This window comes from Malania oleifera, chromosome 10 (genome assembly GCF_029873635.1).
Source record: "Malania oleifera isolate guangnan ecotype guangnan chromosome 10, ASM2987363v1, whole genome shotgun sequence".
Classification (NCBI taxonomy): domain Eukaryota; kingdom Viridiplantae; phylum Streptophyta; class Magnoliopsida; order Santalales; family Ximeniaceae; genus Malania; species Malania oleifera.
In genome coordinates, this window is record NC_080426.1 from 2,924,208 (window position 1) to 2,985,155 (window position 60,948).

General features: G+C 35.1%; 2 protein-coding genes across 4 annotated transcripts in view; both read left to right on the forward strand.

Annotated features, from left to right (window-relative positions):
• LOC131165801 (uncharacterized) overlaps positions 1 to 13,370 on the forward strand; it is a 24,317-nt gene extending 10,947 nt beyond the window's left edge. The window contains exons 2-5 of one of the 3 annotated variants that reach the window (XR_009139648.1): positions 3,453 to 3,938; positions 11,491 to 12,003; positions 12,817 to 12,961; positions 13,121 to 13,370. Coding sequence is in view for 2 of the 3 variants with exons in the window: in XM_058123892.1 (XP_057979875.1) it covers positions 3,453 to 3,938; positions 11,491 to 12,201 (1,197 nt within the window). In the remaining variant the exon portion in view is untranslated. Of the gene's footprint in view, positions 1 to 3,452; positions 3,939 to 11,490; positions 12,221 to 12,816 lie in introns of those variants that run through there. The other 2 variants (XM_058123893.1, XM_058123892.1) reach the window with 2 other exon arrangements.
• A 24,293-nt stretch (positions 13,371 to 37,663) lies between these two features.
• On the forward strand, positions 37,664 to 40,179 carry LOC131165802 (uncharacterized). The gene is made up of 5 exons (XM_058123894.1): positions 37,664 to 38,446; positions 38,640 to 38,716; positions 38,890 to 38,926; positions 39,091 to 39,199; positions 39,346 to 40,179. The coding sequence occupies exons 1-5, from the start codon at positions 38,011 to 38,013 to the stop codon at positions 40,049 to 40,051; spliced, it is 1,365 nt and encodes a 454-aa protein (XP_057979877.1). The 5' UTR covers positions 37,664 to 38,010; the 3' UTR covers positions 40,052 to 40,179.
• Positions 40,180 to 60,948: the final 20,769 nt, after the last annotated feature.

Consider the following 60,948-nt stretch of genomic DNA (forward strand, 5'->3'; position numbering starts at 1 on the left):
TTCAAAATGTCGAAGACGAACTCACGATCCTGGTTCGAAGCTTGAAGACGAAGTAGCGAAGGCTTCCGGCTGGTTCGAAGGCTCGCAGACGAGCTCAAGTTGCTGGTTCGAAGGATCGCGAAGGCTCACGAAGGGCTTCGAAGGGCCGAGAGGGGCTAGGGGCTATGTTCGTTCGAGTCGAATGAGGGCTATGGGTCTGGCTGTGGCTATTTCTCTACTTTAAATGACTAAAAATTCACAAGGCGCGACTCATTGTGCCTGTCGCCCCAGTGCGCCTCGTCTCGCCTAGCGTCGCCTCTTGCAGGTCGCCTCGCCTCACCTGGTTTGAGGTGCAAGTCTCTTCGCTTCACTGCGCCTTGCGCCTGAGGCGCGCTTTTAACTACTATGAGGCCAATACCACCTAAGGTTTCCACTATAGCACTCCTTTTCGGGCAGAGCAAGCCTATACAAATCCCTCCTTAAGGGTAGAGCCCCCTCTTCAAGCGATACCCCACGCTTGGTCTAACGATCCAAACAATCCTTGAATCGTCAACAACTACAAGAGAGATAATAGACAATCTGGTGTACAATGACACTCTCAAAAGAGCATATTAGTACAATTGAAAGTACTATATACTTCAATATAAAAATATCGAAGGAAATAGAATTGAAGCTCAAGAGTGATTTCACCAAATTTCTTCTCTAGATGAGAATCAACGATTCAAAAGTTTAGAACTCAGAGAAGGATGATTCAGTACTTCAGAATTTTTTAGCAATTCAGATTTGCAAGAGTGAGCAAGAGAGATCTTTGAGAGAGCAAGAGAGCTTTTAGCTTTTGAGCAGATTTTTAATTATTTGGTTTGGTTTGATTTGCTAAAACATGTATTTATAGGCTCATAAAAGTATTTTCATGTTCCCCAAGATTACTTGGAGTATTTCTCCAGTTTTTATTAAATTTGGGTCACAAGAAACTTAAATTTGAAATTTAAAACATTTAAAAATTATAGCCATTAACAGTGTTCAGTTGATTGAGCCATCGAGTTTAGTCTTCTGAAGTTCTTCAAAACACTAAAAAAACTAACTGGAAACAGGGTCATTCGATTGGGGTGACATAGTTCAGTCGTATGAGGCTATACTGCCTCTTTAGGAATTCATCAGGAAATTCTTCAGTAGACTGAACTTAATCTTCAGTCGTCTGAGGAAATTTTTCAGTCTTCTGAGATTAAACTTCAGTTGTCTGGGCAGTTAAAAATTTGGTTTTTCAGTTTAGTTTTCAAAAACTCTTTGCTTTCTTGCTTTGATTACTCATAAAACTTTTTTCCGAGGTTTTTTAAAATAAAGTCTCTTTTCCGAGGTTTTTTAAAATAAAGTCTCTTAGTTCACAATAACCCCTAAAGAGCTTCAAAATATTTCCATGTGATATTTCAATATGAAGTACTTACATCATTTGTCTTAAAGCCTTAAATACTCTAAGCTTGAAGTCTTCCATGATATTTTTGCTTTGAGTCCCCTTTGACTTAAGCTTAAGTCAGCTTTAGATTTCCACATACTTTAATCATTTTGGTGTTGCTTGAGCTTCCTATGGATCACTTTGAATATGAATGTGGCTTTTCAATCTTTAGTGATCTTTGAACTTTCATTGCTATTCTTTCTTTTGAACTTTGTCTTTAAGCTTTCCTGAAACATCATCTCTTTAACAACACATGTTAAATCAACCTTAATTTGTTATCATCAAAACGAGATTTGAAAGCCATGTTAGGCCAACACCATTGTATAATGTTGATTGGTTTGTCTTCCCCAAACTAGATCCCTAGTATCCTCTCCATTGGAAGACAAATTGCTTCTGTTACCTCCTCATTAAATCTTCCTGATTCCTTTGCCATATTCTCCATATTATGCGTATACCTCTGAGGCTTCAATTATACTTAGATTGATTTGCTTTGTACCATTCCTTCATTTTCTCCGAATCTGTAATCGTGTGAGTTCATCATGATTCCATGATGTTCATCGTGTCTGTATCCTCCTATGATGCCTTAGTTCATACAAGCATACGGACTAGTTCAGCTGCATTTGTGCTTACTGCTAGACCCCCTTTGTCTGTGATCATTAATGCCAGACAGGAGATAAAAAAATAAAAAATAAAAAAATATTAATGCCAGACGGGAGATAAAAAATGAGGTGTTATATGTTTGCCTATGACTACCTGGCTCAGACTTGTCTGGCCCAATCATATGGACACCACCAAAATGTTTTGAGGCCTCGGTGATATAATCCACCTAACTTGTTGCCAATAAATAAATAAAATAGAATAAAAAATAGTCCACTTAACTAGGTGGCAGAGTACATACCGGTCCATATTTATTAAGCATTGCACAAGTGTCTCAAAGATCTTAGATTCCAATTTGGAAATAATAGGTTGAGAGGCACTCTGCAAAATAATAAATCACACACATAAAGGCATGGTTGCATGAAGCCCCAGCTGGGGCATGGGTAAGGGACGAGATCATGATCGTAGTCAAAGGAACTTCACTCCTATTGTAGGTGAATGCGTAATTTAGGATGTTAGTGTTTATTTTGCAATTTTTAGATAGTTAAGGGCTATTTTATTTTCTATTTATTTGCTTCCTATTTATATTTTGGGGAAAAATTTATATATAGGTGTCATTATGTGCATTTGAGGGAAACTTGAATGAGAGAATTGAAACCCTAATTGAGATTTTTGTTTGCTTCATCTTATTTTTCTGATAACTTTCTCTTATTTTCATTTATTTCCTCTTCCTTTCTCACTTGCCAGCCAGTCATCCATTAATAAGCGATTCTCACAGGCACAGCTAGACCGACATATACCGGATTTTAAGATATATTCTCTTTTATTATTTTATTTGAGAGTGAGCCTTGGCCCATTGGTAAGGGTGTCGAACCAATACTTGAATGACATGTTCAAGCCATGGAAACGCCTGTTCAATTGTGGGGCAAGGCTGCATACTTCATGCCCCCCTAGACCCTTGATATGGGCTGGGAGGATTGCACATTGAATGTTTCATTAGTTGAAAAATATTGTATGCTTTTGGGATGAAATTTGCATTACGTGAGTAATATATGCTTATTGTGGGAGGTGCTCTAAAGCTTAAGTTATTTTTTGAAATAAACATCCTTGTTTACTTGTTTTCACGTCTGCTCTTGCTTCATGTCGGTAGCATGGCCTGAGACTCGATTTACAATTAGAGTTTACACTTTAGCATCTAAACAGTTACATATTCCAAATGTGTGTAGAGATGCACATGCTAACTATTTTTCATGTTAAGAGAGGCCCACAAATAAACTTGTTGTAGTTGGGTTTTATCATGTTGGCTCCCTGTGATGAAATGGAGCTGCTCAATATGTCAAAGCTCATTGATTATAGTCTTACATTTCTGTGTAATATGTATAGGAGTACCATTTTTTACATCATTTCTGAAATTGTGATGTAATAGGCTAGATCTTGGTCGCTTGAAGGATCATTGAAGTGGAAAAACTTGTTTGGATATGGGGATGTCTGGGATGGGTCTCTGGCTTATGGCTGGGATCAGACATCAGAGTTGAGTGCTGGAGTGTCTTTACCCAGATTCAAAGGACTGGCAACTCCCCTGCTGGCTCGAATATCTCTTCTTTCCCAAGATTGGCTAAAGTTCTCTTCATATAAGGAGCGGTCCTTGGGTCTATCTCTTGGCCTGATTTCTACCATGCATCATGATTTAGCATACAATCTGGCATGGCGTACATTAACAGATCCATCGCAAATGTCGTCCAGGTCAATAAGGAGGCAGCTTGGTCATGGTCTACTGTCTTCTCTGAAGTACACATTTAAGGTTGACAGGAGAAATTCACCTTTGAGGCCAACTCAGGGATATGCTTTTGTTTCTACTTCTCAAATTGGTGGTCTTCTGCCTGATCACCGGTCCTTGCGATTCTTGCGCCAGGTTTGACGCTGCCATCTTCTTATTCTTGTCAACCTTTTGTTTTTATTCAGGGTTTTATGCTTACCTAGTTGAAACAAATATCTAGCATGGTGCCAAGCTGTAATTAATTGATTGTGCCCGATGGCTTCCTTTCCATCTTCTGTTATTCTTTATATTCTGTCTTATATTTAGCACTAATGGCTGTTAGCTGTCATTAGTGTGTAAGCAGAGTGGTGCTACAAATGGTTTTCTCTCTTTCTTTTATTCTTTTCTTCTTTTTTTGTTTTTCAGCATTGTTTTGGAATTTTTTGTTTGGTAGGGTTGAGCAAACTTTGGTATGTGCAGCTTTTGCAGAGGAGATGGTTTTGGTTGGGAAAAAGATTGTAAGATTCAATTACATATTTCTATGTTTGATGCAATTTGATGTAATTTGTGCAAGGATTTTCATAAATGAGTATCTTCCTATTCAACTGGGTTGGGACAGAGTGGTGTTTTTCACTTCTCTTTGGTTCTTGCTACGAGGGCCTTTGCAGGATTGCATTTTAACTTATACATTCACTTGATCACTTGATTTGGTTTCTTGCCTCTTGCAATTTTTTTTTTTTTTTTTTTGTGTGGAAATTGTGCTTCTTTTATTGGAGGAGTTCTTGTCTTTTTGTTTGTTAATCTACCTTCTTTCCCTTGATACTTTTTAAAAAAATATATATATAAAAAGGCATAGGAACACATTCAATGGATCCATGCAATATGGTTACCACTTATGGAAATGTACTATTGTTAAATCTTATTGATAACCATTTATGCATATAACAATATCATCATTCTTGTTCTATTAAGCTTACTCTGTGTTTGGGAGCCTGGAGTTCAGACTTTGAATTTGTATTGAGTTCCATTCAAATCCACACAAATCCAAATTAAAGGCACAAAATATATGCTCCAAACAGAGCCTTAGAAACACTGTTGCTGTTGTAATTGATGAATTTTATTTATTCTATTCCTGAATACAGATAGTTTAATTTAAATTTTGAAGCAATCAATTTAGATCATACATCCTGATTGAATAATCTAACAAATGAACAATCCATTAGCCTGTCCATCCTTAAGTCCTACTTGGTGGGGTTGGCCATGTGAGCCGTTTTTTTTTCATGCTACGTGATCTAGGAATGTTGGAGTACTTTTGCAGGGGAGCCATAGCTAATAATTTGTATGGGTCCATGTGACAGGGGTCTGACAGGTTTTTGAGCTGACCATTAGCTACCTACTCGTCCATTATTTAGGCTTGGGATTGACAAAGTTCCTTTTCTACTTGTAGTTTGATTTTTGAATGGATTTAGTAGGTATAAAATTATAGTGACCAACGCAATCTCAAATATTCCAAAAATAGCAAAGACAATTTGAGCCTAAGCAAAGTCTTAAATTTTGATTTCGACTAAAATCTTATAACTCCAAAAGTACGGAAATTTCAATTTTTACGTCAATTTTGAATTCAATTTGAAAAATGATGGAAATTGGTAGTAAAACATGGAATTCTTCTATGAAATTTTAGAAATGGTTAATACACATAATAATGCAAGTTTTAGGTATATTGCATTATAAATTAAATACATTTATGTTGTGTATAAGGTGCAATAATTGTAATATAAATTTATTAAACATATTTGTAATTAATAATGTATTAAACATATTCGGTGAATATAAATGAAATTCATAAATCAATTAAATATTATTTATTATACAAATAAAGAAAATTTAGTCATGAATGGCCAAATAAAAAATGTTATTGTAAGTTTAATTTTTCATACACTTCCAAAAAAGCCTTGTAATAATATTTTGATTCATTAAAAAAAAAGAGGAAAATTAAGAAAAAAATTTCACTGTGTGTTTGAATCTCACATTTGAATTCCAAGGAAATTTCATTCTATTGATAAAATTTCAAAAATCTTGAGATTTCAATAAATTTTGGATGATTTGCTGAAATTTTGACGGAAATTATCTAAGAGAGAAATCGACTGCCATTTTGATTTCGAGGGTGATGAAAAGCAGAAATTTCAACAGAAATTTTGACAATTTGTGGAAATGTAAGACCCTGAGCCTAAGAATCAATTACAGTTGCAATTTTTTGAAGGGAAAGCATGGAAAAAAAGAGAAGAAAGTCAAAATATTTGAATGTGTATGTTTGTTTTGTGGCAGTACAAAAACTTAAAGTTGGCGGTTTGATGATCTGATGATCTTGACAGTGGTTGTTATGTTATGATCTATAATATTAAAGTGATGAGGTTAGTATTGAGATGAATGCAAATGCTGCTAGGCTAAGAATTTTCAGGCATCATAATCTAGGTTTTGGTAGCAGTGGATGAACTCTCAGCTATTGTCATCTGAGATTGCTGCATGATGAGGGACTGCCTTTTGATGATTCTAGGCAATCATATTCTGCTCAAAGATTTAGAAATTAGGTATTTGTTATTGTTTGGGTTATTTTGTAATTTAAAATTTTTTTTCTCATTAAGTTAGAATTGGTTTATTATAAGTATGACATATGTGTTATGGGAAAGGCTGTTATGCAGTTGAATCAAATTCAGTTTCTCTCATCTCTCTCTCTCTCTCTCTCTCTCTCTCATCTCCCTGTTATCCTGACATAAGTTTGGTATAGAGCATATTTCGTTCGACTTACAAATCCTCCATTGACACCACCTGTCACCATCCAGTCAGTCTCCCCTCTCAAACCTCTAAAAAAATCCACAAGCCTTACTCCTAATGGAAAAAGAAAGAAAGCTAATTGTTCTTGCAGCAAAGAAGACAATAGCCGAAGCACAGAGAAACCCAAAAAAAAAAAACAGAGAGAAAATTTGTTGCTGCTTGTTCTGACTGGGAAAAAAGGATGGAGGGTGCAACTGCTGCTGCGAAGATTTATTGCCGAAGGGGTTTTACCTTCTCCAGAGCCACACTATAAATCTGTTGTTGTTATTCCCAAAAATGACAGTCTACATCACATTTTCAGAATCACCCACCATCATTGCAACATTGTCACCATTGCAACCTTGCCAATATTGCGACCTGTCTATGTTGAAGCCTCGCCACCATTGCAACCATGTCATCACAGCCGCTTCTGCCATCATTGCAGCTGGCCTTCTGCTGCCGAAACCCTCTCAACTTTCAGGTTTGTTGCCCCGCTGCAGTTCGCTTCTTCATTGCTTCCCCCTGCCCCCAGCCCAAAAAAAAAAAAAAAAAATTCGTTGCCGCCATTCGACTGTTGCTGGAAGCCTTTCCAGTTGCATCCGTCATTGAACAACTCTCAGGTCTACACTGGAAATTTGAATAATCTTTTAATTTCCTTTATAATCTAAGCATGTTTACCCATACCCAGTTAAGCCCACACCTACATCTATCTGACCCATATGCTATACCCCATAGCGACCAAGGTAATTGACAGAGAAGAAATTTGACCACCCTAGGGAGATTGATATCAGCCACATGAAATTGAGCTTAATCCAACATTTTCCTTTTTGAGGGATGATGTTTTGTTTTGAGAATGATATTTTGATTCTCTGTGAGATTTTGAAGGATACTCAACAGAAATTGAATTTTCCTGTGATTATCCTTCCATCATCAGCTCAGGATTTTGGCATGATATTTTGGATTAATCCAGTGAGAAACTGAAGACTGCTTTGAGAAATTGAAGATTATATGCAAAAATTGGTGGATTCCTGAAATTGCTAGAAAACAAATCAATGACACTTTTGTGAGGCTACATGGACCTCAAAATGTCCTTGTACTCCCTTGAGATTTGCTCTAGGACCGTACTTGTGTGTTACTCATTCTTGCTCTTCAAAGTAAGTAAAAGAAAAAATGCTTTGCTTCTTGCATCAAATCTTAAGTTTGCTTCATTTTTCTCTTGACATATCCATCCTTGTATTGTTTATTTGTTCCAAGAAAAAGAATGGGTTGTTTGACATATCTGGCTATTAAGCAGTTGGTGATTCTCAAAAAGTGATTGAACCTTGGTGTCCTTTTGCTTTTGATGGTTGTTTAAGTCCTCACTATATCTTAAATTGGTCAGTCAACTTAGAGAACTATTTTGTTTGCATGGATTTTTTTTTAACCGCCACTGTATCTGCTTTGCCAAATGAAGACATATTGGATTGGCAAAAAGACACTGGCTACAAATTATATGTTTTGAAAGGGACATGATATATTTTGGAGAACACCTGTTACTATTTAGTTTGAAATGAAATACTTTTGAAAGATAAATATATCCTTCCTACTTGTTGGAGATGATAAGGCGATAAGCAGATCAACTATGTAACATTAAACAATTGTCTTCTGCTGTGTCTTGAATATATTGCTACATTTAATGATATCATGTTTAGTTTAGCCAGTTTAGGTATGATATGGATGAGATAACAAAGACTGTTGTCGCGGCTTAAAAAAGGTTTAAGATAATAAATTATGAGTTGAATTCCTTTGTAAAATCCAAAGATTCCTATCATTTTGTCTGTGGTTTATCACGTGGCTTTGGAAGCCAAGAGATTCTTTCAGCTTTCCAATGACAAAAATGTGCATGCAATGTTAAGGACCTTCATTAGCCTAGTGCAAGTTCTAAGTGGTTTGGGTTGGGCAGTGGGATTGGAATTCTAAATAATACGGATTTGCAGGTTGGGTGATGGGTTTAGCATGCTAATCACCTGACTTGGCCTGACCTGAATATAATGGCAAAATGGCGGGAAAAAAAAAGCAAAATGAAACAAAAATGGGTGGAGAGAAGGATGAAGGCTGCATATTGGGGCTACTGTTCTGAGGCTAAGGTTTTTTGGAGAACTATTTCTTGTTTAACCTACATGTTTTGAGATCATTAGATACTTAATCCTATGTAGTCATGCTTGTTTTCAAGTGGGAGGAGCTTGGGCTAGAAATAGTCAGGATGGACGTCATGCATCATTAGCTTTGTTGATTGATCCTATTGCTTCTCTGGTTGACAACAACATTTTTAGGTCAAATTTCACTTTCTATTTCCCATTGATCTTGCATATGTTCGATACGTTTTCAATTTCACTTATACTCTTCTATATTATTTGTTTCTTCAAAAAATATAACTAAATCGCTAACTGGATCCAGCCCACTCAAGTATCAAACCAATCTAAACCACATCCAGTTTGGGTTTTTTTGTCTGCAATTTGGTTGGAAAATTTAGCCCGACCTTGACCCATGAACAGCCTTAAAGAAAAGTAAAGTGCTTGAGGTACTCATGTGAATTATTGTGTAATTGAGTATCACAATTTCCTCCTGGAAACAGATCTAGGCTTTTCACTTGACTTAGAGGCCTAGACTTGCAATGAACTTCAAGGTGAGTTTCCAACTACATGCACAGAAATGCTATTCTATAACTCTAAACCATGATTTCTCTCCTTTGACCCAAAATGAAGCTTTGCCTTTGATTTTCTTAATGATTTCTCAGTTATTGAGCCTGTTATTGAGAATACCCTAGACATGATTTTACTCCATCCACTGAAACTGTGTCTTCTTCACTAGTTTCTTTCCTTTCTACATATTTCTTAACCAAATATAATGGTTTTTAATTTTTTTGTTGTAATTCTTGAATACAGACCAGATGCATAATTGCTTGATTTGCCATTAGACTCAGAGCACTTTTTTCTTTATTGAAGGATGTTGGAGCTATCTATGATTACAAGTGATTTCACTTGGATCAGCTAGTGCTTTTCCAATTCGAGCTATGTTGTTGCTATCGGTATTGTTTCATGTGAACTGTGGTATGAATAATGTGGATCTATTCGCTACTTTCCATGTTGACTAAGAATGAGTTACAATTCATTCCAATTCTACATTGTGCTGCATGGTTGAAGTTGTTGTAGATTGTGCTAGCTACTGTGCCATTACAGAACTTGAGGTTGAGTTTTCTCTAACAAGGGAGTTTGATGGGGGACCCTTTATGGATGATTCTGAGCAATCCTATTCCACTTGAAGATTTAGAAATCGAGGATTTTTATTTTTTATTTTTTGTTTCAGAAATTTAGATATCTAAGGAATTTTTGTTGATTTAGGTTTTACCAATTATTTTTTTTATTGGTAAGAAAATCTTATTAAAGAGGGATGCTGCCCAAGTACGAGAGTGTTTCAAAATTGGATAAGATTTTGGTTTTTCAAAATATTTTGGTTCTTGTTTTAATAATGAAGTTGAATTAAGAGCAGTGATGGAAGGAATAAAGCTTTGCAAACAATTGGGTCATACCAGTATTGACATTGAATGTGATTTGAATATTGTAGTAAATTGGATAAGATCCAGTAAATGCTCTTTATGATATTTGTGGGATTTTTGGGAGCAACTTATTGGTTTATTAGAGGGAGTAGTTTTTTCTATAAATCATTTGTATAGAGAAGGGAATAAAGTGATAGATGCTTTGACTTGACAAGGTGTCATGGGGAGGAATAGTTTGTTTACAAATATTAGTCAACTTCCTAGAGTTATCATAGGTTTGTATAGATTGGATAAGATGGGTACGACTTATATGAGGTATGTTTAGTTGGTTTCCTTTTGGGTTTGGTATAGGCTTGTTTTCTTCTTTTGTTTGGTTTGATGCATGGGGTGTTTTATTGGTTATTATATAAGCCACAAGTGTCTTTTTGTTTCCACGGTATTCCTCTATCATAAGTGAGGGTTATTAATAAACTTGGGACGGGACCGCTATGTGGGTGGCTTCTGGCTCTTTCAAAAAAAAAAAAAAAGTACGAGTGTTTCAGTTATTTTGTAATTTTCAGTTCTGTTCTTTAAGCTAGGGTTTGTTTATTATAAATTCTATTTTGTGTAATGAGATGGGCGGTTATGCCGTTGATTTGATTTCGGTTTCCCTCATCCTTCTCTTACACTCATCTCTCACTCTCACCTCTCTTCCACAGTTCCAACCTTATGTTCACTGCTTCTCTTCTTTTTCTTTCTTCTTCTTTGTCCTTTTCTTATTTGTTCCTCTTCTCCTTTTCTTCTTCCACTCTTCTTTCCTTTTTCTTCATTCTCCCTCTTCTCTCCTGTCTACTTACTGCGCTGACCTCACCCTCTTTGCTTCACGCTTTAATGTTAGCTAAAGGTGAATGCCCACTTAAGTGAGACAACTGCAAATGGTATTTTCTATCAAGCTAGAAGGAAGGATTTGAAAAGAGAGTATATTGTGGCTTGCGATGGGCTTAATGAAAAAAAGTGGTATTGGAATTGTATAGAATAGAATTATTTTGAAGTTATTTTAATTTGAAAAGGTTATTGTAATTTATATAAATTCTACATAATGGCTAAAACAGATGTGATTTGCGATGCAGCTCTAGCAACAGTAGTGGGTGTGGGCTCCAGTAGCTCGTTTATTGCATTTGCCAAGGTTTTGCTGGGTGTTTTTGATCAATTTTTTTTATGGATGTCAATCCATGTTCATCTATCCTCTGTGTCTTTTTTTTTTTTTCAAATATAAAAAATCTCACTGATGATACCAATGTATGATAATTATAATTATTCCAATATTTATGTACTTGCTTGCTTAAAGAAATATTCTTTTGCCCGTATCTATATTCCTTTCAGGACTTTGATCTTCGTTATGCTTGCCCTTTGGGGTTTTATCGTGCTGCACTCAACTTCGGGATATCCAGTGGTGTTATTTTTCCCTGGGGAAGTGGATTCTTGAACTTGCCATCACCATTGCCTGACAGATTTTTCCTGGGTGGCAACTCTTCTCCAGTATGCACAGTGGGAGGCCCAACAACATTATTAGGGTTTAAGTGTAGGGGATTGGGGCCAACTGAGCCAAGAAGGCAAATAAGAGATAACGCCAATGGTGAAAGTCCTGATTCATCTGAAAGGGATGCTCTTGGAGGGGATTTTGCTGTGACTGCTTTTGCAGACCTTTCTTTTGATTTACCGCTAAAGTTGTTTAGAGAAGCTGGAATCCACGGGCATATGTTTGCTTGCGCTGGGAACCTTGTCAAACTAACTGAGAATGAATTCCGGAATTTCTCTTTGCATAAATTCAGGGAGTCCTTCCGAAGCTCTGCAGGAGTTGGGATTATTGTCCCCACTAAACTATTCCGCATGGAGGTTAGTTACTGGTCTCCAGATTTTCAGGGTGGTTTGACCCCTTCCTCTCAAGATTTCTATTATCCAGCTATGAAGTTGTCCCAAGAACCAATATTTTGCCTTTGTTGGCATCAAATAAAAAATTTAAATTGTTCTCTTACTGTCATTTCTTCTTGGGTGAATTTGACGGTCAAATGTATGCTTGTGCTTCTGCTTTAACGAGAAACTTTCCTTTTGATCTCTGGAAGAACCATTTAATTCTGTAATGTAGGAAGGTTTGAGGATTCTCTCCAAGCCTAGGAGTATAGAGGACCATCCTATGCATGACAGTCACAAGCAATGATAAATACTGTCATGCATTGCTGCATTAATGCAATATTTATCATTGATTGTTGGATTGCTCATGATAGATGTGACATACAAATGTATATATGCAAAAGATGGTCCTCTGTACCCCTTGTCAATGAGAGAATCCTTAGCCTTGCATTAGTAGGATTGAAAGTTCTATATACACTTCTTGAGTCGATTGTGGTTTAAAAATAGAGCAGTTAGAATAAAAAATTGATAATGTTATTATTTTTTCAAGCGCAGCCATTGGATTCAGTTAGTAGTTGTGGCCTTAGGTTACCAACACATTCTTAACTATATAATATTACAATCTACCAAAATTCTCCTGCTTTTAGTAGAGAGAATGGTTGTTCATGAATATGTTGAGCACATTGCAGGTAATATTCTTTGTGGATATGTTCAACTTTTCTAGGAATACAGTTCCTTGAAAAGTCTTAAGCTAGAATTGAGTACCAACACCTGGTGATGATATGCTTGTGTTGACAGGTTAACTACTGTTACATATTGAAACAACATGAGTATGATCGTGGGAAGTCTGGTGTGCAGTTTTGCTTCTCTTCTCCAGCATAGAATCTGAGCTCTTTGGGGTTCGGAAACCTTGGGGTCACACTCAATGCCTATAGTATCCTTGGTAATTTAACTGGGCCTTTTCTTTGCTGGCGTTGCAGTTTAGCTGGAGATTTTTTTTTTTTTAATTTGGGAGGCTAGACATGCAGTCAAGAAAGAATGGTGTTTTATGAGACGCAATGTGGGGAATAAGCTGTAATGATGTGGTTGCCCTTTAATGCAGGATGAAGAAAGCTAGAAACCACGGGATGGTCCAATTTTCAGGCCCCAGTTCCTAGAGATTTTGATTGTATCCTTTTTGTTCTCTTATTGGTAACAGGCAAATAACCCCCAATATCCAAAATTACATTCTTTGTATTGTCATATTGTGGAGATTGTGTGGAAGATGCTATTGATATTGCATCTTTCCCATCCGAATCATGGAAAAAGAAATAACAGAGAGATACATGATGTTATTGAGTTGTTTTCTAAAATGCCCCTCGCAGAGATTTTGTTGAACAGTTTTGGAGTAGTATTTAAGACTATTTTATCAGTGGCCTTTAGCTCAGCAGATTACTTAGAAAGTTGGCAGCCTAACACACTCCCCCGCCCCCGGCCCCCTTTTCCTCCTTTTTCCTTAAATAGTTATAATTCTTATGTATATTTTTTAAAATGTAAAATTATTATGCTGGGAAAATCTTAAGGTAGTGTTTGGGAGCATAGATTTTGAGGATTTGAGTTTGATTTGTGTAGATTTGGAGCAAGCTTGATATAATTTTGTATTGTGTTATTTAAATTTACACAAATTTAAATCAAAGATTCAAATTTCATGCTTTCAAACTTAGGTTAAGTTTGTTGAGAATAAATGTGTTTTTGAAGTAGCATGTACCAGAGCGTGCTTAGAGATCGGTTTTCTGGTCTGTTACCAGAGACGACTGGCATGGTAAAAGTACTACATGATATCCTTTCCTGCTAAATGTTAAATGCGAGAAATAGACTCGGGAAAGACTATACTTCAACTGGCTTTGTGTTGGAAGAACCCATTCGCGTAAAAGCAAATGCGTTTAGGTTATGTCAATTAGATTTTCACGCCCCAAAGCTCATCTGATTAGAAGAGTGCAGAGATGGCACAAGTTTATTATATTTTGTGCTAATTTTTTTTGAATTTTGATTGGAAAAATGGGCGGGTAATTATTGAATTCTTAGGTCAAGTTCCGTGAACAGCTTTTAGTATCATGCTCTTAAATTGATTCGAGATGATTTTACAGCAATTATAAAAAAAATCCGTTTTTTAATGTCTAGCAGTGCCCTCTGCATGAAAAGGCCATTACAGGTTTAAGTGCAATTGATTATTATCTACAAATACCTCCAAAGGAGTAGTTAAACTATGAGTCACTTTTAAAGATCCTCTCAACCTTCTCCACAAATAATAAAAAAATATCCAAACTCGGCCATTGTAGGTTTATTTACAATTATGGTTATCCTCAAACACCCCCAAATGAGTAGTTAAGTTATTCGCCACTTCTAAAAATCCTCTCGACCCTTTCTACAGTATCCTAAAGAGGTTGATTGTTGAAGCCAAAATTCTAAAAATAGCATTTTAGAAACTCGAAGATAGATCACCAACATTTGGTTGTGGTAGGTGGAAGAAGAAAAATGGGCAGTGCGTAAGCAAGAAACAAGGAATAGTTAATTATCTCATCAGGGAGGATATATTATTATTAGTATTATACATGTCTTCTCTGTAAAATAAATAAACAGAGTACGTGGATTCGGAAAAAAAAAATATTGAGCAATACTGACATGATCGGGAAGAACACACGGAATCGGAGGATTACTTATAAACGAGAGGAGAAAATAATAATAAGCATGCAGGAAGAAGAAATTAATCAATGAATTTATTTTTTTAGATTAAAAAAATGAGGTCGATGAATGAGAACTGCTATTTGTTTACTGGCTGGATCAATCCGTCCATCCATCAGTATCTTCCGTAGAACACTGGTCCAAAATGTAGTCTCCCAATCCACTTTGTTTTTTCATTTTAATATGAACAGCCTGGCTTGAATTATTGCATTTTTTTTTTTCACTAGGCAGAATGATTGGATTTGTATAGCTATGTTTGTTTCTGTGGCCTGCCTACTCTGCGTGGACCTTGGTTTAATCAACTTAGTTATGGGAATTCAAAATAATCATTTAAAAAAAAAAAAGAGTTTAACCAGTGGATCTTGGTATGCATGGTGTGATGTGTCCCATTCAAATTACTCTTTTATTATTATTATTTTTTTATACCCAGTTGATCGATTTACTAAAACTATTACCTATGTTCAGACTGTATTTCTATGGTCTGATAGCAAATACCCAGAAACTACAGTTTAAAAAATATATATACGATCAGAAGCTAGAATTTAGCATTGACTGGTATGCTATGGCCTGCATTTTGTTTGTCCGTTTCCTGCTTCTTTTTAAATTTGAATTTTTTATTTTGATTCCACACTAGTACTTTGGTGAGTTTGATTGTAGAAATTTATGAAAATTTTCATCTTACTTTATATATATATATATATATATATATATATATATATATATGTTTGAGTTAATTAATTTGATTCTTGAGATCACTCGTACGAGCTAGCAAGATTACGAAGGGCTTGGTGCCGCACTAGGGGAAGGACGCTGATCCGTAGGGTTGGTGCCGCACCAGGGGATCCGAAGGGCTTATTGGTGGTTGAAGTTCCTATGTAATAAAAATAAAATTAAAAATTGGTTTTTCGAATTTTGTAAAATATCATTACTTTATTTTTTTTTTTAACCTAAAATTTAACTCTCACAATTTCTCATTCTTTAAAGCAAAACGTAAAATTTCAATATACGGTATGACTGGTATGTATATTTTGATTGGTATGTAAATTTTATCCACTCTTTTAGTTCAATGGATCCATAGGCTTTTGCAAGCATGCACATTAGATTGAATTTAAAATAATATGTCACATGCATCTTAATCCATAGTCCTTCATATTAATTGGAATAATGCTAATATTTAATTACATCATCATTAATTTGTGTTAGAATAATGACATCATCTATTCTCTATAAATGATTATATTTTTATATATGACTATTCAATTATTGTCATTTTTTAGTAGGCAAATCAAACATAACTCATAAATATCATATGCTAATTTCAATTACCAATCTCAAGATGAGACGGACTACTAACTTAACCAATCTTTTATTATTTAAAGAAATATTCTCCTAACTAATTAATATAGGATAAGTTGGAATAACCTAGCCCACCAATAAAGGAAATGTTAGTCGGATTCAATCAGTATGCTTTTATAGATTGTAAGTGAAAAAAACCTACATTTATATTGTTCCATCAATAATGTTAAATGTGTTATCTCACCTAATAAGAATTGTAGGCCTTTTTTAAAGACGCGAGAGCCAAAGCTTGAAAGTAAGATCAGTATTTCCTAGCACCTTGATAATTAATTAAGAAAAAAATTACCATATTTGATATGTGACTAACTTTCCTTGAAATTTTGTATATTCTAAGACTTTGTTTCTAGAGTTTAGGTCTAGGGTGAAACTTCTTATCATTAATTTGAAAGACTTGGGAATGAAAGGTTGGAAGCAACCTATATGCACTTTCAATTAATTAGGGGCTACGATGATGATGTATAGATTGAAGGTACAACATTACACATCACTTGAGGGTTAAAGTAACTTCACCAATTTATATAAGACGTCTTTTAGAAGTATAAAATTGCAAGGCCAGTGAAACTAAAATGGGCAATATCTGTCATACAAGTTTTACACTACAAAATATTTGAGATAGGGTCTAGTATAGTTATGTTGTCATATGAGGGCATTTTGGGGATTTTAACATAGGGATATGTATATATATAATTTGTACTTAATGGTTGAAATGCTAAAGTCGTTTTAGTTCGATCAGATTATGAAATTGTTTATTGGAACTTTGTGGGTATAGATAGATTGTCGAACCACACGTAAATTCTGTCTGTTTTTCTATTCTTTTGAATTTCTCTTTTTATTTGATCTGCGTGTGCATAATCTTAATATGCGATTTCACGACATATATATATATATATATATATATATATATATGATAACTTTTGATATCTAATCTTGGCTAACATTAAAGTTTATAAATTTTAGCTAACATTAGATTCACAAAATTTGTTTAGCGACTAAGCAAGTTGAAAAGGTAAGGATGAGGTTGACACATTTAAATTATTATCACATCTCATTACCCATAATATTCCCTTTAGTCTATGCATTACGCTTTGATGTGGATTAATTAATTAACTAATAAATTTTCCTACGCAAATTAAACCATTCAATTCATACCTTCAAAAAATAAATAAATAAATAAATTCAATATTCAAATACACATGCATGTACGTACCATAAAAAAAAATAATATCTCTTTATACACTTTCTAAACAAATTAAAGCACCACTCTTGTATATGTCCTTTACGAAGGAATATTAGCCCTCCGATCTTGACTATTTCAGACAATCATATGGTCACCATTGCCCATCACGTTGGTCTTTAACCTAACTCCATTTATTGACTGTGTGTGTGTGTGTGTGTGAGAGAGAGAGAGAGAGAGAGAGAGAGAGAGAGAGAGAGAGAGAGAGAGGAGAGAGAGAGAGAGAGAGAGAGAGAGAGAGAGAGACTTTTATCATAAGTAGCATGAAAATTTCAAAATGTCCAGAATTGTCAATATTATATGTATATATATATTCTGTGTAGAAGCAGTTGGGAATCTGTGAACGCAGTAAATTCGTTCAAATTTGAAAGCGTCAAGTTAAGGATGAATGCTAATAAAACACTAACATGCGATGCATGCATGCATGATTGATGATGGGCATGGTATAGCATGACATGATGATCACTGCCTGCATGGTTGATGATGGGCATGCCATAGCATGGCATGATGATCACATGCATGCATGACTGATGATGGGCATGGCATGCATGTATGAACCAATTATTTTGTTTGGGAAAAGGACAGACATGCTTATTCGGAAGGGGAGAGTGGGGGTAGATCCGCATTAATAGCTTCACGTATTCTCATGCAAGCTGAGAAGATATTTAAAAGTAAAGATGGATAGATAATAAAAACAAGAAAATAAAAATAAAATAAAATAAATAAAAGAACAAATTAAGGTACTGTTGGGGGTTGACTTATAAATTGATCACAAGTTGGGTGCCTGCATATGAATCTTTCTCACCAACCTGTAATTTTAATTAATTCCCCCCCCCCCCCCCCCGCCCCCATCGCCCCAACCCTTCAATTCACAGGCGACGCCATCCCCACCGTTGATTCAATTCCATATCTATATAAATATTTATTTATTTATTAATTTATGCATGTATGCATGTGTCATCTGACGCAACAATCTCTGTGTGTGTCCGTCCACAGGGGAACATTTTCTTTTTTCCTTCAAAGGTCATGCAAATAATAATAAATTATATATTATTAATTAATCCTGATCTATTGGGTAGTAATAAATAAAAAATTAAGTATTAATTTAAATTTAGATTTAAATTATTTGAAAAATTAATTAATTAATAATAAAACTAATGAATCATTGGACGTATGATATATAAAATGTATGTGCTGGCCTCTTCTCCCCACCTCCCAACAACCCAAAAAATGGAATTAAAGAAAACGATAAAAATAGTTTAAAAAATGAATAAACCATGCTTATGCTTGGCTTCATGCGTTACGTGGTACCTTCCTAATGCTAATCGCAAGTTACCTCATGATAAACCTGGGGTGAAAGCCGACCGTCCATTGATGCATCCTAGGTAATTTATCGGAGTAAACTCTCAAGGAGGAATCGAACCCTTAACCTTGGGATTATCAAAGTCACAAGTCGCCTTTACTACTTGAGCCAACCCGGATGGGTAACATTAATTACCTTTTTACTATAAGAGATTAAAATGGAGTTTTTATTTTTAATTCAAAGCCATGAAATATCCTAGGCCTGTCTTTTTTTTCCTTCCCTGTGTTGAAGCCCCTTAACTAATCTAAAAGTTTAAATTTAATTATCGAGAATTTTAATATAATTTTCTTAAAAATTGAAAATCGGGTTTGGTACCATCAAGATTTGGGTTAGGTCTTAACATGCTTTGTTCAAGTTTGCCTACTTATAAATAACTAAAAAATATTTTATAAATATAAGCCTTGAGTCCTCAATGCGCGGTACCTCCCTGTCTACTTAAACAAAGTTAATTCGGGGCGTGTTGAAAGCTTCCCTTGGTACTATATCTTGGAGTTTTCATATGGGGCTATATATAAACATTGTAACTTGTTTGTGCCGGAAAGTCTTCATGAAGGCTTTATACACATGAATGAACACGAACTTGATTTAAAAAATTAATTTTATTGTTTTTTGGGTCCAACCATGTATATGAGCACACATCTTTCATTTTATTTTTTCAATATAAAATAAAATAACAAGTGAAATTTTTAACAAGTACATATTTGTAAAGAGCCTATGAACTCTAATGTTATTATCTAAAATATCTCTTAGCCCTTAATCTGAATATTGGACTTTAACTAAAATTATGTTTTCCTTATGTTGTATTACATAATCAAATTTATTTATTTATTTATAACTTAAACCTTATGACCGAGTCAATCAGCTAATTCGGGTCTTGGACATCCAACTTTTATATTAATTAATTTCAGCACAAGTTAAATAATGCATGTGCCTATATGTCATTCATGTTTTGAAGGCCAATAGGCCAATGAGAGAGTATACGCATGTAAATACTCGAACTAATTTATTGTATGATTTTGTTGTTTGGACAAACTTGTACTTAAATGTCCTATGGAGAACAACCTGATGGCTTAAAAATTTTAAATTAAAATCTCACCCTATGTTTGAAAAGATCTTATATTTGAAGTTATATTGGATTTGAATTAAATGTACCATAAAATTATATTAAAATTTTTCCAGATCCACCCAAATCCGAATCCAAAATCTAAAATCGATACTCATTAATTGACCTTTATTTTTAGGAAGACTTGCATTAGATAAAGATTTTCTGCCTTCAAATCTCAAAGGCAAGCAAAGACATACCCTTTGAAAATTAAAGGAAAATTCAGCAAGGTTTTTCAATCAATAGCACATCAAATAGCTAGGCAGGAAAATGAAGTAATTAAACATATTTATAACATGCAATTAAAATCATAGCCTAAGCAAAAGAAACATGCAAAGTGTGTACCAAAATCCAAAGATTCGAAAAGAATCACTAAAGACAAAGTGATTCGGTTAGAATCTCATCAGGAGATAATTTAAGATAAAAAATATCCATATTTTTTTTAATTTTCCTCATAGGGGAGGTGCACATACGCATACAAGCATGTAGAAATGCGTGCATAAAAGAAAGGGAAAAACATGCATTAATGCAGTAAACATGGCACACATAATCAAACCACACAAGAAAAACCATTAAAAATTTATCAAAATTGAGTAAGAATAGTCCCAAAATTTTCCTCTATTTTTTTTAATAATTTTTCTATAATTTTTCAAGATTTTTAAAGAATTTTTTTCTATTTTGCTTTATTTTTTGGATTTTCAAAATTTTATTTTTTTGGTCCCTAAACCATGAATTTTTTTTTTTAATTTTCTCTAATTTTTTTTTTATTTTCCCTGATTTTTCCTGATTTCTTATCAATTTTCCTTCATTTTTTTTAATTAAAAAGGAATTAAAAATGAATTAATAAAAATAAATAATAAAAAAAATGACAGTTCGAAGGGGTCAACCCGATTCAATTGGTTTGAACCAGTTTCACCTAGTTCAGGGGAGGCAGAGGCGGGAAAAAGCTAGCCTGCCATGTGTCACCCATCCGTGCTAACACGTGGTAGCACAGAGCAACTCAAGCCTTTTTCTTTTCATTTTTTTTGAAAAAGTGGAGGACACGTGTTATTGTACGGACGGTGACACGTGCCCACTTCGATTGTTTTTAATATATGTATACACACACACACACACACACATGTGTGTGTGTGTGTGTGTTGTTTTTCTTTTTCTTTTTTTCCCCCGCCCTGAAGTGACGTGATGTGTTGGCGCCTCGGTATGGTGTCAAATATGTAAGGATTCCTGTATCATTATGGATGTGGGCAGGTAAAGAAGATAGTTTAAGAAGTTAAAATTAGATTAGCAATTTGGAATATAGGGACACTTAGGGGTAAAAACATGGAAATTGTGAACATAACAATTAGACGAAAAATTAATATAATTTACCTTCAAGAAACTAAGTGGGTGCAAGAGAAAGATAGAAAAATTGATAAATCATGATTTAAACTTTGGTACACTGGAAAATAAAAACATAAGAATGAAGTAGGAATTATTGTAGATAAAAACTTAAAAGATAGCGTTGTTGATATAAACATAGTAGGGGATCGAATTATAAAAATCAAGCTCGTAGTAGGTCAAGAGATAATAAATATCATTAATGATTATACTCCTCAAGTAAGCTTAGTAGAAAATCCTAAGAGACAAAAATGGAAAGATATGAATAGTATTATACAAGGCATACTAGGGATTAAGGAAATATTTATAGGATGAGATATGAATGGACACATTGGAAGGGATAATAAAGGTTATGAGAGGATACATAATGGATATGGAGACAAAAATAAGTGTGGGGAGATGATAGGTCACATAGTGCGTTACTGAGGAAGAGTGAGTTAGTTACTGTGGGGGATAAAAGAAGAGGTAGGGGTACACCAAAAATAACTTGAAATGAGATAGTGAGTAAAGATTTAATAGCCTTGAATTTGTTAAAAGAAATAGTCCATGATAGCATAAATTGGCAAAAAAGATTCATATAGCCGACCTCACCTAGTAGGACTTAAGTCTTGATTTTGTTGTTGTTATATGTTTTTTTTTATAAATTTTTTCTCTTTCCATTTATTTTTTGTTTCTTTTATTTCTCCTTTCCCTAAATGCCCTCTCGGGGTTCTCCTCTCTATGTTGTTGAAAATTAAACTTGACTGGAGATGGCTAGCAGCCCACCTCTGTTGAATTTGGGCTGGAGCCGACAGCAACCTCACCAACCATCCCACCATTGTTGACTATAATCTTCACTTATCGTAAGACGCTTTGCTATAAATAGATGTGTGTGTGTGTGTGTGTGTGTGTAATGTAATATGTGGTGTAGAGAGGGTGAATTACCAGTGAAAGATTTTGTATTGAAAATTTCCTCTGTAATTTATTTTTAATTTATTATTGAAATTAATTGTTTTACAATTGAGTGCAATCCTCACTGAGTTTCAATCACAACCAGTGATTGAGTGAATCTCCTCCACCCATCAGTGGTATCAGAACTTCAAGTTTGCCGGAATTTGCCAAAAAGAGGTGGACATAGGGGAAATTCGATTTTTTTCCCATATTTGAGGTACTTCAAATCTAAAATTGAGCATACTATTGTGAAATTCATGTCGATACGAGTTCAGCGATGAAAACCGTGCTTCAAACGAAGTATGGGAGCCCCTACATGCGCTCTCACGCGCAGCCAGCGAATTCAGCATCAGCGACATGCGCCTTATGTGCCGACAAGATTACTGACCGGCAAAGTCACGTGCTCCACACATCCTTATGCGTCTTCTTCGCCCGATTGATGTGATCCAACCTGAAAACCTGATCCACCCTGCAACCCGGATCCTGACCCCACGATCACAACCTGTGTCCAGTCATCGACACATGACATGTGCAGAATCCGCCATGTGTCCTAATAGTAATATCTGATGCTGTTAAACTCCATTAAGTCAAATCATTTAAAAAAAAAAAAACCAGTCCATAACTTCTTTTAGCCAGTTCAGTGTCCTTTTGACCAATTCTTCGCCACCAAAAACCGATTCCTAAGGTTTTTCAACCTTCTGAAGACATGGGTGGCATCAGATTTGTCAAAATCAATCTCTATAACTCTATTTTTTGATATATTAAACCCGATGGTGAATGGTGCTACCCAAGCGGTTATTCCAAAGTTGACACGGAAGAATTATGACAACTGGTCTATTCAAATAAGAGCCCTTCTAAGTGCTCAGGATGTCATGGAGATCATTGAAGATGGGTACAGAGAAAGCCCATAAAAAAAAAAAAGCCAAAGCATTTATGTCTGATGCTCAAAGAACGATCTTATGAGCCGATCGAAAAAAGGATTGTAAGGTGAAATCCATAATCTACTAAGGCCTTGATGAGGCCACGTTCGAGATCATCGCCTCCGTTAGGACGTCTAAAGAAGTTTGAGACTCTCTCCATTGAACACAGACAGGTGCAGACAAATTAAAGAAGATTCGTCTTCAAAATTGCGAGGTGATTTCAAATCTTTAAGAATGAAATCTACTGAATCTATTGCTGATTACTATATATGAGTTATGGTAGTATCAAATTAATTAAGAAGAAATGGAAAGACTCTCAATGACGAGAGAATTATTGAGAAAATTTTGCGATCTTTGGATCCGAAATTTGATTATATAGTGTTAGCCTTAGTGTATTCCCAAATGGGGGTGAATTGGAGATTAAAAAATTTTTTCCTAGGTTTAACTAATCTAGAAGGCAGTATTTCACAAACCTAGGGTATTTCTATGTATTCAAAATCTCAATCAAATATTTAAACGATAAACATAAATAGATAAGTGCAGAAAGTAAATTGCAGAAAATAAAATCAACACCAGATATGTTATCGAGGTTCGGCCAACTGTGCCTACGTCCCCGCCTCTAGCTCGCAAGCCCGAAGATTCCACTAATGTTCACTTAACAGGTGGAGCGGTACCAGTTACAATCAGGTCAATTCCACTCACCTAACTGTACCACCTAAAAAATATTAAATCATTAGGACGAAATAACGCTCTGTAAGAGGAAATTTGCTATTACTAGTGTGTGGCAACTGAGCTTTCAAACATATTATACTGACAAATAACTGAAACTAAATTTAGCTAGTAAAACATCTCATAGTACATCGTACATCCATATAGTTTAAAAATACAATTGACATCTCTGAGTACTATTTATTCTTAATTCTAATACTATAGAATATCTATTGTTGTTTTGTAAATCTATATACATAAAAATAACTGTGATAATACCCTGAAAAACTGTACATCATGATTTAACCCCTTATGACAAGGTTGTGCGGCCTGTAGGCGGGACTTATTACTGGTTGGCCTATCAAGATAAGTCAAACTACACTCCACCAATCCTCAGCTCGACCCTAACACAACTCCATAGCACGGTAGCTGGTAAACTACACTCCACCAATCCTCAGCCCGACCCTATCACAAATTTCGTGGCATGGTAACTGGTAAACTGATCGAAAATAGCAACGGTATTGCGCTCTGCTGATAACTGATCTAATTCATTAGGGTCTAATACTGTATATACCATATGTATTATCTTGTTGTTTCATCATGATTTCAAAATAACCATAACACTATAAATTGTTCTAGAAATACTGTAATATTTGTACTGTATAAACTAAATTACCATAGTGTTATGGAAAATAATCATAACACCGAAAACTGATTTGAAAATACTATATTATCTGAGTTGTACAAACTGTAATATCATAGTGTTATGACTTTAGTATTTTGGAAATCATGGTAATCTGCATATGCTGTAAAATATCTGTCTCATGCCACACAACTACATAAATAATATCTCATATACTGGTACTATATTTTCTGATATATAAATAATTTTTGAACTGAATAATAATATGAAAAAACATATAATTCATTAATAAATATTCTAAGATTCCTAGCATAACATATTCCCTTACCTATCTGACTGGGAGGCTCGCCTCAAACTCTACCCTCAGGCTCTCGGCGTACCAATCTCTAAATCCTGCAATAATACATTTATACAAATTTTTCAGTGAATCACTAAATTTCCCTAGAAAATTATCCACTCATATTTCCTGAACCTGTCTATTCATAATTTTTTAAACTTTAATATACCTGAGTTCCTGGGAAAATACTTGCTGAGGTCTTCAACCCATACCTCCAGGGTTTCAAAAACACCATAACCCTGAAAACATAACACCTTAATTTTACTCCACAAAGCTCCAGTATATTCTCATATATTACAAAATCTGGACTCAAATAAGTATGCTAATACTAAAAATACCTAAATAATCTACTTGCCCTGATTTTGGGATGATTCCCAAACTTCCCAAATCGAACTTTTACTTCGGCTATGTTGTAAAGAATTTCCCTAGAATCACCGTGATAACTTCTGATCATCGAACTAGGGAGAATCGGAGCCGAAAATCTAGAGAGAAGGAGAGAGGAGCCGAACTAGAGAGAGAGAGAGAGAGAGAGAGAGAGAGAGAGAAGGAAATAGGAAAAATTGAGTTTCTCCGCTGAAATGTCATTTTCGGCTATTTATAGTCCTCTTGCCATGTGGCCTCGTTGACGAGCCACGTCACCTCCTCAACGAGTCCAATAAAGGAGTTCATCGACGAACACCTAACCCTCGTCGATGAGTTTCAGGCCCCGAAAACAGCCCCTCGGTGAACTCTCGTCGATGAGACACGCGTCCATGTTGACGAACCTAAGAAGATTGTTCGTCGATGAGGCCCTGCTGCGTCCCCTTTAAAATTTCCTTCTTCCTCTCATTTCTTTATCGTTTAATTCCCCTAATTATTCAGGTTACTACAACATGTGTCCCCTTCTTCCAACCTCCTCTGTCCTCACTCCTTTTCTTTCACTTTCTCAACCTTATTTTCTTTCTCTAGCCTTCAAAGATCAATCTAATTACAACCCCTTCTCTATTCAATTTCTATCTTTCCAATTTCAATTTCAATCCTATTTGAATTTTTATTTTTTTGTCCTCTCCAATTTCAATTCTCTCTCTCACCCTCCATCTAAATCCAGTTTTGCCCTATTTATCGGCAATCTGACATGGGAAACTCTCCTAGGAAATATTGAAGGTGACTAGTTGATGGGAACTAACCCCCCTCACCCCCCACATTGAACACATGGTATCATGGGAAGATGAGCAGGCATGCTTGCCTTATCGATCTGGTTTGGGAAACAGTCGTGGCGAGAGGGCTATGGGATTTGGGCTCACATTAGGCTTAATTTGTCCGACCTGCTCTTTGCTATTAATGTGGGTTTATTTATTCTATTAGATCCTATTATAACCTTTATAAAGCTTTGATACCAACTAGCTTTAAAAACTCATCTCCACCTAAGCAACGAAAAGCAAAAAATCGCAATATAAATTAATAACCCTATGTAATATATAGCCAAATCCATAGTGCTTAAAGTGTTTTCCGTCAAAATATACATATATGCTGTTTTCTCGCCTACCCTCAACTGGTAGGGACTATACAAAATGATTCCACAAAAAATACTCACACTACTGTCAGGACAATACTAAGACCCTTCTATTGCGGCCTGATCTGCTCGTTAACCTAGATCACTGAAAGAATGTTTTCAAAGTATTGGAGGATTGAGCCTTAATGCTCAGTATAAGACGAAAATATGCTATTGCTAGGTGATGTGGACAAATGATGTTACAATGAATATAGAAAAATTTTGTTATTATGTAAAAAATCAGATCATTGAATCATGTAAATACAATACAAGTATAGAAAACCACATTCCTCTTTTCATGTTGCTTAACAATAGCCTATGATTTTAGGTTTTACTCAACCTACTTCTAATATAAGTAAGTATGACTTTCATGCTCTGGAACTTGTATATACATAATTAGTACCTACCACTTCCTTGTGGAGAAATTGTGTGTTCATGATTTAACCCCTCATGACAGGGTTGTGCGCGGGGGGGGGGTCCGTAAGGCTCGGGATCTACACTGGCTGGCCCCGACCAACCCGGGATAACCCTAACTCCTCGGTCTGATTGCCCTCCTCCACATATCTTGCTGGGGAGCCTGTCACGTCAGGGCACTATACGCACGCCCTGTACTAAATGTGTTATTACCTAGGTGTTGCACTATGTAACCTGTATGTAGCTACGGTATTTCGCTGCTGCTGGCTAGTCCATCGGGTCTGATACTCTATAATGATTTCGTCTTACCACTCCCTGTCCTTTCCCCATGATTTTGTGTAATTAATTGCGTATAACCATGACACCGCCATCACTGTCATTGTATCATCTGTATTTCTGAATTGACCTGTCAGTATGTAGGTCATGGTAATGAAAACTGTGTCTCATTCATGGTACGAATACTGTATAATATGGTACCTGTCCCTTGTATCAATCATGGTATTCTCTTCATTAGCTATAAAACCTCCCCCCTGGTACTGTCTCTTCTCTAAATTCCTATCCCGCACCTACTGTCAAATCTGTTTCTTTCCTATACCCCCTATTCTCAAGCCCCACACAGTTACTTTACACCTTTCTACCTACCTGATCCTGTATACATTTCTATCGTGCCTGCTTAATTTGCTACACCCGTCTACGTTTCTCCTGAACCATAGTAAAATTGGCTGCATAGCAATTTCCCTTGCTTCTCTAAAATCCCCATTGCAAGGGTCATAGCCCCCGTGAGGGTTCTCCACTTAAACCCTGAAACTCAGAAATTTCAGACCACAACCTTCCTAGTTTTTCCGTCAAGTACTTTTCTCCCACTGCTCGCAGTTCACTTCCGAATGAACCACCTTACCCTAGAATTGGGGATGAATGCCTCCCTTCGTCCCCTAAACAATCCGCTCCGGCAAACTTGCCGCCACCTCCACCAGGGGCGTTCGTGGGTTGTGCCGCAGATCGGTCCAGACTCCCTGCGATCTGCTGGGGTGCCGCACAATCGAAGGAAAAGGCGGGCGAGTCTGTAGGATGAGGAGATGGGAGAGGAGCGAGAGAGAGGAGAGGAGCGAAGAGTCGGCACTTGAAATTTGTGTAAAACTGAGTTAAGCACAATTTATACTGCGAGATGTCGAGAGTCCCTTCAATAATTTGGTCAAAGAACTTCCTCCTCGTCGACGAATTCAGTTTGACCAAAAAACCACTCTCGTATCTTTCGTCGACGAAGACGGACCTCTTTTGTAGACGAGGTCCTGTAGAACTCTCGTTGATTGCAATGAAAACCCCCTGGTGTTGTTGATGAGGCCTGGGGAAATTTCTTGGGGAATTATCACCTCCAAAAGGCAATGGTCGTCAACGAAGTCGGCTGACCTCGTTCTGTTACTATTTCTTTCCCTCTCCTTTATTATTAAATACCATTATTTTTCGGAGCGTTACATTAATGTTTTTCCACCTCAACAATAAGCGTACTTTTAAAACTTGGGTCACTTTGCGTCATTATGAAACTAAAGCTGATGAAAATCCTTTATTGTGTGTGCATGTGATGAAGAAAGCCTCAATATAGGGCATACCCCAAGACTTGAAGACCTATTACATTTTAAAGAAGATGTATTTGTGATACTTATACATGAATGATGTAAAATTTTGCATATAATGAAGCTCAATGTAATTGCCCCCCTAATAAAGGAGTTCAGCGATCGAAACCCTAACCCTGTCGATGAGGTTTGTTTCATAAGTTGGCCCCGGAAAACCGCCTAGGTGATGTGAACTCTCGTCGGATAGACACGACGTCCATGTTGACGAAACCTAGAAAGATTGGGTGCGGACGGGCGAGGAGGACCGGTGACGTTCCGCTCTTGCACCTTTAAAAGTTCTTCTATTCCTCTCAGTCTCTCTTTACTTTATCGTTAATTCCCTAATTATTCAGGTTGGTTTACAAAACATGTGTCCCCTTCTTCCAAACCTCCTATGTCATCAATCCTTTTTCTCACTCTTCTCAACCTTATTTCTTTATCTAGCCTTCAAGATCAATCTAATTAAACCCCTTCTCTATTCAATTTCTATCTTTCCAATTTCAATTTCAATCCTATTTGAATTTTTATTTTTTTGTCCTCTCCAATTTCAATTCTCTCCTCACCCCCTCATACTCTAAATCCAATTTGCCCTATTTATAGGCAAGCTGACATGGGAACTAGCTCCATAGGAAATATTGAAGGTGACTAGTTATGGGAACTAACCACATTGAAAAATGGTTCATGGGAAAGAGAGAGGCATGCATGCCTTATCGATCTGGTTGGGAAACAGTCGTGAGAGAGGCTATTGGGATTGGGCTTCAAATTAGGCTTAATTGTCACGACCTGCTATTTAACTTGGGTTATTTATTTATTTATATACTATAACATTTATAAAGCTCTGATACCACACTAGATTAAACTCAATCATCAACCTAAGCAATGAAAAGCAAAAATCGAATAAATTAATAACCATATGTAATTATATACAATACCATAGTGCTAAAGTGTTTCCTAAAATATACATATATGTCTGTTTTCTAGAATACCCTCAACTGGCTAGGGCTATACAAAAGTACTCCCAAAAATACTCACACTACTGTCAGGACAATACTAAGACCCTTCTATCTGCGAGCCTGATCTGCTCGTCTACCTAGATCACTTGAAAAATGTTAAAGTAATTGGGAGAGCCACCCTGCTCCAGTAAGCCGCACTATGCTATTGCTAGTGTGTGGCAAAAATGAGGTACAATACGATGGAAAAGTTTGGGTATGAGAAAAAAATATGATAAGTGAAGTCGGGAAAGACAATTCAAGTTAAAACGTAATAGAAACCAGTCCCATGTTCATGTGGCTTAACCATAAGCTAGATATTTTAGGGTTACTGCAGAAATACTTTCTAGATAAATAAGTATACTTTCTGTCTCTGTAAATCTGTATATACATAATAGTAACTGAAAACTTCCTTGTGGAAAATTGTGTGTCATGATTTAACCCCTCATGACAGGGTTGTGCAGCCCGTAGGCGGGATCTACACTGGCTGGCCGACCAAGGTAAACCACTAGACTCCCTCGGTCTGATCTGCCCTCCTCAACCTATATCTGATGGGGAGCCTGTACACGTCAGGGCACTATACGATCGACCTACTACCATGTGTTATCTAAATAGGTGGTTGCACTATGTAAACTGTATGTAGCTACGGTATTTCGCTCTGCTGTATAGTCCAATAGGGTCTGATACTATATACTGTATTTCTATATACAACTAACTGTTTTACCATGATTTTGTAATAATTGTATTAACCATGACACCGAAATAAACTGTAATTGTATCATCTGTATTTCTGAATTGAACTGTAATCTGTAAGTCATGGTACTGAAAACTGTATAATCATGGTACTGAATACTGTATAATCATGGTACTGTAAATTGTATAATCATGGTATTCTATAATTACTATAAAACATACCCACTGGCTGTATATTCTATAAATCATATCCTGAAAATACTGTAAAATATGTTTCTTTACTATACCCATATTCTCAAGCCACACAGTAATTTTAAACATATTATACATAAATGATAAACTGTATACATTTCTATCGTGAATAATCATTTGATAAAAACGTATAGTTTATACTGAAACATAGTAAAATTGTCTAGCATAGCATATTTCCCTTGATTTCTACTAAAATCCCCCTATTGCAACGGGTCCTACACCCGTAGGGTTCTCCACTTAACACCCTGAAAATCATAAATTTCAGAACAAAACATTACTATTTTTACGTCAATTACTTTTCTCACAACTGCTAGAAAGTCAATTTCCGAATGAAAAACCTTACCCTAGAATTGGGATGAATTCCAACTTCGTCCCACTAACAATCCGCTCCGGCAAACTTGCAGAAAACTCCACCAGGGGCGTCGTGGTGGCCTCAGATCGTCGATCCAGCGACTGATGGGGCCGAAATCGAAGGAAGAAGAGGGAGAAGTCGTAGGAGAGAGAGAGAGAGAGAGAGAGAGAGAAGAGCGGCACTGAAATTTTGTGTAAAACTGAGTTTAAGCACAATTTATACTGCGAGATTCGTCGACGAGTCCTTCAATAATTTGGTCAAAGAACTTCCTCCTTCGTCGACGAATTTCAGTTTGTCCCAAAAACCCTTCTCAGTATCTTCTCGTCGACGAAGACGGGACCTCGTCGACGAGGTCCTGAAGAACTCTCGTTGATGAAACCCCTGTGTTCGTTGATGAGGCCTGGGGAAATTTCTTGGAATTATCACCTCCAAAATGCAATGTCGTCAACGAAGTCGGCTACCTCGTTCTGTTACTGATTTCATTTCCCTCTCTCTTTATTATTTAAATACCATTATTTTTCGGATCGTTACATTAATGCTTTTTCCACCTCAACAATAAGCTTACTTTTAAAAATTGGGTCCACTTTGCTTCATTATGAACTAAAGCTGAAAATCCTTATTGTGTGTGCAGGTGATGAAGAAAGCCTCAATATAGCATCCCAAGACTTGAAGACCTATTACATTTTAAGAATGATGTATTTGTGCTACTTATAAATGAATGAATGTAAAATTTTGCATATAATGAAAGCTCAATGTAATGCCCCAACCTGAAACTATTAAGGAGCACTGCGTCTCTCCTCTTCCACTTGGATCAGACAATAGAAGGCGGGTCTTATCGAACTAATGACTGGCCCCACAGACCAACACGTGTCATTTTCAATGTGTTTTGTCCCCACTCACACAATTCCTGAGAAAACTTTCAAAAATGTCACCCATCCTAAGATTACTCTAAGTCAAACATGCTTAACCATGAAGTTCTTATCGGAAGGCTCTCGAAAAGAAAGGTGCGCTTTGTTGATATGAGTAGTAATATCAAATCTTTTTAAGTCTTTCTTCCACGGGGTATCACACTTAATTTCGCCTGGTGAGGCTGAGAGAATAAAGTGTGTACACATAATATATTTGGTTCATGTAATATATATTTTTAAAGGTTTGTTTGGAACTTGGAAAATATGAGGGAAAGTGAAGAAAAATATAAAGCAATCTAGTTTTTCATATTTAGTTATCAAGGAAATTGAAAAATAAAATAAAAATATATCAAATTAATGAACAAAAAAATGATTTTGTACACCATTTATATTTAATTTTTCTTAATTTTTAATCATATTAGAATAAATTTTTATTTTTAGTAGCATTTAATATAAAGAGAAAAATATGATGGAAACTGAGTTTCCTTTTCATTTTCCTTTCCTTTCATTTTCTCACGAAAATTCTTGATCCAAACAGAACCTAAAACTATGATGAAATGCAACGACCCTATACTTGCGAGAGTAGAATTCAGATTTAAATTTAGGTTTGACTGGAATTGGATAAAAAGTTAGTGCAAATTTACATTAATTTTTTTTAATCCACACAAAATTAAATCCGAACTCCATTCTATTAAACACCATCTAACAAAAATTTCGTAAAGTTATAATAGTATAAAAAGAACTAACTTACGCAAAAATTTACATTATTACATATTTCATTTAATATGAAAGTAATAGATATGTTCTTCAAATCTACACAAACCCACTTATGTTTTTAAGTTTATAATTCAAAATTCATATTTAAATTTATATAATCTATAATAATAAAAAAATGGTCATATTAAATTTGTGAAATTCTTGATGTGAAAGGCAACCAAAAGGTGATTGCCTTTTAATAATTTCTACGTGCACACAGAGCTTGCTTTTTCCTTGGACGGCTGCGATTTGTCTCAGGATGCTCGTGATGGAGAGCCATTTAAAGTTTAAAAAGATTACGCCTTTAGGATGCTTCACTGCAGGTGGCATTTCCCATGCACGGGCATATTCCAAATCTTTTCATACTATATATATAATGCATGTGTAATTGTTATCAAATTACGAGCCTATTTTTTTAAAACTAAAAATATTTGTCAGATTTTAATAATTATATAAACTGCAAAAAATTCATTATATATATGATTCATAACTTAATTAAAATAAATATATATTTAAATTACAAATGAAAAACCTATACGTGCAAATATAGAAAGTCATAATGTGTGTGTGTGTATATATATATATTCAGAGATATGTATTATATTAGGTTAGGTGTAGATGCCATTATAAATAAAGAATTCATGATTTTTATATATGTAATGATTTTGAAAAACTAAATCATGATGTCTATTATATATTGTAAAAGAACTGTATTGTCATGTTATTAGTTTATACAATTATACAACAACAAATCAAGCTTAAGTATTCTTGGATGGGATCAGTCACATGAATTTTTTTTTTCGTCAATTTATGCGATTATGTATAATTTCATTCGATAAATTTAGAACTATTAAATTCTTACTCATTATCTCATTCCAAATTATTTTAGGTATATTCCTCTCTCTACTATTGTCCCTCACAATAACCAATTCACTTTTCTTTATCGGTGCATGCATTATGTGGCCTACATTCAAAGAGCTCAAGTTATCTAAGTCGCTCCTCTCTTATCTTTTCTTTTACAGGAGCTACGCCTAATTTACTGCAAATATATTCATTTCTTTATTTGTATATCTTTTAACATTATATCACTTATCAATCTAAATATTCGCATTTAAGTAATTTTTACTTTTTGAATATTTTGTTTCTTAGTCGCTCAACATTCTTATCCATATAACATAACTGGTTTTACAACTATCCTATTCAACTTCTTTTTACTTTTATGGGCATTCTACGATCACAAAGCACACTCAAAATACTTATCCATTCTATTCAACCTGCTTTAACTATACGCATTATATCTTCTTCAATTTCTTCTTCAACTGGCATGGTAGATCCAAGGTATCAAATTGTACTCGAGATATTGATTTCTTTATCGTCAAATTTAATTTTGTCTCCAATATTCCTATTACTATTACTGAAAATACATTTCATATATTCTATCTTTTTTCCGTTTATCCTAAAACTTCTAGATGTTAAAGTTCCTCTACATAATTTTAACTTAAAAAAAAAATTCACCATAGAACTTTCTTAGATACCCCATAATACACTTTCTCTGAGTAAATAAATATCATATGCAAGTCTCTTTTCTTTTTCCTAAACTTTTCCATTGATCTTCTTAAAAGATGTAAGACTTCTGTTGTACATAAAACCAAATTGAATTTTCTAATATCTTTATTTCTAGTCTTAATTTTTGTTCAACTACTTTTTTCCCACAATCATGAAGGAAGAATTTTATAAATGCACAATTCTATATAATTTTTTTATCTAATGAGGAATCAAATAAGGAATAATACTTAATTTTACCTCATTAAATTATATGATTTTATGCATAACAAAGTTGGTGAATTGAGAAATTATATTGATAGGAAAAAAAGCTGTATTAGAGTAGTATGAAAAATTAAGACTAAATCATATAAGATGGTCAATGCATAGAGAATTTAAGAGTATAATTAAATAGGATTAATTAAAAAATTGATTAAGCTGCCGTTGAAGTTGGGTTGATCAACTCAAAGTTTGACCCTTTACCTCAAACCTTTGCCCTTTGCGTTTCAAACAAAAAGCCAAACCGCCTTTTGAAATTTGTTTTTCGAAAAATAATATTAATTAAGTAGGAAATAGGTGGCGGTAAGAAAAAAGAACCATTCAATGTCTATTGTCTTTTTCAGCAGTCCGCTGATCAGCTACAACAATTCAGGGTGGGCCCACTGCGTATATAATTAATAATAATATTTTTTTTGTTTTTTTTTGTTTTTGAGAAATTCCATAACCAGGGGGAGAGAGAGAGAGAGAGAGAGAGAGAGAGAGAGAGAGAGAGAGAGATTTTGAAAATAATGGGGGGGGGGGGGATTGTCTTTTTGTACCGAGTTCACAATAATAATAATAATAATAATAATAATAATAATGATTTAAATGAAGATGGAAGGAAAGACCTCTCGTAACCAAACAGCCCCTCTGACGCCCCGTCCTAACTTTTCCAAACAAACGCGGCCTGTGAGAGAGAGAGAGTCTACGCCCGCTGAGATGGGTGGACAATGGACATCACTGGCGAGATGCTCGCTTCGCCCACTCACATTTTACCGCACGCCCCGGCCGTATACCTTCCAACAATATATGGGTTGGCAAAAAAGACGCAAAAAAAAAGTTTTTATTTTTATTTTTTTAAAGAAGGCCGTACCTTCATTACATTTATTTATTAATATATCCTCACTTTTGATAGAGGAATATCGTGGTTATAAGACAAGTAAAGAAAGATAACATATAAAAAAAAAATTTAAAGGTCTCCCAAAAACAATACCAACATGTAACCAAAATAAGACTACAAATTCAAACAAATCAAAACAAGGACTTACTAACCAATAAAACATCTCATGCATCAAACCAAATAAAAATAAATAAATAAACTTATAAAAAATAAATAGCTAAACATATTTCATATAAGCCGTACCCATCTTATCCAGTTTATTCAAACCATTGATAACTCTCAAAAAAAAGTTCAAAATAAGTTGATTGTATTAATATTACCAAAATATGCAACTACGTGGTATAGACTATGTTAATATCGACGTTATGAGAAGTTCTCATATCGTTTGTTTCATTTTTAGTATGCTATACCAAGAACATGTGTTTTAGTAATGCAAAAATTGAATGAAGAATATATACCTACAAGATAATGTTATGAAATTGATTATATTTCATTCCTACATTTATACTGAAGTGCATGCAGTTACTTTAGTCCCATTTGCAAAATAGAGTAGGATGGGAATGAAATAGGATGAAAATTGAAAGAAGATTAACATACAAAAAATGGAGTAATAAATTCAAACTCATTCCATTTCATTTTGTTCCATTCCATTATTATGTACCAAACATATGGTCAAATAAAGCAGATGGTAAAGCTGCTGGGCAATCAAGTAGGAGTGTCGGGGGTTCAAATCCTAGTAGATGCACTCAGTTGATGCTCCCAGTGATGCAGCGAAGCTGTGTCCTGGGTGAAGGGTCCTAGGAGGTGGATTGGCCGAAAGTCCGACTCGACATTGTATAAGTCGTCACCGCATCCGAAATTGGAGGGAGGCGCGTTAGTGAGGAAAATCGTCGACCCATGGATTTGGTGCCAGCAGAGGGGTCCTAGAGGGGGGCATCGATGAACAAGAGTTCCCATGTAAATAAAAAATATAAAAAATGAAGCATATGAAAATGAAGTATGTGGAACCAAATGTTTTACAAAATTGATAAAATGTTCAAATGAAAGGTAAGAGAGCCGCCACTAGAACTCATACAAGTCATGCACCTCTTGAATCCTGTGATCGAGTCAACAATTTTGTACATAAAAAAAAAAAAAAATGCCCGGTGCACAAACGGACCACAATAGATCTATAGCCCGTAGACGCGGAGTCTTTATTAATTCCACCACCACTACTAATTAATATTAAAACTCAGAACATGAAAATTACATGCACTAATCAACTTCAAACCCACACTAGTCAAAGAAGGAATTTGAGAGAGAGAGAGAGAGAGAGAGAGAGAGAGAGAGAGAGAGAGAGAGAGAGAGAGACGCGTGGGGTTAAAATGCAATAAAAAAGTGAAGGGCAGATAAATCCAAATTTTCTTTTTTTTAAAGAATCATTATAGTGCAGAGATTAGCTAGGTACATAGGTTAGATGGATAGAGCAGAAGGAGCAAATTAAAAGGGCAGTCTCAGATGGATCCATATATGCATCCATCCATCCATCTGTATATACTATCTCTAATTCTGTCATGCATGTGGGGACATGCAGTTTTCAATTCCGTGATTCTCGACGGAAATCAAATCACATTGCCTCTGTCCCAGTTCATTTATTTATTCCTCATGTTTTTCTTTGTGCTTGGACTTGGGATCCACATTCCCCTCCTGCTGATTGATCATCCTAATTCCATGCATTAGCTAGCTTGTCCCATAGACCAGCCCAGCGCCCAGCTCTGCCTTAACCCCCACGCACAATCTTCTCCCCCCGCCCTCTCTCTCCTTCATATATCTTAGAAACTTCTTTCCAAAGATATCTTTTAAATTCCTTAAAACATTTTTGTTATCTGAAATTCAAAAAATTAAGAGAACAAAAAATGTTTCAGATCAATAAACCAAAAAATTTGAGTTTACGTATTATTAATATTTTATTTTTCTTAATTTTAATCATATTTAAATAATTTTTTATTTTTCATAGCTATTGACTTACCGTGAAAATATAGTGAAAAATAAGTTTCTTTTTTTTAAAAAAAATAAAATTCTTATTAAATCAAACCCTTAAAGTTACAACGTGAGACTTTTAATATGCAAGTTTGGCATATAGTTTAAAAGTTGGGATGTAATTAACTCTATTTATTGATCAAATTAAAAAAAAGTCACCTCAATTAAGAGTTAACTACCTCTATTTATTGATTAGTGATATGTTATTTCTTTGAAAGGGTATCAGCTAGCTAGTGATCACGGTTTATTAACAATGTGCATATATTCTTGTCATATTTAATATTATTTTTTTCAATCATGACATTAGTTTATAGATGAACCGTACTACTAACTTCAATATATTATATATATACACAACATGAAAATATACAGTAGGGTGTGTGAAAGCATTAGATAACATTTAACAACTAAATTTAATTACTTTCTCCGATTGAATGTATGTGTATTTTTATTTTTTACCCACTCCGGCGGCGCCAATATACTTGATTAATTTTGTAATATTTCTCTTCTTTTTTTTTAGTCTCATATTTATAGTTAAATGACTTATATATAATATAATATTCTTCATTATATATAATATTATATATATTTTATTCTGTCCACAAGTCACGGCGTTCATATGTGTTGTCCAACACATGCATGCATGCACTCATCGCCCTACCATGCATGTATTCACATGCAAAGAATCGTCATCATACAAGTATAAAAATTCAGACAAACCCAGAGAGAGAAAGAAAGAGAGACCCCGGCAGAGAGAGAGAGAGAGGGTAATTATTTGCATTTGTCAAGGTTAGGGTTTCCATTAGACCTAGCTAGATAGCTATAGCTGCAAAACTTTGGCGGCACTGAAGAATTGAAGAGCAAATCTCCATATTCTCTTGGAGGGGTCTGATGAAGATCATATCAACAGTGAGTTCTAGTTCTTGCTTCTTAGAATATTATGCTCACAAGTCCACCTTAGCCATACTATTCACCATTATTATTTCCACACATCTATGATTATAATATATATTTGGGGAAGAAATTGAAGAAATTGCATAAAGGGCCTAAATTAATTGAGAGAGAATCGAAAAATAATGGATACGAGGAAGGGAAGAGATAGCTCTAGCAGAGAAGAATCCAAGCTAAGCCCTTGTAAGGATCAGGACGAGGATGGAGAAGAAGAAGAAATACTTCACCAATATGATCTTCATCAGAACTCGTCATCGTCCTCCAAAGCGAAGAAGAAGAAGAAGAAGAAGAAGAAGAAGCAGAGGAGTGAAGCAACAGCAGCAGCCGCAGCAGCTGGGAGCTCATCAATTAGCAACAGCAGCTCATCAGTTGAAGAGATCAACACTAATGGCAGTGTTAGCGGAGGGAAGAAGGCAGCAGCAGATGCTGATGCAGCTTCCGCAGCCGGGACTTCCGGATCCGTAAGGCCTTATATCCGCTCGAAGATGCCGAGGCTGCGGTGGACGCCCGATCTCCATCTCTGTTTTGTTCATGCTGTTGAAAGACTGGGAGGCCAGGACAGTGAGTTCCCAAATTAAATCTACAGTAGCTAGTTATATATATGTGTGTGTGTGTGTAGATGGATGGATCTATAGTTTCAGTACTTAGTTTCTTAATTGTGAGGGCCAACCAGTACTATTTGAATTGAAGGAAGCATTTCCTGATTGATTTATTTAATTATGATGAGGGATTGTTGGCTTGATTGATGGTGCAGGAGCAACGCCCAAGTTGGTTCTTCAATTGATGAACATCAAGGGCCTTAGCATCGCTCATGTGAAGAGCCATCTTCAGGTAATTAATTAATTATTCAATTTAACAAAATTAAGGTAGTTCCTTGATCAGTATCTAAATAGATTGGTGCTTGATTAATTCCATGATAAATTATGGTTTATTAATGTTGTTTCTTAAGTAATGAGTTAATGCTAATTTGAATATCCAAAATTTGGGCTAATTTGTGTTTGCAGATGTATAGGAGCAAGAAGATGGATGATCAAAATCAAGGTAGGCAACTAAATTTTATTAATTTTCCAGTTATGGTGCAAAACTTCAATCTACAAAATAGTGTTGTTAAAACTAATTAGGTTTTTCATAGTACAAGTTTGAGATTCGATCTATTCATCGATATTTTTTAGCTAATTTTGTGAGAATGTTGTTTTCGATGACAGTTAGAACGGAGCAAGGGCTATTCGGGGAAGGGGCCGACCACCATATTTACAATCTGAGTCAGCTCCCAATGCTACAAAGTTTTAACCACAGGCCTTCTTCAATTTTAAGGTAATTACTAAACCAACCAATTAATCCTCTACCCCATTTTGAGCTTGGGATCAAATTACTATTTTATTAAATTGGGGTTTTTGATGAGTTTAATTTATGATATATCTAAAATTCTTTACTTAATATTAACGTTTATGCATTTCAAGATATGGTGACAATGCTTCATGGAGTGGCCATGGCAGCAAGACTTACAGCCATGGCAACAAGATTTACAGCTCTTACAACATGGGAGGGGTTCCATTTGATAGAGCAAGACATGGGATTTATGGTTCAACTTATAATATTGGAGTTGGGAATTCGCCTTTCAAGAGTAATATTACTGATGAAAATCCTTTCAAAGGCAACAACAACATCATCTCACTAAACAATAACAATATTGTTTGCACAAGTCCAAAACATAATTCTTTCCATGGGCAAGTACTGAGTCATCAAAGACCATTATTCCATAGGACTCCTGCAGAAGCCTTTCGATCATCGCAACAATTGCGTCATGATTCATGCAAGCGACCTCAAGTCCTCGCGTCGACCTCCACTGAACATAATCTTTTATCCCAATTGATGCAAGAAAGGGAGAGAGCTGAAGAAGTGAAGTGTTTGAACAATGACAAAACTCAAGAAGATCAACAAAACAGGTTGAAGAGGAAGAGTTCGGAATTGGATCCCAACCTTGACTTGAACTTATCTCTAAGAGTGGCACCTGAAAATGGCAACGAATTAGTCGATAGCAATTTATCTCTTTCTTTGTTTTCGTCATCGTCCTCAAGGCTTAGCGGGTCGAAGGAGGAGGAATATTATTGTAATGATGGTGAGAAGCATACAAAGAGGGCGAGTACTCTAGATCTGACTTTGTGAATGAGACAATTCTAAGTGAGATCTTGAGGTACTTGTCCAACCTATCACAACATTTAATGCATAAGATCATTGTCTTTACCTGCATAAAATAAGGTAATGGCCATTTCAATTGAATTCTTCCATCTATCTTCTGTTGTTTTTATCGTTTTGTACGCATGAATTTAACTATAATAAGCTTCTGTTGGTGAATATCTAGGAATCCATGCATATATATATTTTAAAGTTGAAAATTTTTAGCATTATAATTAAGACATACATGCACATTGGTAAATGGGTTTATATATATATAGAAAAAAGTGGGTTCTTAGATCTATCCATCATGGCTAGGTACGTACGTAGCAGCTTTTTTCATGATTAAGAACTAAATTGTGGGTAGTTTCAATGCCAACGTTATTTAATTTATTTCTTGAACTGCACAAATATTAATTAATATTCAATCTATTTGCATGAAAATCTTTTTAAGTCCATTATCTTTTGAACCATGTTAACGTTGGAAATGACAAGATTAATGTTTTGTTAATTGATGTCAAGCATGCATGCGTGGAGATCGATGGACGAAAGCATCTAGCTAGCCAGGTTGATATATATATATATATAAAAGAGACGCACACACGCATAGTACATCCTATTTTTGTACCCATTTTAATTTGTTTATCAGTGATATGGATCCCATGTATAATGGATTGCTGGTTTCTTAAAATCAAGATTTTTTTTTTGTCATCAGGATATCATCGCCTAAGAGATGATATAATATAAATGATGAGGTGTTATTTTTTGTTTAGAAAGGTAATTTTATCAAAGGAGTGAATAGCAAGCAACTTAAATCCTTCCAAGCGGAAGAAGAATTCAAAGAGGGGAAAGATTGGCAAGATCTTCCTCCTAAATTAGAGCAGATATATGAAAACTCTTTTTAGTCTAAAAAAGATAAGAGGGTATAGGACCTAATTCAAAGGTACAGGTTTGATAAACAATCATCAAACATCTTTGCGACTATGCAGTAATTTTCCTTTAAGATTCTTCCATTCCTCTTTTTCCAAATTTCTTAGCATATGATTGTCGAAATGATTGCTTTCATCTTTCTAAGAAACCCTTTAATTTTCGATAAGTTCCAAGTTAAGAACATTAATTTTAGCCTATTTGGCATGACTATGTGATTACACGTCCTCTAGCAAACGAGAGCCCAAATCTGCTTACTAAATTGACACTGAAGGAAAATGTGATCAGCTTCTTCACTTTCTTTCTTTCAAAAAACACACATAGAAGTCATCCTCCAACCTCTTTATTGCAGATTGTTTGTTGTAAGAATTTTGTTATTAATTGCTAGCCAACAAAAGATACTCACCTTTGATGGGATGAAAGAGTTTCATAGTTGATTGTATGAGATTCTTAGATTATTGCAATTGTTCTTATTTGCGGGTTGAACACTGTGGAAGGTTTGAGATGCTTTGAGGGTCCAAGAGCACAAGTCTTTTTTCCCCCTATTTATGTTGTCATTGTATAATAATTTGAACAACTCCATAACTTTGTTGATCTCCTTACCTTTGAGATGTAAGTCAAGGGATAAATCCCAAAAAGGCATGTTATTAGGGAAGCTCAGTAAATCTTCCACCTTAGCATCCTTTTGGCTAGCCACTTGGAAAAGGCTCAGAAAAAAAAAAAAAATTCCTTAAGAGTGGCTTTTGCGGCCCATTTATACAACCAAAACTTTATTTTGCTCCCATCTCCAACATTGATCTTCATGTGTTCCCAATTGGTATGCTTGAGTTTATTGAAATTTTTCCATAAGCACCAGCTTGTGCCTTTGAAAATTGTCTTTGGGTACTAGTTTGCGGCATTGTACCTACGTTTGATACTAATCACCAATTTCTAGAAATCTTTGTCTTCTCTACCGAACCTCCATATCCATTTCCCCATATATAAGAGCTTTGTTCATAGTCTCTAATTGTATGATTTCTAATCGGCCTTACTTTTTTGATTGTGTAACTGAGCTCCACTTGGCAAAGAGGAATTTGAAATTTTCCTCGGTTCCCCTCAATATGAAGTTTCTAACATAAACATGTAATATATGGGTTGATTGCAAAAGCACATAGTTTATAACGGTCAATCTACCTCTTAAATAAAGGAACTTTGATTTCCAAGTCGCCAGCTTCCTCTCCATATTTTCCATTACCAGTCCCAGATGTGCCTAGAGGTTGATTTGGCTCCAAGTGGGAGTTCAGGTATGAAGTGGGAAACGAGTCCAGTTTGCAATTGAGAATTCTATCCTTCTACTCCGCACCTTCTACTCCTCCAATTGGAAAGATGTTGCTCTTCGACAGATTTATTTTTAGCCCTGCAACCGCCTCAAAACAAAGAAGGATGACCCGTAAGTTTCTGAACTTGAAAGAGGCTAGGAGTTACTGCAAAAGATCAAAGTGTTGTCTGCAAAAAGAAGATGAGATAAGTGGATTGAGACAAATTAAAAATACTAACGCCCTTCAATGTACCGGTAGCCAAACCTCTTTTTATCATCTAGCTGAGATAAAGTTTCCATAGAAATAATAAAGAGAGATGGAGACAATGGATCCCCTTGTCTCAGTCCCCTTGAACTCTTAAAAAAACCGGTAGCCTTTACGTTGACCAAAATCGAGAAGGAATCTGTTGAAGTGCACCACTTTATCCAGTTTCTCCATTTTTCTTCAAATCCCACGATTCTGAGGATGTTGATGAGGCATTTCCAAATAACATGGTCAAAGTCCTTTTGCAAATCAAGCTTGCACACAAAAATTTTAATCTTGTTCTTCCACAGAAATTCAATTCCCTTATTGGCGATCAAAGCTGCATCTAAAATTTGTCTTATTGAAACAAAGGTCATTTGCTGCTTAGAACTAAGCAAGGGAATAACTTCTTTAATTTTGTTAGAAAGAATCGTTGCTAGAATTTTGTTGAAAATACTGACAAGACTTATTGATCTGAAGTCTTTGACGTATACTGCTCCGCCCTTCTTTGGAATGGTGACAATGAAAGTGGCATTTAAGCTATTTTCAAATCTTTCTTCATTGTAAAATTCCCAAAAAGCAGCTGTGATATCTTCCTTAAGAATCCCCAACATTTCTGAATAAAAGAAATGGCAAACTCGTCTGGGCCGAGTAATTTGTCCCCATTCATCGATAAGATGGCTTTCCATATCTTGTCTTCTAAAAAGGGTCTCTCTATATCTTCCTTGTATCTACTTGGCAAAGACACAATCCCTTCCTCTTTTAGTCTAGGCCTCCACACATAGGGCTCTTGAAGGAGGTCATGAAAATATTTTGTGATCTCAGAGTTTATTTCTTCTTGGTTTGTGTATACTTTATTATGGGTGACCAACATTGTAATGAAGTTCCTATTCTCGTGTAATGAAGCCATTCTGTGAAAGAAGCTAGTATTTTAATCCCCAGCTTTCAGCCATAATTCTCTAGACTTGATTCTCCAAGATGCTTCCTCCTGATCTAGCAATTGAAGAAGCTTTCTGTTTGCTTCCTCTTTCGCTACTTTGTCCTCTTCGCTTCGCTAGCCTTGCTTTGCTTTTCTATTCCAATAATCCACCTCAGCCAAACCTAAGGCTTTAAACTGTGACTCAGATGTCATGAACTCCTTACTCCATTTTTTCAGATGAGCCTTCATGGTATTTAATTTTTAGCTAGCACATAAGAAGTTGTGCCACTAAAGGTCATAGCCTACCACCAATCCTCCATTTTCCTCTGCAGCTGATCTATCATTGACCAACTATAGTTATCAAATTGGAAGGGATATTTTCCCCACTTCTTGATGGGGTGTTATTGTTTAGGGCTTGTAAATGAGTATGAGCTTTGAGTGGGAACTTAGAAATATGAGTACCAAAATCATATAATTTGGTTTAATTTGATCGAGTTGTGGATTGAGGATTTTTTATAGGTTTCAATAAAAAATTTCTAAAACACTCTATTATGAATATTAAACTTTGATCTCACTCTTTTTGAGTGATTGTAAAACTTAATTAATTAAAAATGCATAAAGCTTTCGTATAATGTGCAATTAGTCTTTTCGATAATTTTATAAATATGCATTTTGATTTTAACATAGCCCTCTTTTAGGTTTTTTTGGAAATAATTATTTATGTGAGTGCATGAGAATTGGTATTATTGCCCCATCTTGACATGCAAAAATCGAGTGATTATATATTTTGATGTATATGGATTAAATTAGAAGACATGATTTTCTTTTCTTAAATCAAGGTTTTGGTGTTTTGCTTACTAGCTAATGCATAACCCTACGTGTGATAGAAGTCTTAAATTTGAATTCTTATAGATTTGAATAAAATATAATATAAAATTTTAAAATTTTATCAAAATCCACTTAAATTCAAATTTAAGACTTGAAATTCATGCTTCCAAGCATAGTTCAAGGGTACCTATCAATGTCATGCTGCATTTCTGCAATATTCTCCCTAATTTGCATGTGACAATTAAAATTAAAAATATTTTTGCCTGAGAAAAAAAAAAGATTATACTCATACTAGCAGGATCAATATATGTCATGAAGAACACATAAATTAATTAGCAGGCCAAGATCTCTTAAATTATAATGCAAAAAGATTAAAAAAAAAATCTTAACATTGAGTTTCTAGTTAATTAAGGGTTAATTTTTTCTTTCTTTTTGATAACCCGTGGACTCCAGCTACCATTGCTCCACTTTGAATATTATGGTGTGGCACCAAACTTCGGGGGGAGGGTGAAAGTCCCGCCTACCTATTGACGCACCCCAAGTAATTCACCAAGGTAAACTCTCAATGAGGAAATCAAACCCACGACCTTGGGGTCACTAAAGTTACAAGTTGTCTTTACCACTTGAACCAACTAGGTTGGGCTCTAGTTAAGGGTTAATTAAACATGTATATACCTAAACTATAAGTCAACACCTCACCATATGTTTGGGGAACCCTTAAATTTGGATAAGATGTAGTATAAAATTGTATTGAAATTTGTCCAAATCCACCAAAATCTAAATCCAAGATCTGAGATCAATGCTTTCAAACGCAACATCAGTTTATAGACTTACCATTATTTAGTTTTCATGGTCCGTGTTTTCAATTAAAAATATGTTGAATTAAGCGCGCTCATATTATATTAAACCATTAATAGTTTTTAGAGGTGGTAAAATGGTCAAAACTTGAGGGGTGACCCATAACTCGCCCGTTTAGATGAGGTTTGGGAGGACGCAACCTTTTTAAAAACGAATCAATTCAAACCCAACCCATTTAATAAATGGGTTGGGCGGGTTTGGGTCGAGTGCCTGTTTACATTTTTTTTTTCTTTGGGCCCTATGGCTTTTGGGCCCTATGGCCTTTGGGCCATCGACTTTTAGGCTTTTTTTTTAAGTGCCTTTTTTATAAAAAAAAATAATAATAAAAATAATTAGGTCAATTTTGATGAAATATTAAAGAAAAATTAAAATAAATAAATTGTATATTTAAACGAGTATGACTCATTTATTAAAACGGATAAATATGGGTTTACAGATTAGTCACCCACTAATAAAAGGGTCAACCTAAACCCAAACCTGTTTAACCTCCACTCATTTGTGACTAATCCAAACCCAACTCATCAACCAGTTTTGCCACCTCAGATAATTTTCTTCTCGAGCTCCACTCTATATTGTACAATATGCATTATTATCTTGTATGGTACTTTCATTAAGATAGAGGAAGAGAAAAAAAGAGGAGATTGAGAGAGGGAAACTAGCCAGGGAAGAAACTTCTCTTTTATTAGTAAAATTTTAAAAAATGTCAATATACATATGTACTATATATACCATTTGATGACAATTAATGCAGAAATTCAATAAAAATTAACATTTTTCTTCATGCCTACCTTCTCCATATATTGATCATATTCTTGTGTTTTCAAAATTATTATTGTGTATACATGCATTTGATATGTGTATGCATGTGTATAAAAGAGATAGATTATTTTTTTCCTCTATTCTTTATAACTTAGGGGGCATCTGTTTGATCTAAATAACCTTTAAATAGATGTTACATATGATTTGGTTCACTAAACAAGAACTAGTCAGACATCAAAATATTTGATGACAATTCTAAACTTTTTAAATACTTCCCTTATAGAATTAGACATGGAAACATATCTGATTTTGATTCAAAGGTCTCTATTCCAATTGTATCCCTTATAAAAAATGAAAATGACAAAAAAAAAAACTCAATATCCAAGTAATTAAAAATAAAATAATAAATTTAATTTTTGTACAATAACGAATTCATATCATAGTGATCTGACAAATTTTACGCTGACTGTCAGCTATTGAACGCAACCCTCCTCTTTTACCCGGGCTTGGAACTGGCTGTGTGTGAAAAAATTTGTATTATAATAAATTATATTATTTCATTTATAATTATTAATTAAATATATGACAAAAAATATTATTTATATTAAATTCAAAACTTTAGCTTATGTAATTATTTTTTAATTTTATACTCTTAAGTATTGAGAATGTTAAAATTGAAAAATTATACATATTCGGATATTAGATACCATACATTTAAAATAATTCAGATTTAAATTTTGTACCTAATTCAAATTCAATTCAAAACTGGTTCACAAAATCATATTTGAATTAAGTCTTTAGCACTCAAAACTTAATTTTACCAAATGGCCACTTAGTGTCACATTAAACAATGGATATTTTTTCTATTGTCTCACTAATTAACTAAAATAATTGTCGCGTGTATATATATATATACACTTGCACTATGTTCTTGAGTTTTCCAATGATACTTAGAGCACTTACAAACACACATGCTTACGTATAGAGGTCTAAGTGGGTCAAGTTTACATGCGAACAACTCGGATCCAACTCGCTCTTAACTCAATTCAACTTAATTTTAAAATTCGAACTAGACTTTTTTTTATTTTAATAAATACATTTATATTATTAAATATGTACATTTTAAACATATATTAATATTAATTTATGGTCAAATTGAGCTTAATAGAGTAGGGATGGAATTCTAAGAACTTATAGGTGAGTCAAGTTCGAATTTTGCGTGTAATACTACTCAGAGGCCTAATTCAGTTGTTTAATTTTATTATTTGTAAAAGTCATAAAATATTTTATACATATATTTATATCATTATATACACATTATATATATTTTATACATGTAGGTAACATTAATTTATGATCAAGTTAAGTTTAATCGAGTTGAGATCGAATTTCAAGAACTTACTGGTGAGTCAAGTTTGAATTTAACAATTTTGAAATCGATCAAATTCGAAAATTAAGTCAAGTTTGAATTTAACAATTTTGAAATCAATCAAATTCGAAAATTAATGAATGAATCGACTCATCCATATTTCCCTATATAATTTTCCCACATTTTGTTTATATTATTTATATTTTGGCTATCCATATGATGGAGTGTCCGGCTTGGGCCATTTACTTGGACAGGCTGACACTCAATGGACCTGACAGGAAGACCCAAGGCCCAAATCAAGAATTTTCGGGCTCCCCCGCTGGGCCAACCCAAAACCAGGCTGTTAAGCCATTTTCATTTTTTTAGCCAACCAATATTTTAAGATTTGATTGTTCTTGTTAATTTTTCAGGGAGACGTCGACCATTAATTTAGTGATTTTTTTTTTTTAATCTAATGATCCATCTAATATTATTAATTTTAGCATAGGTAAGTTTTTTTAAATACAATCTTATAACAAGTTTTTTTTTTTTCTAAATTCTCGTAAACCAAATTTAACATCTGAATTTCATACAGCAAAGTATAGTTCAACAATAAATTGAATGCTATTGCCTATTACTTCCATGCATGATACACAAATCGTAATTCAGTCCTAAAATTCACACTTCCGACACGACCTTAAATGATGAATTGAGATTTCCTAATACTAAAAGCAGATGGGTGGCAATGGGTGTTAAATGGTAGATCTATTCATCAATACATTAAAAATTACTTGATACATCAAACTCTTTAATGTTTAGAAATAATAAGATTGCCCCCACGTGCATAGCGTAGTGGAAAGACATCAGCACGTAAGAAGGAGTATCGGGTGTTTAATTCCAAGTATATACACTCACGGAGCCAGCGATACCTGTGGGTGGTGAGAATTTATTCTGTTAGCCAGCGGTGACCGTGGATGGTGAGAGTTCGTTCTGTGAGCTAACGGGGACCGTGGATGGTGAGAGTTATCTGTGAGCCAACGGGAACCGTGGATAGTAATGGAGATGTGTCCCGGGGGTCGAGTTGGCCGAACGTCCAACTGATGCACTGAAGTCGTATCCGTATTCCGGACTTTACCTGATCAGTGAGACCTAAGGGGAGGATGCTGATCCGTAGGTTTGGTGCCACACCAGGAGGTCCGAAGGGCTTGTTGGTGGCTGGAGTTCCTATGTAATAAAAAAAAAAAAAGAAATAATAAGCAATATAATATGTTGTTTGAAAACATTTATTTTTTAATAGAATTTTATCATTAAAATAGTTCATTTATGTTGATGACAATATTTTACAAGTTATCTTGCAATGTGAAATTTTTTGTAAAACAACACAACAAGAAACTTAACAATGACTAAACAACAACAATCAATAATAAATAATTTTTTTTTAATTATTATCATTATTAGTACTAATAAATACTTTGAGAAATCCAATTAATGAAACGAAAAAAGAAAGGGCGTTTTGCACTCTTTGTTCTTCTTGAAAGATATGCACACTCTTAATGATGTACGAAATATAGTGCATCGATATTATATATAGAAATATAAATAGCAATTGTAGTGCATAATTATTTTGTGAATAAAAATATCTTTGACTACTTTTAAAAGTAAAACATAATGTTCTTTAAAATGAATAAAACTATAATTTAAAATTTTATTTCAAATAATTTCAATTTCAAAAAGGAAGTTTATTATGTAAAAAAAAAAACAATGAAAAATATCATTACAAAATATAAATTCCAAAATAAACTTAGTAAACTATTCTGATAATTTATAAGACTATTGTAAAGTGGCTAATAATCCTGATAAATAATAACTTAACTTCTAAAACAAAAACGAAATTATCACTAAAATCATAGGACTTTACTACTATGGAATGAATTTATTATATAATAAATTATTTACTTTGTTAAGCCAATGACATGAAAAAATTATAAGGTATCGTTTTCTTTACATGAAAAAGTAATTTAACAAGTTATTTGGGGTGTGGTGGAAAGGGTGAGCATTGAATGAAAAACCTCAACCTACCAAAGGTTAAATGAAGTCCCAAACCTATTGTTGTTTCTTTTTTATATAGATTTATGAGTCCCTTTATGATTTTTTATTAGAAAATGTGCACAACAACCAACTTCTCATGGGATGTGAAAAAATAGGCCAAACATATAGTGACTATACTAAATTTGTACAACAAATCTACATATCAAGAACAATTTTTTTTTAGAAAATTTATAAATTTGAGTTACCACCACAAGTAAAACAAGTTGAAACCAAGTAAATTGGAACTCATAGAAGGTTGCAAAATAATCTGACTCCTCCTTCAACAGCGGTCAACCCAATTCCTATGAGGATGCCATTGAATATGATTGGCATTTTTCCTCTTATTAGAGTTGTTTGCAAGAGTGTGTTGGAGAATAGGGTGCAACGAAGAAAATTGTGGAACATATCATTCTTTTTTACTCTGAAACATCTCCTATTAATAGTCTTAGACAATTAATTTCCAAACCATTAGTTACCTCTGGTTTCAAGTTGACATCTCTGTAATTCCATATACTCCACAAAACATTAAAAATTATTAAGCAAAAAAAAATTAAACTAAATGATTCTTGCCTTTATTAATGCTGAATAATGAGCTACAAAACCAAAGCTAGCAAATATTTTAAAATAGGCAAAAAATAGTTATGCTTCCAATTTATTGTGATTTATTATTTAAAAATTGTTAATGCCTTAGAAAATGAAAACAGATATTATGTATGGGCTTGTATAAAACAAAACAGCCCGCGAAACCCTGGTGAATAAATGGTAATCGTAGTATGCAGGTTGTCCTAGGTTTTCATTAAGAAGATGTTCTTGAAGTAGTTCATAATTTTTACAAAAGGTTTAGAGATCACTAAAGGTGATGAAGTTGTTGGTCTACATGCTCTACATATGTAGCAGATGTGGCATACAAATTAATTACATTCATCGCACAACACTATATGCCTTTATGAGATTATACTAATTGCATTTATCTAAATACTCTGCATATGCAGCAGATGTTGTACACAAATTACATTTATCACAAAACACTTCATACCTTTATGAGATTGTGTTAATTGCAGTTAAGTAAAGCCTACAACATATTTTATACCTTTAAGAGGTAGTACTAACTGCAGTTAAGTAAAGCCTAACTGCATTGGGAAACTTGGGGTGGTAAATTGTGGCTAAGTATTTGTTTTGTGCACTCAAGGTGAGTTCAAGGCTTAACATAAAATGAGAAACATAACAGTACGCAAATTTAGGCAAAAAAATAACCCCAAAAGATGTGAATCATCCCAAATTTGTATTGCGGAAGCTGAAGAAAGATGTCTAGTCATGGACAATTTTCTAATTTGAGAATACGTGGATCACAGTTGAGCTTGCAACACCAGATTGCATGAAGTTAAGGTGAAATCAAAGCATGGCATAATAGGCAAAAAAGAAACATTTAACAAAAGGGAAGGCATGAATTATACCAAAATTTTCTTTGCTTACCAAAAGAAAAAGAAAAGAACTGAACAACCGAAAAAAAGGGACCCCATAACAACATAAGAGCTTAACAAAAGTCAAAATTAACCAATATCCAAGCCACAAACCCTCTCACAAACTTAAACAAAGCAAAAGGAGGTTTTTCCCTTGTTTGGATAGGTTGTATATGTATGGTATTAGAGAGATGTATATTTAGTGGCACTCTGGGTCCACCTAGAGGGTCGGGGCGTTACAGTAGTTCCTAGCATGACCCTTCGATGTGTGGTTCTCCTAGAGGATTCCTATGAATTGAAAATGATGCTTCCTAAGGCTCCGAGGTCTGATACTTTCACAACTACCTCTGGTGGCACCATTGTCTTTCCTTCAGGTGTTGTTTCTATTTGAGCGGCCTCTGGATCATGTTCTGCATAATCATTTTTGTGTTGTATGATCATGCTAAACATATCATCTACCCTCTTTTTTTCTTGGAAAGTTAAGAATTTGTTTAGAGACACACTTTGCGATGAATTATATACCAGTGTAGAATGGATCAATTAGGGTAATTGATCCCCAGCAATAGGTCTCAATTTAGAGTTACGAGATGTGGCCATGGTAAAAGATAAGACTCTTTCTCATTTCCCATAAACGACGCCAACTATTGCTACCAAAAATTGGCTGGTTAATGAAAAATGATCTTTGACCATGACCACCTACAATGAATTAAACAAGAGAGGCTTAGAGGACCCGAAGTTTACTCCATGTGTAACGCCCTGCCTATTTTACCATAACTTTTTTTTTCACATGCATAAATATCATTCTTAATAATAACCCTGATACCAATATAGCAAAATCAACTCGAACTCGTGGGTGCCGGGGATGCACCTAATATACATAGCGGACACCTAAACAGCGAAAAACTTAGATTATATTCACAACAAATAGTACTAGAGTTTTTCTACAATCCATAACATTTCTGTAAATATAAATATACAACCTCCAAAAGACCAAAAACTAAAAACCCTCTGTCTATTGACTCGAAGAATAATAGCATTTTAATAATAATAAGAGGGAGAGAAAATAGAAACAGAAACAGAAGGAGGCCGTAGACTTCGTCGACGACATTGCATTTTGGAGAATAAAAATAATTTCAGGAAATTGCCCAGCTTCGTCGACGAACACAGGGTCTCGTCGACGAAGGTTTTCAGAATTTCGTCGACGAACATAGGGCTTCGTCGACGAATTTTATGAAAGACTCGTCAACGAGGTGACGTGTCTCGTCGACGAATCTGGTAGTATAAAAGGAGGGAAATCGGGATATTTGTCATTTCTCGCGCCGCTCTCTCTCTCCTTTCTCTCTCTCTCTACGTTTCCCTCTCCCTTATCTCTTCGACTCCGGCCCCACTAGTCGCCGGATCGATGATCCGAAGCTACCACGACACTCCTAACAGAGTTCTCTGTAAATCTGTCAAAGCGGATCATAGGGAAAACAGAGTTGAAATTCATCCCAAATTCAGGGTAAGGTCTTTTAGTCCCTTTTTGGTCTTATGGTAGTTATATAAAATAATGTAGGTAGAGAAATACTGATATTATGTTCTAGCGAATATTGTTTTTAGGGTGTTTTGTAGGAGGCCCTGCGGGTGTTAGGCTAGTATTCCCTAGTGACTTTCTAGTAGTTAGGTAAGAGAAATATGCTATGCTAGGAAGTTTTAAAAATATTATACAGTTTATTTAAGGATGAAAATTATGTATTAATGTATCGTGTGGCTTTTGAATATAAACGTAGTACGAAGATATGTTCTATGATATTTTGTGTTCTGATTTTACGATATTTTAGTACCTTGACTATACGATATTTCAGTAGCATGATTTTATGATTCTCAATACCATGATTACACGAATATCAATATTATGATTATACAATTTCAATATTATGATTATGCAGCTTCAGTATTATGATTATGCAGTTCTCAGTATTACGTATAAACTACAGTTACAGTTTATGCAGCATCATGGTTATTTTAGTGCTTCACAATCATGGTAAATCAGATAGACATATATATATAGAAATATATTTTATGATATCAGACCTTGTTTTACTTGCAGCTACAGAGCACGGTACCGTTGCCACAGATACTATGTTACTTTATTAGTGCAACCACCTATTTATATAATACGTCGTAAGGTCTTTCACCTAAGCCCTTGAAGAGGTTAGGCTCCCCATCTAGATATGGGTTGAGGTGGGAAGATCGACCTTCGAAGTTCAGTGATTTATTCCTGGTTGGCCAGCCAGGGTAAATCCAGCCTACGGGCAGCACAACCCTGTCATGGGGGGGGAGTCATGACACACAGATAGCCACAAGGAACAGTTTCAGTTATTATTACATATGTACGAATTTACAGAAACAGAGACCATATTTATGTACACTAGAAGTACTTTGAATTATAATCTATAATACTATTGTTTTAAGCAACATAAAAAGGGGTGGTGTATTTTATTATTGGTACTGTACTTTGTATTCAGTTATTCATGTTTATATGAAAACAAATTTCATAATATATATATATATATATATATATATATATTGGTACTGTACTGTACTTTGGTGCAATCCCAAGAGGGGGGGTGAATTGGGTATTTAAAAATTATCACCTAGGTTAAACCAGATAAGCAGTATTACTTAACCTAGGGTCTGCCTATGCAAATATAAATCTAATCATTTACAATATAACATACACGTGCAGTAAGTAAATTGCGGAAATGTAAAGAACATGCACGATATGTTATCGGGGTTCGGCCAACTGTGCCTACGTCCCCGCCTCTAGCTCGCAAACAGGAGGATTCCACTAACAGCTCACTTAAGGGTGGAGCGGCACCGTTTACAACCAGGTCAAATTAACACAGGGCTGACCTTAACCTTAACCAGGTCAATTAGCGGGGCTGACCTCAACCTACACGCCTTAACAGGACGACGCACCTAGCTTTCTTAACCGGGTCTAAGCCAATCCGGGACTATTCCAGGGCTAGTCTCCCTCTTCAGGCCAGTGCCTGGAAATACAACCAATGTGTATAAAATTTGTACACGAAAATATGCTTCTAGAAAAGCAGATGTGTGCACCAATACAGCTCAATCAATAAAGCAAGCACGAATGATATGTAGATATGCTCAGTGCTCTAATGTGTGCTAAACACTCAATCAAGTATGATAATCAATCAAGATCTAGAGTGTGTATCTAAGCAAGATTTGAAACTCAATATTCGAATATCACAAAATCATATTAGGGTTTCAAATATGCTAAGCAAGATAGATCAAACAAACTCAATATGATATTTCAATTTCTAAAGCACAATGGAATTGTTTGAAAGATTAGCTTTTCACAAAAGGATTTTGCACACAAAATCTAGGTTTAGGTATCTTGCAACAACAATGCAAGAACCACAACCCTCAAAGTCTTCCCACACAAGATTTATCAAATGAAATCCGTGGAAGAACTTTAGGCAATACTCTCAAATAAAATCAATCAACCTTTATACCAAAAGAGAGTATTAGTTAGAAAGATTACGCACAACAGCCTTATAGAAATACTCACAATGCTTAGAGAAAAAAAGATTGAAGAGTATGTGAGTGTTTGCAAGAAGTTTTTGGCTAATATAGGGTTTTAAGAGTTGAGAGAGTTTTGCCCTAATCAAGTTTGCTAATCCCCCACTAATAATGATAAATGAATGGGTATATATAGGCAAGGAGGTATTTTTGACCGTTGGGGACCTATTGGGCATTATTAAGAAAGTTTTAAATCATTTTAAAATAATTAACCCTATTTAAAATATATTTATCCACGGTAAAAATCAGGGCAACCCGAGAGGTCCGGTCGACCAAAAATGTTTCGGTCGACCAGGACTCAATTGGCTCGGTCGACCAGGGAACTTTTGAACTGAAAGGCTCGGTCGACCGGAGAGGGCGATTTGCCAATTTTCCGAGTTTCGGTCGACCAGGACATTTTGAACTGCTTGGCTCGGTCGACCAGACCGCTGAAAATTCTCCCGAGGACCCTTCGGTCGACCAGGTAGTTGTAGTACAAAGGTTGTCGGTCGACCAGATGGTCAAATGTTGACTCAGGAGGGTTTCGGTCGACCAGGGCCTTTTGAACTACAAGTTTCGGTCGACCGGGTAGTTAAAATGTTGACCAAAAGTAGTTTCGGTCGACCGTAGTGAAGTCTCGGTCGACCGAGGCTCAAATCAGCAAGTTTCGGTCGACCGTAGTGAAGGCTCGGTCGACCGGGAGGTCAAAATATTGACTCCCAGGTGGTTCGGTCGACCGAGGACAAATGAACTGTAAGGGCTCGGTGGACCGGCCTCTACTTTTTTGCACAGACACTGTTCAGTGTTTTTGCCATAACTTTTCCTATACAACTCCAAATTGGATGTTCTTGTACCAATAGAAAGGTAATAGAAAATACCACAACTTTCATGTTGAACACATTTTAAGATAATGACTTTTGAATTGAGAAAAATGTCCATCAATGAGACGGGAGAAACATGAAGGGAGTTTTTCTCTTACGGACACGTTTCAGTGTTTTGGCCATAACTTTTTCTATGTAACTCCAATTTGGACGTTCTTGGTATCAAACTCAAGCTATGGTAAAATTCCACAATTTTCATTTTGAACATGATTTGATATGACATCCAATTGAGTAAGAAAATTGTTCATTTCTAACATTTGGTCGACTAGCCGGTTGACCGACCCCTTTGAAAATTTTAGTTTTTGCCTTCTTTTAACTTTAAAACCATTTAAAAACCTTTGTATAAGTTAGGCATTTTATGACAAAAGTTTTTCATGTTATTTGGAGGTCCTATGGTCAATCTAAGGTCAATTTGAGCATACCTACTTATCATGCATGATGCAAATTATTACAAGCCATATGAGTGCACAGTCCATAATAAAATTACATCCCAGAATGAAGAAACTGAAAAATAAATACAAATGTAGCACAAGATTCTTCATTCATCGGCACGAACACCGCACGCCATCATAATAAGTCTTTTAGTCCCAAAGTGCGCACAAGGTGATCCTGCATACAATTCTCAGTACAACCATTAGTACCAAGAGTATTTGTCATAATCAAAACTGGGTGTGACCAATCAAGTCAACATATAGAGTAGCTCATTTGCCACACACTAGTAATAGCATATTTCTTCTTACAGAGCATTGGCTCATCTCAGTGTTAAAATATTTTTCAGATGATCTAGGTAGGCGAGCAGACCAGGCTCGCAAATAGAGGGGCTTCTGTAGTGCCCTGACAAAGAGTGAGTATCATTTTTGGGAGCATTTTTGTATAACCCTCACCAGTTGAGGTTATTTTGGGAACAGTGATATATGTATATTTTGAGATTACATACTAGCACTCTGGTATTGTACATAAACGTATGTGGATGTGTTTATTCAGTTTCTGCTTCTTGCTGCTTAGGTTTTATAATTGGGCTTTTCTACAGTATGGTATCAGAGCATGTTAGATATCATGGTAAAAAAAAAAAAACCCAGTTTATTAAGTAGGTTGTTACAGTTTGGTATCAGAGCATGTAAAATATTAGTGTATAAAAAAAAAACCCCCCATTTAATTAAGCAGGTCGTCACACTCTAACCCTAGCTTAGTAACTCACCCTCCTATCAGGGTAGTATGAACTGCCTCTATTGACACGGAGCTCGGTTCGCCCGTATATCTGGATTCCCTAAAATGTTTTGTAAGTTGGGGGTGAGACACCTCTCAGTAAGGGAAATAAACTAATATCAGTTGTTTGGCTGTATGAGTATATTCGTACTATAATAGATAAACAATACAATACACCTATCTGGATAAAAACTGGTGATATAATATTGGATATAACATACATAATCATTATCATGTTAAATCATACTGAATTTTAGTTATTATAAAATCATCTGCTATAACTGATAGTACTGAAATATTACTCAGGATGGATAGCTAGCTAATGTCATGTATTACCTCCCATGACTGGGTTGTGCAGCCCGAAGGCAGGACTTGACAATGGCTGATCAACCACTACCAAGTCAAATGTGTCTGTAAGTACGATGGGCCAGCCCCACCCTGGTCCAGACTGCTAGGGGGACGTCTACAACACTACACTGAAGCCACATCAACTATCCATCTCCCACATTCTATATTAGCAAGTGTGGTAGCACTAATCTGAACTGAACTGAATAGCTACGGTACCGAGCCCTAAATACTGATCTAAACTAAACCATTCGGGTTCTGATAACATATAGTATATTTACGTATACTGATTTAACATGAAACTAGATTGATAGTATTTTTTCTGAATTCTGGCATATCATACATAATCATACCCTTGCGCCGAATAATATACATAATTACGGCCTTGTACCGACATCACGACCTTGTGCCGAGTATATTATAACATACTGAATTGAAATTTGTATTGTTTATCATAAAATTTTGAAACCATAATTTCCTGTATTATTTATGGATTTCCTGAAAAAATTGTTGTAAACATGCTTTTACTGAAAATATGACATAATATAATATTCGTAAAATGATACACATGCCACACAGTTTTAAATAGTATTAAAACTGAATACCTAAGCTGAACACATTTCTGATTAAATATTTTAAAATCGTTTTCTTGTTCAACAGCAGTATTCCCAAATATTCTGATATAACATACATAATTATTGTAAATATATGCTATTTTAAAATAATAAATTTTCATAAAAATAGACTGACTTAATTTATCTCCTTAACTGACTACTGAGAAACCCACAAATATAACTAAATCTGCACCTGTGGTGTTCCCAGCTCAACACCTTGGAATTCACATTTTTCCCTAGCAAAACTTCAGAATTATTTCATCTCCTCAGTCTAGAAATATCAAATACCTTATAAAACTTAAAATAATTAACTTACCCAAATTTTGGGATGGTGCCCAAGTTGACCTAACCAACGATTTATTCTAGTAAATTTGTAGAGAATCTTCTTAGAAGTAACGTGGCAGCTTTAGATCGTCGATCCGACGAATAGTAAAGCCGGAATTCTAGAGAGAAGGGGAGGGAGACAAAGTTAAAAAGAGAAAAACCAAATTGCATGTAAATCCTTCACTGAAACCAGAATTTAGGATATTTATAAAACACAGATTCGTCGACGAGACACATCACCTCGTCGACGAGTCTATGAAGGGAGTTCGTCAACAAATACTTACTCCTCATCAATGAGTTTCAGGTCCCGAAAACAGCCCTCTTGGTAATTTCTTGTCGACGAGACACGTGTCCCCGTTGACGAGTCCAAGAGGCCTTCTCGTCGACAAGCACTCTGCACTCGTCGACGAGACCCTGCTGAAATCTCTTTTAAAAATTCATTTTTCTCTCCTTTTTTATTTAATTGATATAATTCACTGGGTCTCTACACTATGTGATTGCCTCGATGCCTAAGTCAGGGAGTTTGGAAAGATAATTTTGCAACAGTAAGAAAGGATGGATGAGAATGAAATGTTTACCTCATCTTAAGGAACCTTTTATATAGCAGTGGAGGTTGTCTCTATTAAATTCAGTATTTAAGGTCAACTTTTTGAGGGAGGGAGGTTTTGATCTAATTTAAAAGTACTTATAATTGAGAGTAATGGTGATTCCTTGATTTTGATCTTTGATTGATATACCTTATTAATTTTGACTATAACAACTATTTTATATTGTTTTTCAAAATAAAGTATTATCTTCAGCGAAAGTGAAATTGCACAGAATAATAACCCATGACATTCCGATTCTTTATTATAATTGTGGCATGAAATACAGATATAAAAGAACTGGGTCATTGATAAAGCTAGTGTGCAATTATGCTAAAAAAATGAAATGTAAAAAAAATTATATTCCAATATAGTCAGTCGTATAAGTTTCAAACAATTCACTTTTTTTCTCCAAAAATATATTAAATAGATTACATATTAATAATTAAAATGTTAAACTATAAAGAAGAAATAGGAAATTGTAAGAACCTGAACCGTGATATATGGGTTTAAATTAATAAGAGCGGGGCAAATTGGGAATTTAGCAGGATTCATCGACGAAGCTAGAGTTCGTTGACAAAGTCCATGTAAGTCTCGTCGACGAAGTTCAGAGGCTCGTCAACGAGAAGAAACTGAGAGATTTCAGGAAACCAGTGATATCAGGATTCATTGACGAATCCACCATCTCGTCGACGAGTTGTCTATACGACCTCGTCGACGAGTACACCATCTCGTCGACGAAGACACCCAAGTCAAAGGGCTATAAATATCAATTCTCTTTACTTCTCAACTAAGAAACCTAAATCCCATCTCTCTATCTCTTTAAAACTCTCCCTACACTTCCTTTCTCTAGATTTTTTTGCCACTCGTCACGAGAATCGTAAATCTGAAGTTACCATGAGGATCGTGGAAGGATTCTCTACAAGTTCTACGGATCATATTTTCGATTTGGCCGGTTTCGAGTTTTGGCATAAAATCGAGGTAAGGCTTAGTTTTCAGTTCTGATCCGGTAGTTTTGTAGGGGAACAGTCTTGTGAGTATATTTTGTACTGTTAATTGTAGGTTTGGGAACTCGATTCGTTGTTTAGGGGCCTTAGAGTTCAGGATTTGCTATTTGGGGAAAGGTAAGGGGAATTGTGTTTATATCGATTATTTTTGAAATAGGACTTGGTAGAACAGTGGTTCATGGTCCTGTGTGTGTTTTGGCTACTCATTTGGGGGGATCTTACGGAGGAAACTATGGGTTTTTCATGATTACAGTTGTAACGACCTCAAAATTCATACCATTTTTTTTTATATATAAATATATCTGAGCATTTACATCCATACCTAAGCAGTGGAGCATAAATCATGCAAACATTTACATATTTACTATGCAATACCAGAATTCTTTAAATACAAACCAAGGTTATACAAAAATACCCCTCCAGTATCATTTACTCAAAATGTACAGCTCTGTCAAAAACTCACCCTATAACCAGGGTGGTCAAACTACTTCCTATCCGCAAACCTGATCTGCTCACCTAGTTGGCTCACTTGAAAAATGGTAAAATAATGGGGTGAGTTGATGCTCAGTAAGTGGAAATATGCTATTACTAGTGTGTGGCAACTAAGTTAAGAATACTTAAAAAAAAAAATAGTAGCTATACTATAATGCAATAAATAATCTGGAAAGCATACCTTTCTTTCTCAATTTAAAAGATTTTGTATCGTCTGTATTTTCTACTTTTCATACTGATAATGTCATAACATACTTATCATATACTGTAAAACTGTATACATATACATATCTATGTTTTATCCCTAGGACTCTGTACGTCATGATTTGACCTCTCATGATAGGGTTGTGCGGCCCGTAGGCGGGACTCTATCTGGTCGGCCCTCCAAATAAGTCAATATACTCTACACTACCTTAGCCCGACCAAACTGCATCCTCTCCTAGGCACGGGACTGGCTGCTACCTCGTCTAATCGGCCCCCTCTACCCAGCGTACTGGGGAGCTGCATCCTCTTCGAGCACGGTTAGACGGTACCCACACACTATCTGAGATATGTGGTTGCACTTTATTTGTATATAGCAACGGTGCCGTGCTCTGTAAATTGTATCTGTACTGTGTCTGTCTATAATCCTTTCACAGGGCTCTGATACTATATACATGTATACATATTTATATATATACATATATATATATATATATATATATATATTCTTTTACTATTTTCGCCATGTTCCAAAATTACCATAATGCTATCCTTATGTACTATATATATATACTGTAAAACTGTATACTGCATCTGTAGCATCTTGATACTACCTTTGTATCTTTGTCTGTATATTCTGTCTATATACTCTGTCTGTATACTTTGTATGTTATGGTAATAGGAACATGGCATGCTAAAACTCTGTGTGTACTGTTCTGTACAAAGCTGTAATATAAATACTGATCTAAATAAAACTGTATGCGTGTATATATGTATCTATCCTTTCCATGAAATTGTTCATAAGAATACTGTATATACATGCAAATCTCTATGTATAGTTTCTGTGAATATATATCTATATCTACACCTGTATATTATGTATAATTTCATATACTGAGACGAATCATATAAACTGTACATACTGTCTACTTCCATGCATTC

Bases quoted from the DNA above. Each gene is read 5' to 3' on its own strand.
- LOC131165802 (XM_058123894.1), top strand. From the start codon at position 38,011: ATGGATACGAGGAAGGGAAGAGATAGCTCTAGCAGAGAAGAATCCAAG. The intron at 38,447-38,639 runs GTGAGTTCCCAA...TTGATGGTGCAG, and splicing joins AAGACTGGGAGGCCAGGACA to GAGCAACGCCCAAGTTGGTT. The intron at 38,927-39,090 runs GTAGGCAACTAA...TTTCGATGACAG, and splicing joins GATGGATGATCAAAATCAAG to TTAGAACGGAGCAAGGGCTA.